Source organism: Varanus komodoensis, unplaced genomic scaffold, assembly GCF_004798865.1.
Source record: "Varanus komodoensis strain SLA01 unplaced genomic scaffold, ASM479886v1 scaffold14_3, whole genome shotgun sequence".
Lineage (NCBI taxonomy): Eukaryota > Metazoa > Chordata > Lepidosauria > Squamata > Varanidae > Varanus > Varanus komodoensis.
Window position 1 is genome coordinate 300,411 of NW_025335439.1, and position 72,089 is coordinate 372,499.

Consider the following 72,089-nt stretch of genomic DNA (forward strand, 5'->3'; position numbering starts at 1 on the left):
ATCATAATCATCATCCATGGGGTAGGAGGGGAGGAGGCAGACTCTGCCAGCAGATGCAGTATCCTGGGGACCTCAGGCTCCTCTGTTCTGCTTGAAAACAGGGGCAAAACACATGGATGGGCAAAATACCTGCACAGGTGGTTTTCATGATGGAAGACATGCAGAGGCAATTGAACAGGATGCCTGCATCCTTTGAGTTTGGAGGGCTGATTGTCTATCAACAATGCTACTAAAAGACACATAAAATGCCTTCTGAAAAGGCAATTTCATGGATCTGAAGATTTTAAAATGAAATTTTGATCACTCTAGCCTTCCTATATCACATGGAAATCACATTTGCGTTATTTTTAGTTGATTCTGATGGAGTGAAAAGCCATCATCACTCGCGTCCAATTTTCCACATAACTGCATCTGACTGCTGTCCCTTTTAAAATCTTTTCAGGTTATCCATCCAGAATTAAATTTCTTTTAAGAAAAGGCCTTTTGTGGTTTATACGTTTTTAATACAGGATGCCAGCGGCCAGGACTGCTTTGGATCCCAACCAAAGATTCGAAGCAGCACGAAATGAGGTACTGCTCTTGCTGCACCTGGAGACAGAACTTCTTTCATCCCTCTCCTCCACTTGCGCCTCCGCACATGAGGAATTTTCCTTCAGACGGGCTTCTTGGAAGCAGCCTTGTGCACTATTAGTGGATAATTTATCACATCATATTTCTCTGCCTTGAGAAATTCAGCTCTCTTTGTTATTGTTGTTGTTGCAAAGGAGGGACTTGAAAAGGAGAGAGCTCAAGAGAAAGTAGCCAAAACTACTGAGCTTATGCAGGAATCTTGAGATGGGGCTCTGGGGCTACGTATAATGGACAAGTTAGGACTAAGAGGTTGCGAGGGGGTAATAGACATCCTCAGTTATAATGCTAGATAAAATTGTTCGTTAAGGCCCTGAACATCCCCTGCTTGCCTGTTACTCACAAAGTGTCCCATTGATGAGTGTTCAGCTGAACTCGTCGCAGAAGAAACCTCTGGTCTGCCAGGACCGATGCACAGCACGCATGCCGTGGCTTTGATGCATGATGGTGTGGGCCCTGGTCATGCACAGGGTCACAGCAGTCATGACGGTATGTGAGGGGATTAGCTCTTTCCTCCCCTGCTGTGGTCCTGAAAAAAAACCTGGGTGCCAAGAGTGTGTATGTGTGGTTTTCCTCCTAACCCAATACTGGCTTCAAAGGAAGAATCTTCTAGGGTTGGGTTGAAGTCCCATGAAGGGACTTTGCTGTATGGTCATGGGAGCTGGCTAAAAGTTTCCAAAGATAGGAATGGGGCAGGGAGAATGACCTGGTGGCAGTGGGAATAAATGTTCAGTGGGGTTTTTTCATTTCTAACTTGTTAGGTGGTTTATGATAAAGGTTTTTTTATTTAAAAAAAACCAGTTTCTTTACCTTTTGAAAAGCCACTCAGTCTTGCTTGCAGCAGTTCGTGGTACAGGTTACCCTGCCCTTTACCTCTCCCCACTGAGGAATGATGCTTCCTGAGGGTATAGGAGAAGTTTGTGCTTCCAGGGAAAAGCCCACCTCATGTGTGCCGCTTGCACACCGCGCAGTTCCTCTAATGACCCTTGTGGCATTCCGTGTCATCCAGACATGACCACCGTCATCCAGACATGGCAACCATCTCCCTTTTTTCCCCATTTTTCCCCCCATTTCCCCACCTACACAAAATGATGCTGAATAGTCATGGTACCTTGTTCCGAAATGCTCAGGGATATTTTGAAGGGGTGCAACAATCCGTACTCTGGCTGCAGCTAGGCCTTTGAAAAGGTGAAGAAAAATGGGGGGAAGTTTTGCATGAAATGTAATATAACTTCCCTCCCAAAAATCATTAGAATTGTACCCACTTCCCTGGAGGTCCTTTGCCAGAAGAAAAAGAGCTGGCAAAAAGACTGCAGGAGGGGCAGAAAGAATTCAGTTTTCACTGCATGCCTTGTCTACACCTGTTAAATATCGCCCCTCTTGCATCTCCGAGCTGATGGAATTTGCTAGTTTGGCCCTGAGTAACTAGAGGCACCCTTTCCTGAATTGGTGTCCTTCAGAGGGGTTGTGCTAGAACTCCTATCACCCACTGCTAGAATGGGTGATTTTTCTAGGGATGATAGGAATTGCAGTGCAGCATATCTGGAGGCAACAGCTTAGAGCAGAATGTTAGCTCTGCAGAAAGAGTGAACTGGATTGCAAGCAGCGCTTCAGCTGAGCTCAAACATTTTGGATGGACCCTGTGCCACTTGCGGGCATTGGAGAAACATGGAGTCGCCGGGAACAATAGTCACTCCCTCATGGTGTCAGAGAGTTTCCTGTTAACAGTAGAGGGAGATCACAGTGGTTGAAATGGGGAGGGAGGGAGGGAGGGAGGCAAGGCGAAGATGACAAGACAGAAATGTGACATGGAAAGTTGTGTGGAGGAAAGCCAGCATCATTCATATCAGTGGGGTTCCCATTCACTGCAACTTTTATTTTGAGATTAAACAGAACTATCTGTAGCAGTGAACCCATCTGGGGGATGGATTTGAGCCCCACGGATAGCTGCTATAAATCTCGAAGCAAAAGGGAGAAAGGATTAGAAGCCCCACCAATACCAGCTTCCCGTGGTAAGCCATTTGTGAGTTGAGCTTTTCCAGTAGAAGGAGACATGTTACAGGAAATAATTTCTTGTAAAGAAGCACTGAGAAATTGAAAAAACAAGTGCCTTTCTTTTAAAGGGTAGGTTAGCACTCAGCATCGTGTCTCACTTTTGAAGAAATTTCAGCCAGTAAAGGTAGGGAAGAAGAGACAATATGAATCAGCCACTATAGGTAACAATTTCCCCTTTTGTGCCATTGCAGAGAAAACTGTAGCAAAAGACTACACCAGACACACTGAGGTAACTGAACATTTGGTGTCCTGCCATGATTTATCACCAAGGGGCTTTGCAGAGCGCCTTGTGGCCAGTTAGCCCACGGCGAGGGCGGTCAGGCTTCATAATTGATTAACAGGTGGTAGAATCATTGTGCACAGAGGCAGTGTGGATGCTATAAATTCCCCATCTCTGCCTCATTGAATGTAGGGCCAGAACGGTTTCTCTGTGTGTGCCTCAAACCTTTGTCATTTCCTTTGGGTAGATGGAAGTGGGGGTCGGGCATGAATGGAGTTCCAGACAACCTTTCAGGATGGCCCTGCAGACTCCCCATTCATATATCACTTAAGACACAGCGTATCACTTGCTTCCAGAGATTGTGCAATCATTCTAACTCTCGCAATGAGGGATTCTAGGATGTGCTTTCAGTCGAAAGATTCAGGTTAATTTCTTTATCTGTGCAGACCTGAGGAAAGGTTTGAGCACAGTTTGTTTCTGAGAGAGACACTGGATTTCTAGTTGTGTAAGTGGCTGTCCTGATGGTCCATCTCCAAAACAGAGACTTGCATCATCAAAAAGGAGGCAATTTGCATAAAATTGGCATATGCTAATAGGTATTGTTATGGTTCTATTTACTTTGCATTTGTATTTATTTAATTTCTATACTGTCCCACAGCCAGAGCTCTGTGGGCAGCTTCCCACCGGTTTTCTCTTCTCACAAGGATCCCAAAACAGCTTACAATGATCTCCTTTTCTCCATTTTATCCCCACAACAACCACCCTGTGAGAGGTAAGAGGCAGTGACTGGCCCAAGGTCACCCCATGGCTGAGTGTGGACTAGAACCCCAATCTCCTGCATCCCAATCCAGCATGCTTATCCATTATGCCACACTGGCTGCAGATACAGCTGCTAATTTGCAGAGAATATCTAAATTGTAGTCAAAAAGCACATGCCTTGTGAGAGTCCAGAAGACCCATCACCAGGTGAGCTGCGTGCCCTCCTGCTCTTCAGGGGCTAAGTGCTGCTGAGCAACTATAAGGGCCTTGATTTAGTTTTGGCCACCTTCCTGGGTGGCTTCACAAGCGGGCCAGCTACCTTCATGGAGAATTTGGCTCTGCATTGGCACTGATCATGACAGCTGAAGGTGGCAGCCAGCACTGGAGGCAGTGCAGCTCCAACCCTGAATGTGGACACAGCCTGACAACTCCAAAATCTTCCCCATTGAATGAGCAGTGTCAAGCGCATTCCCCCAGCTACACAGTGGGGCATTAAAAGAGTGAATATGGGAACTGTATCCATGACTGTAGAGTACACATGCAAGAGTGCAGTGCTACAGCATTCTTGTGTGTTTTCCTCATGCCTGCACCTGCTCAGAGCCACATTCCATGTCATTCAGAAGTTAACATGGAAAAGGCCAGTTTTTCATGGAAGAAACTGGATGCACAGGAGGAGTTTCCACTGCAGCATGTTTTAGAGAACCGGAGTCTTTTTCAAATTCATTTTGTTGTTACATTTATGTGCCACAGTTTTCCTCCAGAAAACCTGAGGTAGCTTACTCGCTAATCCCTCTCACCAGTTTATCCTCACAACAAGACCTACCATTCACATGTTATGCATGCAGAAAGTCCCAGTTCAGTCCCTGGATTGGCATGGAGGACTGGGAGAGTCCATCCCACCTGAAACCCTGGAGAGTTGCTGCCAGTCAGTGCTGACAAAGCTGGGTTAGATGGACCAAGGGCATGACTTGATATGTGGCAATCTTCCCTAGGCTCCTATGGCCAGTGCATCCATGTTTAAAAATGGGAGAAGGCAAGAAAAAGAATTCATCCTCTGAAATAAAGGAAACTGAGAATATTAAGATTTGGAAAAGTATCTGGGAATGCAGTGACAGCCATTTATAAATTAGAGTGTATTGCAATATGTGGCATGCAGCCAGAAGAAGGCCAGTGTTAACGTCTACAGTTGAAATATTTCTATTTGAGCTCTTGTTTGGTACATTTAATGCCAGCTGCCATAAATTCTAGGAAGCTTGGTTGGATCCTTCTGCATCTAAAGGATCAGAAATAAGTATGTGATATATAATTAAGGTTCATCGGGAAATGAAATCCTCCTGTGGTCTCCTTTATGGAGAACAGTCCTCTACTTGCAAGGTTGCCAGAGAACTGTCCACTGTTATGAAGGCATTCGCTTTCCAAAGGGTTATCCTGTCCAAGTCCAGCTTAAAAATGAAGAAGAGCTGGGCTTGGAAGCTGCTCATCAACAGCTCCTGGAGTCCCGGTTGAGCAAACTACATGGGTGACATGGTAACCGACATCCGCTCTGTGGCAAGATGCACTGCATTTCCATTTTTTCTTTCTGTTTATTATATTTATATTCCACCTTTTTTCCTGCAAGGACCCAGAGGCACTTTGCACAATCCTCTTTCTCTTCTCCATTTTATCCTCACCACAGTCCTGCAAAGGAAGTCAGACTAAGACCCAAAGTCACCCAGTGGGGGTGTGGGAAGAGGACTCGAACCTGGATCTTCCAAGTCCCAGTTCAACACCCTAAGCACAGTGGTTCTTGCAAGCAATTGAAATTAGGATGATGATTTCTAAATCTGCATCTATAATATAAAGCAGGACGTGCACACTTTATAGAAATGCCTCTTCCTCCTCTTCTTTTGATAATGCAAGTCCTCTTTGGGGGGCAGCTGGGGGAGCAGGAGGGCACCCTCCATGCACAGCAAGGATATGGGGAGCAGCCGGATGGGGCCAGGGTGGAGGTGGGCAGGTGAGGCCACAGAGCGTTGCGTGAGAGCATCCAGAAGCCTGCATCTGGTGCTGGGGCCTCTCCCTTCTGCCCTCTCACACCTCTCCCATCCCTGCTCTACAAAGACACACAAACTCATTTTGTAGCTAGCTTAACCCAGAAGCTTAGTGCAGCTTCAAAATGGAGCACCTCCATTTTCTCAGGCCCTTTGTGTTCCCATCCAAAGCTGCTCCTTAAAGGGACCTCTTAACCCTGCTGCAGAGTCCGCCATGCCAGCCACCTTATCTTGTAGCCGTTGATGTACGACCAGACTTTGGCCTCTGGCCTCCAGAAGCCCGGCAGAGGGAAAGCTGTGTGACCCCCTTCCTCTGAGATCCTTTGTGAGCCCATGAGGTGGGGATCCCTCAACTCTAGCCCAAATGCCTCTGAGATGGATGCTCCTGTGGAACTGTGTTGTTTTACAGATGGTGCAAACACCTCTCCTGGTGCTTTGGGACGAACGAGGCTTTTTGCAGATGGCCAAGTGTCGAGAGGATTTAGCTATTCTTTTAGCAGAACTTGCCTGGAAATCCCCAAGCATTTTGGAACATAACTCTTCCTTGAGAGAGCATCACTGCTTCTGGGTTTTGTGGTTTTTTCAGAGATGCTTTATTTATTATTCCTTCTGTGAAATAGGGATCTCTAAACTCTGGGTTTTTAATTCCCCCATTCAGTTTCCCTTGTCTTTAAATCAAAGCCACTGAAATTGGCATTGTGGGGGCAATGCTAACCATATTTCTGTGTTAATTTTTACTCTTGTCTGTTCTGTACAGAACAAATCTTGCTGTACAGGACAGAAATTAGTGTCCTATAGTCATGATAAAGCTGTGTCTCAGAAACAGATGGGTTGCTTATCAGACATTTTGTTTGTAGCCGCTGCTGGCCCCAGAGCGTAAGTGGCGCTTTCCAGAGAACTGTCCACACAGAATGATATTCAACAGGGTCATGTGGAGCTCCCTTTGCATCTATTTTTATTTATTTATTTATTTATTTATTTATTTATTTATTTATTAGATTTTATCCCACCCGTTAGCTAAAATGGCTCTCTGTGGAGAGCAGACAGCTTCAAACCTTTGAAGCCCGAGGTGTCAAATTAAACAAAGCAGGATGAGTGATCTTATTTCATATGTCTTGTTTTCTAAAAAAGAAAACAGCAGGTTTGAGGTCCCTGTAATTAAGACTGTGATGGCAGTACATGGCATGTGGGTTGGCCCTGGATTTAGTCATGCCCACAGTAGACCCATTGAAATCAGTGAGACTTGAGTTAGTCATGACTAAGTACAGTTGCAGTGTTTTGAATGGGTCTGCTTTGCATATGACTAAATCTGGATCCAACCTGGGAATCTGGAAGGCTAATCCTGCCTCAGTCCAAGTAAACATCTCCCTGCTAGTGTTGCTTGTCCTGGAAAAGAATTTACCATTCAACTTATTTCTGATCACCAATGCACAGACCGGCTGTTCCTAAGGCAAGAACCCTAATCATGCTTACCTAGGAATCTGCCCAGCTGGAAGATGGGATTCATTTCTGAGTAAACAAGCATGATGGAGCCAGCTGTGTGCTCTCCTCCAGCCCTTGCACAGATCAGTCGTATTTGGAATCCTTGGTGCCTGGCCCTGTCACTGCACACCTACTGATGACATTGCTGTGGCAGATCAGGGCTCTTTTTATAGCCCCAGTCCAAGAGTTGCAACTCCAGGCATCCTGGACAGCAGGCCTTTCCACACAAGGCCATTAATCCACTGCAAAACTGCAATCTTCCTTTCCTGCTTTTCGGGTATGCATCTCGTAAGTGGCATGCTGGCAAAGCAGAACAGCAGAAATGCATAAGAACAAAAACAGGTTTTCTTTTGCTTTAACAATTCAATTCCTGCTTTTAAAAGAATCACCAAGAACACTTGGTTAGACACAGAGAGGAAACTGGAAGGTCACGACATTGTCCAAAGAACCTATTAACAACTGTGAGTACAGAATGGTGAGTGTGCAGTGTCTACCTTGTGTAGACAAGCCCAGAGTTGCTACTGGAATTGGGTACTTTGGCTCTGCCACTGCTGTCTAAGTGCTGTTGAAAGATGCTTCTCCCAGCTATGGGAGCACTACTCAAAGGGACATGCCATTGTGGAAAGGTAAATCTATATTTTAGAAATGGCACCTTTCTTAGCTAATCACCTATTTAGTCTTGGTTGAGTCACACTGAATGTGTGTGTTCCATTCAATATTGTAAGGTAGCCTAAACACATAAAGGCTTCTCCATTCACTTCAATGGCAGAGGAATCTATTTGTATTTGTAGTCAGTGGGAAGCTTGATCACACTAGAGTGCTATATTCAGCCCATGATATACAGAGCTTTGGATTAGAGCCCAGTCAAGTAACCTATGATACCAAGAGTTATCTCATAGCTTACTCAGGCCATGGAGATGTTTTGTGCAGAACATGACTAGTTTATATTCAGCAGATTTAAACTGCTATGCAAGAGCATCTGCTGACAACCACAAAAGAAAAAAAAAGAGTTCAGAAACAGCAACTGTTTTTTCCTGTGACTACTGTCATTATATGCTTCTTATATCAAGAACGTTACGTATTTCATTTTGCTCTGATGGAATTCTCCATGCAATTTTTACTGTGTTACTCGTAGCTACCCTGAGTGGGCAGCAAAGAAAATAAATGGAAAAGAAAATGCTTTTCTGCCATTTGAATGTGGCTGTTGTCAGTAATCATCACTGAACAGAGAGGAAGGAGAAAAAAGGCTGTTGTACAAGCCTTGACAGCAAATTCTCAGCACTTTTTTTGTTTTTGTTTTGCAAAGCAGCTGGCTCTTTAATCCAAACAATTAGCATTAAGCTGTAAAAATCTCAAGTCCCCAGAATTAGCTTCCACTTTAGGAGTTTCTTATTTTGTTTGGATCAGGGATCCAATTGTACACCACATGCATTTCTCTCACAAGCAGCCACACTACTGCCAATGTATCTCTCACATCTCTGGCTTCTCGGGTTTCTTGTAGCCTCAATGGCGTCAAATTCCACTTCAGTGCAAATCGTTCTTCTGCCCTCTCTGGCATCTGACGTCACTGACTGCTGGTGCATTTAGGATACTTGGCAAATATCTGCTTCGGCCGTCACTATATTTTACCTTGCTTTTTTCAAAAGAAGAGGGTGGGCTGTTCTTCTTCCAAACACTTCTGGTTATCACCCTTGAACTTCTGGAACCGTGTTTGAATGGACTGAGCCTGATTAAACAAACCAGGCACCGACTCCTTAGGCAACTGGGTGGGAAAGCTTCTGAAGATGCACGTTTCATCCACCATCTGTGCATTGTAAACAGATGCAATGTTAACTTCTAGCAAAATGGCAGCCTCTCCATCACTGGTGAACTCCTTGGCCAAATTATTTGACCCTAATGCTTTACAGAGCCACGGTCCATCTTGTGAAGAGGAGCCATCACCTGCTCCCTCTTTCTCTGGTGAGAATGACAACTCTTCTGAAAGCATCAGTGTGCTCAATACGAAGGTTGCTTCCCTGGATCAGAAAATAACCACATTGTTGACAGTGCAAGACAATGTTCTTCAGAAGTTGGATTGCGTCTCACAGGAACTCTGCTGTGTAGAAAAATATATTGAGCTCTTGAAAGGAGGAGAGAGGAACTCAAGTGTCGAACTATCCACCGTAGCCTCTGAAAAGTCACATCATTCTGATATGGAGATGTTGTGCACAGATATCAACAGGAAACTCTCTGATATGAACACAAGTTCTGACCAGCAAGCCAAAAGGTTAGATGGGCTTGAACAAATTGTGCTGGGAATGCATCAGCTTGTTGGTTCTTTGGTTGAGAAATTAACGACTTCTACTATCAGTGATCTTATGCATGGAAATGAAGCTCCTTTGAAGCTCCTTAAAGTTGGTAGCTACTTGAGAAAAGATAAAGAGGGAAATCTTTTCAGGATGCAGAAGTTCTCAGATGAAAATGATGCACAGATCAGCAAATGGGGCAAAAAGGTAAGTCCAGGATTGCTGTTCAGAGCCTATTTTTTCCCTTTGTACAATGTGGAGGATGCTTTTTTGCTGATTGTATGTATCAGAGCCTTCCCCAGCTTGGTGCCTTCCAACATGGCAATTGGCCATTTTGGGTGGGGATGATGAGAGCTGCACTTTAACAGGGGATGAGGCTGGGAAAGGTGGCCATAAACAAATCTTTCAGCTTTTTCATTTTTTAAAAATGAAATTTTTTAAACATTTTTTGCACAATCAGAAGCAATGCAAACAATGAAAATCTTATTCTAGTAGCAATACATGCAGACGTTGTCTTAATGCTTGGGTTACACTTTGCTCATTCTAGAAACCATAATTATGGAGAAATTCTTTTCCTATTGACTGCATGGACAAAGTTCATATGAATTTCAGTGCAATCAGGTCCTAACCAAGCTCCAGAATTTCTGAGCTCCCTGTTATTTGGAAAATCAGTTGAGTAGGATTTGTACAATAATACTGAAATAATATAGAGTAGCTAGCACCAGTTGTGTGTGACAGAATATTATTTAAAACAAATAATGAAGTGGTGTGTTTTAATATTTCACTGCAATGCCTTTTACCTTTTCAATCATCTGTCCAGCAAACTTCATTTACATTTTACATTTCCTTCCATTTCTAGCTGGTGTCAATTTCTTAACTGATAATATTCTTTGTGAAGACTAAATGGATTATTGTTTTGAGTAACAATATATTAGAGATAACCACTGTATAACTTCTTTTATCACCCTTTTGGTTATGTCTCTATAACTAGAGCTAAGCACATGCTTAAAATGTTCAGTTGGGCTTCATTCTGCACTGATACTGATCAAAGCTGATAATAGCAATATTTTTGCATAATGTGAGGGTCCATCTTGATATCCTCAAATGGAAGATAAATATATACCTTCTCTGGTTTCATCTTTTTACATCACGTTATTTTTCCATTTGGTTATCACTATTCTAAATTGGTGCTTGCAACGTTGTGCAAATTATATGGGGAAACCACACCCTGAATTAGTGAAAGAAAACACTTCACAAGTTGTTGTCTGGTTGCTGCCCAGACTGGTTGGCCTATATTGAATTACATATGTTTACACCAGCCATGTTGTATCTAGCAAGGAAGGGAGGCTGTTTAAGGTTAAGTAGCTTGCAAAGTGGCTTGGCTCAACAGTGAGATATTTTAAATAAGGACTTGGACAGCTCTCACTAGAGGCTTGCACTCTTTGAAGGGCTATCCAATCCAAATTCTGATCAAAGATTAAAAACCATAAGAAGGAAGATCAAAAGCCTCAAAGTTGCCCATAGGTGGTTTGCATCTGAATAGCAGGCAGACGAGCTAACCTGGCCTTGCTTTCTTCCCCTCTGGAGAAGTGTATCACATTTCTATTTAAACTGCAGTATTTCTAAATATGTTCCTATATGAATAAATTAGCATTTGCAAATTTTATGCCAAGCAATGTTGTCTTTTTCAGTGATGCATTTCCTTGTTTCTGATGATGCAGAGGTAGCCACTTAGCTTGAAATCCTGGGCACAAGGAGAAACTGTACTGCTAACTTCCTACTATTTTCAAGTAGGTTCTCAGACAAATACCCATATTTTGTTCAAAAATCATGCTTAAATCAAATTCTTAAAAGCCCCATGAGTCAAATTAATGAAGACAAAACACCACAAAGATGTGGGCTACAGCAACAGTCACACATTCCAAAGGGAAAGGCATAATGCAGGAGTGTGTTTGTGTTCCCTAGAAAGATGTGTTTTGAGCCAATACAGTTTTTCTATGAGTATAAATATTATACCCTGAGAAAGAATCATAGAGTTTAATCCTATAAGGACTTCTATTTTCAGCATGCCCCCGCAAGTTCCCCTGGCTGGGAATGCCCAGACCTATGGGCCATTTTTTCTGTCCAAATGTGTGTAGGATCGTGCCCTTAGGCAGCAAAAAATCCTACAACTCTGAGCATTTGCGAGTCAGCATAACTTTTTCTCTTTATACATGCATAGCATTGTGCCCTTAAGTGCTCAAACTATCTGAGCTGCAGCTAGTCACGTTGAATGTTTTTGGTTTTGACTTTCAAGGTATTTACAGATATGTGCCAACATTTGCATACTTTATATGCAAATAAAATATGAACTAGGTATCTAATTACGTAACTAATGCTGTGTTCAACTTTCATTAGCTTTGGGGTCAAAGAGGAAAGCCAGATAGTCTTATTTAAATATATATGTGCGTGTTGACTATTGTTAGTTGCTGTAACATGTAGCAGTTCTGCCAAATTCCTTCCAAATTCTTCTTCAATCTTTTGTGGTTCTGTCAGTCACCTAGAAGCAGGGCCAATTCTAGCATTATTTATTTGTAGTATTAAAACATTTATGAATTTATTAGAACTACATCATTTTGGACACTAATTGCAATTTCATAAAAGCAGTCTAAACAAAACAACCAAAGACACAAGTCATCATTTAAAACCGATTTTTAAAAAAAGCTTCCAAAAGTCTACTGGTTTAGAACATTCTTCGGTAACCAGTGAAAAATAGAAGTGGGGAGAAAAAATAGAAGTTGAGGGAGAAAAAGAAGTGGGGAGAATGTCTTCATGAGGAAAAGCATCCCGTAATTTGGGCTAAAGTTCTGTTCATGGGGCAAGGCATACCATAAACTGGATGTAGCAAGTGAGGAAGCCGTCTCTTTTTTTCTTTCAAATGTCCATCCTAGATAGGATTCAAAGAAGAGCCCTTCTGTCTCAGCTGAGAAAGTAAGTAAAAGGATATGTCAGGCCTCCTAAACTACTGAGGGCTTTAAAAGCAATCACCGGCCTTTGATCCGTGCCCAGTCCAACTTCATTACTAACCAAAGCAGCTGATTCAGGATTGGTGTAACATAAGCAAGTACCCAACAACATTCTGGAGCAGCTGAAGTTTCCAAAGGCCCTTCTGAGATATCCGTGTTACCATGATCCAACCTGGATGTCCCAAGCAGCGTGAGTGCACTATGGCTAGATCAGGTCTCTTTGGGAACAAGCACAGATGATCTACCAGCCTAGGGTGGCCATGTGTCCTGCTCACAGAGGGCTGTCCTCTTTCTGAAGGGTTGCCAGAGGCTCTCCTGTATTTGAAGATGGCCCCATCCAAATCCAGTGTAAACAAAGGATCATAAAAAGTTAACAAAGTGAGGGCCTTGAAGTTGCCAGCAACATTTTGCACCTGAACAACAGAGACAGGTGAGTGACCTTCCAGGAGTAAAGCTAATCCAAGATCAAACCCCACAACTGCTGGCCTGATTTTTCAGGGGAAGTATTACCCCAAACCTTTGCCAGAGTCCAATTCCTTCTTCACTTAGCACCTCTGTTTGTCAGGATTATGCTCCCATTGGTTAGCCAGGGGTATATGAAAAAGTCATTTCATTTTTTTAAAAAGCAAGATTTTACCAAGTTCACTTTTTCTGGACTGAATATGGACTTAGATATGATCTCTGATCAAAGTCCATACATACCTGAACTTGCAAAGTGATTTGTGCCCCACCGCCATCAGTACATGCATACCTTTGAAAAATGCGTACTTCTGAAAAGTATACATGAAAAATCAAATTTTTAAAAATATGCATAAATACTTCTTAGTCAATGAGAGAAGGATAAGTGCATTTCAAAAATATGCATATTTTTGGAAGACTACGTATAGATTTTCATGCGAAAAGGAACAGAGCACACAGTCTGATACAGACTCAGGTAAGAACAAGCTTTGCAAAGGAATCTGGAGAACTTCAGCAAGTTCAAGTCACCTTTCCTCAACATATCTGAGGCAACACTTTTGGGCTACCTTGCCTGAGCAAGCAAGCACAGAAGCAGCCTGCCCAGACCACATACTCCATGGTCATGTTTCGGACATCCTTGGACGGACTGGATTCTTGCAGAACTGCATCTATACCTGTGGCCAAGGATGCCCCAAGAAGCTAATGAGTAGATTCCACATGCAAGACTACAAGTCCAGGCTCCTCCACCCTAAGGTAGCTGAGGACCTCTGGGGCAGGTCTGGGTGCACAGATCCATAAGTGACATTGAGAGACTTGGTGGTACTTAAACCCTTGATTGTACTTGCATTTTTTGTGGTGTGGTGGCTCAAGCAACCCATCTCCTGGTCTAGGTTTCCAGAAATTTTGCTGCACATTATATCTTGAGGCTGCAGAGCATTCTGGGTTTTCCCTGGTTTCTTCAGCTTTGCCTATGCCAGGACTTCCAGTTCCTGTGAGTCAATGCCCTTTTGTGCTACTGTATATCCTTCTACTAGTTCTTTCTCCATTCTCCGCTTTCTGCCTTCCCCACTGACATCAAAGGCACCTTTTAGAAAGTGTGTTCATTGTGCAAGTAAATTCTCTCCCCACAAACACTCATTCCCTCTACCTTTCTGTTTGGGCAAGGGGCACATCACTGAATCGTGCCCACATTGCTAGGCCTTCTCAAAACAGGCCCTGGCTCTTGACCCCCTGAAAAGACATCAGCAGTGGTGGGTTTGCATCCAGTCTATAACCACATCAAGGCACTAGATCAGTATAGCCATTGCCTCTCTTGGATTTGATGAAAACAAAGGATAGAATTGGATATCATCAGCAGAGTGTGATCAGCCACCCAAATAACCTCACTGCGTGGTTTCATGTAGAAGTTAAATTGCATAGGGGATAGATCATTATAGCGTTTGCATTATCAGATCATTCCTCATATTGTTTAGTTGTTAGTTTTTGATATGATTGTATTGTTTTGATATGTTATTATCAGCCACTTTCGGTGATCTTCTGGAAGTTGGAATAAAAGCATGAAATGAAGTGAAACCCTATGTATAATTTTAATTTATTTGTTTTTATATTAAGTTTCAATTAAGTTTCTGTTTTTAACCTGCAATGTATTATTCTTAGTCACCTTGTGTGTGATTTTGGATGGAAATTTGGGAAAGATGGGGAGGCAAAAATAAGTATTTTTAATAGAATCCAGGGTCCACCTAACTGTCCTTAAAAATCAACATTGGCTCTGTCCAGTCAACCTCAGCTGGATTTGCTAAATACGCATCTGCATTGTGTTAAGTAAAACCAAGTTGTAATTCAGAGTTTCTTCAACAAGAAGTGAAAAGACCTCTGTGTAATGCCTTCCAGCTGGGTTTGTCTGTTTCTTCTCCTGAGATTGCCTGTCATGTTAGGACTGGTATTTACTGTTGTTCTGAGTACAGTTGGCAATTAGAATCTCATCATTTACTCCACAGGGAGGAAAAACCAGTGGTCTTTCTATCAAACTACTGAAAACTCTGAGACAGTTTCCAAACTGGATTGTGGTTAGAAATGTTTATCCCATCAACACTGCTTATTCCTGAGTTCATTGGGTATTCAATGAAATCACCAGAGGATTTTTTTTAAAATAAACCTTCTAAGAAAAAATGCCAAGAATGGGTGCACTGCATAAAGCTTGGTGACCAAAGCTCATGCTTTGATGTAAGGGCCAGTTTTTGCTGGGGGGCGGGGGGTGGCATTCTTCTTTTACTATTTCTCTGCTCAGTCATTTGTCCTGAAGCAGTTGGGGAATAGAGAAAAAGGTACCCAAGCCGTGGGAATTGTCTTTATTGGTTTATTTGAACTGCCCTTTTACTTACAGTGGGCATAAAAGTTATTCATAATGTATTCATATGACCCAACTCAGAGGCAGCAATAAAATTGTAACAATGAAGCAGATGGGCGATGCACTCCACTCCTGGGGCCGTGAGAACACAGGACCCTCGATGGCCCTGGGATTGCTTGGATCCTAGCTCTGAGCTGGGAAACGGCTGGGACCTTGCAGCCGGGGCTGGGGCTCTGGTTTGCTGCACCCCTGCAGCCATGGCGGAAGGAACCACTCTGGCTGTGTCTCCCAGGCTGTAAAGAGCAACCTCAGAGAAAAGGCTTTGGGGAGCATTCTGCAGGGTAGGAAGGGGGACACAGGCTCCACCAAGACACGATGCTCCCTAGTGGTGCTTCAGCCTCCTTCTCCCACCCACTTAGCCAAAACTGCACATCCAAGTGTTTTCCAGGGTGTGAGGAGATCACAGTCAAGTTGAGCTTTGCCATGCTGCTTCCACCTTGCATGAGAGACCCATTGCTGGAGAGGTGATTGGCATCCTGACTGAATAGTGCCCTAAACAGCACAACCATTTAAAATGCCTGTGCATGTTTTTTAAGATTTAGTCTGGCAGGAAAAGGATGGTAAAAGGAGCATTTTTGTGCATGCCACCACAAAAATGGAGATTTGAAGAAGAATATTGTTATTTATTTTATATTGTTATTTTTGTATTCTATTGTATTTTATTGTGTTGTAAGCCGCCCTGAGGCTTCGGCAAGGGGCGGCATAGAAATGTTTTAATAAATAAAATAATAAAATAAAGTATCTGCTGAAGATCTTATAGCATGGCCAGGCTGTCCTAGGAAGATGAAGGCGTCCATGTGGCTCTGCAGCCATTTTGTCTGGAGGAAAAAAATTGAATCCCCCTGAATTTGGGGGGAGGGTGACAGGACGACCCCACATGGGGACTGGAGGAGCCACATACAGCCTGGCCATGCTATAAGATCTTCAGCAGATATTCTTCTTCAAATCTTCATTTGCCATATGTTGCCCACCCTTGCCAAGAAAGGTATGTGTATCCTCTAACATGCATGACTTGCTTATCTAGTATTCCCTGATCTTGGATCCCATTAAGAAGTAAAACTAAATGGAATAACATTGATAACTGCCAAATGTTCCAAAATCGGTGAGGGAAGAATTTGACAGGGGAATGTGGGATTCTGCCAGCCCTTAGGGCATTTGCTCAGGTAATAGCTTGATTTTTTCTGATGTACAAATGAAGAAAGCAAAAAAGTAACTATATTGAGGGTTGCTCAATATGGACTAATGGCAGGGAAGAGGTGTCTGCTTCATACTGGTGCTTATATATCAACATACATGATGTTAGTTTGGCTGGGAGTGACATGATGAAGTGTTTGATATCATCACTCAGATCAAGTAACTCAACCACAACTATTAATGGGACTAACACTGAAGTGAGATATCTGATCCCAATAAATCTCTGAGGACATTTTAGGCAGCCCCCTATGAAAACACTCATGTGCAGGCAATGTAGTGTTTGCAAATGCAAATTTCCATCTCTGTATGACCTGTTAAGTGCAATTGAACTGAAGCCACAGAGCAGTTCAATTTGGCACCCGAGTCAATCTGATGAGATGATAACAGGGAAACGTTCACAGCAGCTTCGTGAGCACATTCATTATAGAGCTTCTGGCAGTGGGAAGAAAATCAAAGCATTTTATTAGGTGAGTTTTTAAAAAGGAAAGCTGAAATATTAGAAACATTGCCAGGTTCATTCTGGTAGTACATAAAGGAGGAATTCAGTGCTTCTTTTAAAGAAAAGTAGGGGGAGTCAGGTGTTCATAAAATCTGCAAGTTAATTTTGACTGAATCTCAAGTTGCTCCTAGAAGTAAGATAGTGATGCCTTGATGTCTACTCCTTGCCTTTTTTCAGCACATATTTCTTCAAATTCATTCTGACCAAGCTTCAGAACAGGCTCTGGCAACTGGAAAAGGAAACAACATGAGCAGCTCTTCTGCCTGGGCTGCACAGAGAACACATTGCCCTAGCAAGAGTTTAGGCAAATATTATGGCCTGGAAGGAACAGGCAGAGGTCTTAAAGAAAGAAGCCCCTGTTCAGCACGCTGCAACACCCGCTCCTCTTTTGAATGCAACCTGCTTCGTGGCTGCCAGCTTGAGTATGATCTGGATGCTTGCTAGAAAGTGGTAATTAAAAGCAAATATTTTGCTGGGTTAGATGCAGCCTTTCCTAACCTTGGCTCCCCAGATGTTGCTGGACTACCACTCGTTGCATCCTGACTACTGACTGTGCTGTCTGAGGATGATGAAGGTCATACTCAACAACATATCGAGACCCAGGGTTGGAAAAAAATGAGTTCATATAAGGGATAATTTTCACAGTCAGGAGACGAACTGGTAAATCTTTGTCTGGACTATAGCATTTGATAGAATGCCCAAATGTAAGAAATAATAACAACAATAATAATTCCTGCATGTAGGAAGCAAAATGTCAGGAAAAAGAGATCTAGTCTAGTCTTTTCCTTAACATGTGAGTTTTCTATGGATAGGAATGTTTCTGATGGGGAATATTCTATCACATTCAGTCCTCAAGGATCAGCAGAGTTCAGCACCTGCTGAGGACCCACACCTTAGCAAGGCCACTTGCTCACTGGCTCCCTGCCTGGCAACCAAGCAGATAGTGATAGTGAGGAAGAGAAATGGCAGCTGGCAGCAACCATGCTGATGAACAAGTAGGCTCAGTGAAGAAGAAGGAATCCATCAGCTCATCCATCCTGCAAAAGGACCTTCCAAAACCTGGACCCAGCACTAAAGTAGCACATCTAAAAACATTTGCTGCCGCCACTGCTCATGGGAGAAAAGCCTCCATTGTATCCCCCTCATCCAAATCTCCAGTTTGAAACAAAGGGCAGGTTTGCATGTCATGAGAAGCAATGGTGAACTCTTATCCATGTTGGTCAGTCATGACATTGGGACCCTGTTAGCTGAGCAATAGCTGAGCAATGTGACAGCCACTCTGTTTTCTCTCTGAAACAGGGAAAAAGTGGATGAATACAGGATGGCAAGAATCATGGCAAAAGCATTTAGTTTAATTTAGCTTTTAAAAACTCTTTGGGAGCCAAAGTGGCTAGGAAGCATTACAGGGAGGTGCACTCAGGAGGGGGTAGAGGGAGAACCTGCCTCAAAACCTCAGTGAGCCTATCTGGATGAGGCAGTCGAAGTCAATAGGAACCAACCCAGTACAGAGGGGGATTTTGTTCTCAGGGGCTGATGCTGGGAGGTAGCAGCAAAGTGCAGGCAGACACTGCTATGTGCCACGCAGCCTGCCCTGTGCCCCAGAGCTCACCTGCTACTTTGTGTGGTGGAGAATGCAGCCCCATTGTCTGTGCTGAAGAGTCACCGACAAATCCAGTTGTCTGTCTGTCTGTCCTGCGTGGTCTGGGAAGAGGTGTTGTCTTTTGCTTCCCCCCAGGCAACCAAGTGGCTTGCCATGTCCCTGAAGCCTTGGATAATTATTTTTTACAATTACAGTTGCAGTCCAGACATTTTTAACGATTATGATTACTTGCAGTATACAGAAAGGACAGAAAGGAAACAGAAAGGACTGTTTCAGAAGCATCTGCCTGTCCATTTATAAAAGCAGAACGCTGATCTAAGTAGATGCGGCTTTTCTGCTTTTTTGATGTCTGGTTTTCTGCGAGTGATGCATTGGTAAAAGTCTCCTCTAGATGTCACTGCAACATTGGAGACTCCAGAAACAGCATGGAGTATCATTTACTCAGAAATCTGGTAAAAGTGTCATCGTTCTTATGTGACAGTAAATCATATCGATTTGTTTTAAGTGCTGTTGTTTTCCAATGCTTCTTAATGACTGTTGTATAGCTGAAATCTGGCAGATAGGTTTTTATCACGTGTCATGCAGCCTCATTCATGCAATGTCATGGAACTCATCATTTTACAACATCCTTTTCTCATAGCCTGTGTTTTCTCACTGCTACTTCTGTCTTTACTTTGTCAAGAAGCTCTTAACAGAACTCTGATTAAGGAGAAGACAATGGGATATCTGTGCAATGAATTCTTTTAGTAGCTCTAGGAGCCCTCAGCTTGGAAACTTGTGGAGTTAAATACTGGGCAGACTGAAAAAGCTGGGGGTCCTCTCCAAATCTCCTTTCCCCCAGTCCTTAGCTGAATGTCCTGAATATTTGTGGGTACTGAAATAATTTGAAGGGTTATGGTGAACTGTAGAGTTTTGACAGTGACACAGCTGTTGCAAAGGCTGGGAAAGCAAGTTCATCTGAGCAAAAACCCTCTTACAATTTGGGGGAAGGATTTGATCATGCGCTGTCAGTGGGAGCAGAACCAAATATTGAAAGCTCTTAATATACCAGAAGAAAGATGAGGTTTACACCTTAAATATTCAGTGTAAAATTATGAAGAGGAACTGCATCTGATGAGAAAGATTTTTAAAAATATGATTGCGTATGCTTTGAACTGTGCCAAGGAAGGAGGCTATGGGGGCAAGTGGGGAGACTACAAGAGATCCAATCAGTTAGTGATGGGAAGGAGGTACGGCACTGGGAGGGGGACTGGCCAGGTAAAGGGAACGCAGGCCACTCTGTGCTGGTCCGCCACACACTTGCAGGTTTGATGGTTGCCATGTCAGCCTGCCCTCAGGCCTCCAGGTGCTCATTTATATGCCAGGCCAGTGCAGAATGAGACCTCCCTCATCCACAATGAAATAGTTGAAATATTGGTCAGCCTGGCATGTATGACTGAGACCTGGGTCAGCGAGCAGGAGGAGTTAGTCTCTCCTAGTTGGGCCTACTGGGCTACTTAGTTCTGTATCAAGGGAGTCTTGAGGCTTGGGAAGCAGAGGTCACCACAGTCTAAGAATTCAGCCTCTTTCTCTCCTAGCACACTGTCCACCCAGGTCAGAGAGGAGTGTTTGCACCCTGGGCTTGGTCAGTGGGACAGATGGGGGATTCTGCTGGTGTACCACCCTCCCTGCAAGCCATCAGTGTCTCTACCTGAACTGGCAGTGGTGGAAGCAGATGTCATGCTGGTTCTGGGAGATTTTAACATTCATGCTGCAGGCATCCCATCTGGGGCAACTCAGAATTTCATGGCCTGGATGACAACCATCACTGCCTGATCTGTGCAGATTTAGACTGATGGTGGCTTTTCCTCTCCACAAGGGTGGGGAAGCCATTAAGCTGGTCCATCCATGGAGGCTAATGGAGCCACATGATTTTCAGGGGACTTGGGAAGGGGTGCCCACTGTTCTGTTGAGGCTGTGGTTGAGCTGTGGGGCACAGACAGGTGACATGATCACTCCTAAGTGTCCTCTCTGTTGTAGAGCTTGTGGAATGCCCTGGAGCTGAGAGTGATGAAAAACATAGGGAACAGCTTGAGTGTAGATGGAGGAAAGCTCCTACTGGATGCAACTGAGCCCGAGTATGTGCCTTCAATCAGCTATATTTAGAGGAAATGAGGACAGCCAAGAAACAACATCTCACTGCTTCTTTTGCCACCCAGAGGAGCTTTTTAGGGTTGTCAGGGACTTATAGAACCATCTGAGACCCACTGCAATTTATTTGCTAGACACTTCCAGGAAAAGAAGCAAAGAAACATAGAAACAGAGCGAGTCAGAAGGGGCCTCCCGGGCCATCTAATACCACCCTCCCTGCAAGCTATCCCTGGCTCCAACCGGCTCTGCTCACGACATGCCCACCATGTGCATGTCCAGCCTATCTTTGAACACCCTCACCGATGGGGCCTCAACAACCTCCCATGGAAACTCTTGTATCTGCCAGGACTTAGATTTCAGAATTAAAACAGTGGCATCTGTTGAGATACCCGGAGCAAAGGTTGGTCCAGTATTATTGGATGAGTTTCAATTGGTACAGATCAAGCATGTTGGCAAAGTGATTGGCCAGGTTCATGTAATCCCCTCTGCATTGGATCTTAGCCCCCTACTGACATATAAAAGCTATCCAGGAAGGGACAATTGGCTGGGCCAGGCAAGTGTTTAATGTCTCCTTGCAAGCAGGAGTAAGCCCATGCCTCCTGAAAGAGGCAGCAGTGAGACCACTTTTGAAGAATTCCTCCCTTGACTTGGAAGACATTAATAACTTGAGGCTGGTAGCAAAAGATCCTTTCCTGGCCAGGGTTCTGGAGAAGGGTTGCTAACCAGCTCCAGACACTCTTGGATGAGTCTGATTCTCTGGATCCATTTCAGGGGGGTTCAGGCCTGGTTTTGTTTGCAGAAATAGTTCTGGTTACCTATGTCAGGAGAGAGAAGGGGGTGTGTGGCCCTGTTGATTTTTGTGAAGCTCTTAGTGGCTTTTGGTATCACCAGGCATGGGATCCTTTTCTGGTGACTCTTGAGTTAGGAGTGGGGATACCGCGTTGCAGTAGTGCCACTCCCACGTGCGGGGCCATCTTCAGAGGGTGGAGCTTGAAGAACATTGTTCAACCCTATGAGTTCCTCAGTGGGATGTTCAGTCCCTATTCTATTTAATAGCTACATGAAACTGGAATCTTGGAGTGTGCTTCTGCTTCTGCTTTTCATCAGCAGCTGGCAAGACTGTGGATGTGCTAAACAAGTGACTGGTTGCAATAATGGACTGGATGAGGGCTAGCGCTCTGAAGCCCGAACCATACAAGACTGAGAAGTTGGTGGCTGGTTCTTCTGATCTGATGGCAGTTGTTCAGCCTGCTCTAGATGAGATCGTACTTCCCCTGAAGGAGAAGGTTCATAGCTTGGAAGGTCTCCTTGATTCATCTTTGTCACCTGAGGCTCAGGTGGTCTCAGTGGCTCATACTGCCTTCAAGCAGCTTTGGCTATCGGCGCAGCTTTGCCACTATCTGGAGAGTGATAGCTTGCTTTCAGTAATCTTTAAGCTAGAGTACTGCACTCTGTGTGGGGCTGCCCTTGCAGACTGTTCAGAAGCCATAGAGAAGCAAGGACATGGAGCCTAGAGATAAGAAACTGAACCAGAAAGTTGAGTTTGGCTAGAATGTCCCACATTGATTTGAAAGAACCTTCCAGGTCTTTGGTTTCGATCCACTAGTAGTGATTACTTGATGGGTAGAAACTTTTAACCAGCTGCAGTTGAAGCACCTACCTCCATCATGCCCAGTGCAACAACTGATTACCTGAAGTTTAAGATCACCCAAATCTTTATTTGGCTGCAATGTCTGTCTACCTTAAAAAAGAAGTAAGTAAGGGGGAGACATGATAGAGGTGCACAGCATTATCCATGGGGTGGAAAAAGTGAATAGGGAGACATTTTCTTCATTCACCGATAATGCTAGAGTGCAGGATCAATGAAGTGGCTTGGCTGTAGCCCCAGGATACATAAAAAGAAGTACTTCAAATGGTGCATAATTAAAGCATGAAATTCACTATGATGAGACATGATGTCCACCAACTCGGTGCCTCAGCAGGATGTTGTTGTAATTCTGTTGACTTTGCTGAAGCACATAGCTTGATTTTTTAGAACTGTTGGTCATCAGAAAAAGATAGAACAATGAAGCATATAATAGGCAGCTACCAAGGCACTGGGGACTTGAAATTTTGGACAGTCAGCTAGTAAAAAATACAGCACAAAATAACTATGTACAAAAGCACCATCAACATTTTTTGGCTGGGGGTTGCATCAAATTGATTTCTGCACGTGTGTGTGTGTGTGTGTGTGTGTGTGTGTGTGTGTGAGAGAGAGAGAGAGAGAGAGAGAGAGAGAGAGAGAGAGAGAGAGAGAGCTGTCCAAATCAGAAAGACAGCAATAGATTTTTACTGACTTCCCCACAGTAGACATTCCATTGGGAATTTCAGCCAAAAAAACTTTGTCTCAATGAGGCATATGATGGGAAATATAATAAATAGTGAGTAAGTTCTTTTACCACAGCTAAACCACAGATATATAGACAACAGTTCATCATTACATACCTTCCCATCAAATAAACAGATGGCATTGTTTGGAAGCAAAGGCCCAGGAAAGCTTTCTTTAAAGGATGATTGGTCAGTTCAACATGGGCATGCTGAAGCTCCAGGGAAATGGGAAATAATTGCAGATACTGTCAGAGGTTGGATTTTGATTGGGAGTCATGGAAAATCTGTGCTTACAGAAGGAAATGCAAAGTTTTGCCAAGGAAATATGTTACAAAACCTTGATTAGGGGGCTAACATGTTTGCTTATTTTTCCCATAGGAAAAGTCATATCTGACTGCAAAGGGAACAAAATCTATAAAAAAGAAGAAGCCACCTGATACCTCAGGTTAGTTTTTTCCCCCTCAAAATGAACGTCAAATGCCATTGTTTGTTCAGCCTTGTGCCCTAAGCCTATCAACCCAGGGTATTCTGGGAGGAAATGTCTCAGCTGTGGCTTCTTGCCCATGGAATCTATGCCAAGTCTGTATTTCTAGACCAGCTAGTTGAATACCATTTCATAGTCAGCCAACTCTTATGCTAGACTGCCTAAATGTATTCCTGCAACTAGTGTACTGTGTTACTTACCAAACAGACAATTAATTAAACGTTTGTGCCAGGAGATTACATATTACATCAAAATGATTATCTCTATCACTATAACTTGCGTTCTCTGAATCTGTGGAGGTTTGTTTAATTCACAGCAAAGAAAACTTGGGTAGGCATTGGCATCAGTGCAGTAATAAAATATAGAAGCAGCAGAGCAAAAAGAGCAGAAACTTTGGGTTTTGGGGGGGGCATTTAGTGCTTCATAGTTACTATGGAGAGCTAAAACGGTCATCATTAACTTGCAAACCAGTGAATTTAAACCATTTTGGTGTTCCATAAATACCATTTAAAAAAATCAGTATTGCACAATAGGGCAGAGGTGTGGCCCTTGGCTCAAAAATGTCCCAGAGTTGACGACTCCTTTTCTAGACCCTTCATGAACTAACTTTCCACGTAGCTACCATTCAACAGGAAGGCTGAAGAACCATCCCCCTTGGTCCCAGCTTCCTTTGCCAGTCTTACAGCAGTTGTAGATTGTTCTTGTTTCAGGTGGTACACAGCTGCTGTTGATCCAGACCTCCTTTCATGTCTGCTGAGCTGCATTTTCAGCTGTAGTCCCATACCCACTTGGGAATGGCACCCATCAAATGCAACAGGATTTTAGTTCTTTGGGCTGTGAATTAACCAAGATGTGATGTGTCATCACACTTAGCTTTTTACCACTTTGTGAGTGGCAGCCAGTGAAGTGAAGCAGAGGGAGCACAAGGCATTTGCAAGACTTGTCTTGTTTAAGCAAACAGTACTGGAAAATCACAGGACAAGGAGTGGAGGGACAGCAAGAAAGCATTCACTCTAACATGCGTAGATGGGCCCTTAACAGATGGAACACTTGTCTGGCCATGCAGTTTACCTTAGATGTTAGAAGTTTGTTTTATGGGCAAGTCCCTGGCTCTCAAGAAGCAGAAACAGGTCCAAGCAACTGTAATGCTGGCTGTGCAAGTTGTTCTTGCATTGAAATCACTGGTATTTTATGTTTGGCTCCAGAGGAATCTGATGAAAAGAGTGAATCATATTCTCACTCCGAAAAGGTCCATATACTCAACAAGGAGAATACTGAGAAGGCAAACACGTTTTTTGTTCAGAAAAGTTCTCCTAAAACTCATTCTCAAGAATCAAAAGAGAATGCAGAAGAAAGCCACAGCAAGGCTTGGAAAAACTCTCTTCAGAAGACAACAGCAAAAAGCCAGACTGAAGTGACAGCCAAGGAAACAAATAAAAAACAAAGTCCCCAAGATACAAAGGGTAATGCACTGGGACTTGTAAAGAAGCATGAGGGGTCTGAAGAAAGCCCAAAGGAAGTAGGAAAAGATGCAGAAGGAACAGACACGATCGGGGATAAAACGACATCCCAGAGTGAAGATTCCGCAGAAGATGTTGTTGGTCCATCAAAAAGCCAGGATCAAGATATCAAGTAGGTTTTTGAATATCATGTAATATTAGTACATGCGTATTCCTTCAATGTCATGCTGAGCTTATTGGACTGCAGTGGTTGTTATATATAATCAACAATAGACCCGGATGTGAGTTGTGTCCCATGCCCAAACATGAACCATATAAAGCTTTAAATGTGCATAAAAATGTTGTGCTAGTTAAAACCAAAGTAAGTGGTCATGTTGGTTTGCATGGAACAGACTAACATTTATATGAAAAATCCAGCTTGACTGAGTCTGTTATTTAAGAATCTGTGTTGCTGGGTGATTATTCTAGTATTTAAACAGTACCTTCATTGAGATGACTAATATTTGAATATTCTTTTTTGCCTATCCTGTGGCGTTAGCTTCTCCCTCTTAGAATGATATAGAATTTTGTTTTGGTCCAATATAGTCTCATGTTTGCTGAGCCTACTAAGCACAGTATATTTGAAGATACCAATAAAGTACTACATTTGTCTTCTAACCTCTCAGAAAAACCTAGTAGTGTAAAAACAAGCTGATTTGTCAACCTACAGTATACATTAGGATAGTATTTATATAGAACTAGTTAAAGCAAGAACCATGTCACAGCAAGTTTTCACTGCAGGGCAGAACCATACAGATATATCTTTTTAAAATGATGTTCAACCAATTAGATTTCCAAATTCCACAGATATTCTAAGAAAATTTTTGAATTATCTCTTAAGAGTCAGTTGCTACTGATAAATTATTGTACTGGCCTTGCCTTGATCTGCACAAGTAGACGCATGAAGTGGTAATGTATTCTGCCACTTCAGGCTGCAGGGATGGACAGCCTGGAGCCCATCAACAGCAAGTGATCCTTAAGGTATTATGTTATAGCTCTAGACTCACATTCAATTCCCTGTATTTCATTTTTCATAGATGCTGCCAAAATCATTTGAAATCATAATGACAAGGTGCTGATGTGCTGGAAACCAGGCAGCAAGTACAAAGCGGAAGCAAATGCATCAGTTGCTTCACCTCTCAAAAACACTCCTCAGTGAACAATGCACTGAGCTCCACCAGCTCCTCAGAGTATGTTGTGAAAGCTGGAATGGATTCCACAGTGTACTCTGGACAGGTAGAAAGAACATGTCACAGGAATGTGCAAGGCAGTGGTGAAGACACCAACTGCTTTCTGCTTTCAGAATGGATCTGGTCCTACAAGTGCTAAGTGCATTCTACTACACTGACCATTAAAAGGCATAAAGTCCATGTTCTGTTCACTAGTTAAACATGCTTTTCCTGATCATTGTCATAAAACATGAACCCTAAAAAGTAATGAGCATCTGATTTGTTTTGTTGCTTCTCACTCTCCCATTTGCTCCAAAGGTGGCATGAGAATAATCTACATTTTCTCCTGTAGGCATAAAGACAATGACAAAACCTCGTTCCCTCTGAAAGATGAGCAAACAAGCAGCAGCAAGCGTCGTGTGCATGATGAAGGTTTTGCCAAAGATGACAACAAAAAGAGCAGAGTGGATGCAGCAAATAAATACAAATCCAAAGAAGTTACTAAGCCAACTAAGGCAGAGCCTGCCTTATCAGAGAAAACGAAAGGATCTGGTTCCACAGCCAACAAGAGAAAAAATAGTCAAGAAGCATCAGCAGCAGACAGTGCTAAAACTGGTACAAAGTAACTGTAAAATACATATACAGGGCAATGGCTAAGCAAAAAGAATATACCTTTAATTAATTTCCTACAAGGGAATAGAGTGACACGCGCTTCAGAAATGTTATGCTGTTAATCCTCATCTGCAGAAAATCCTTTTGTTTCAGTTGAAATGAGACTGAAGTGTCTTTGCTGCTTGGCGTTTTTGTTTTTCCCTTTCCCCGCTTTTTAGTACCATAGGTTTGCAGTCTTTGCTTAACCTATACATGTTAAAAAGTGCATTTTTAAAAATGTAGTTTTGTTTGTTTGTTTTTAAGTAATGGTGCAATCCTGAGAAAAATGAATGTGCTTAAGATTGGATTTACAAACTCATGCTTTAATAGAAAGATCTCACCATAGAGTGAAAACTCATTGTAGCCTTTAGGTACCTGTTCTTACAAGGGGCAAAACAGTAGACTTTTTGCAGAAAGATTTCACATAATTGTCTTTCTGTGCCTAGAATGGTGTTTTGAATTATTCATCAGAAATATTTACACACCACCTTCATTATCAAATCATAGTGCAGTGCACTAATCACAGGGCACTGTCCACTTAAAACCACAAGATAAAACATGGGGATGAAAACAAATGAAGAAGAAAAAAATAAGCTGGGTAGGAAAACATATAGATGCAAAAACAACAACCAGAATAGGGCTTGTTGCTCTGCAATGTGGAGAGAATGGTGGGGCACTGCTACACAAAAGAGGCTCCCTGGTTGCTGCCAGATAGACCTGTGCGAGAGATGGGACAGCTCAGTCATAGATGGATCTGTAAGATGGATCCAAGATGCTTGGCAAACTCTGTTGTTAGGATTCATTTGGATCAATCTGAATAGACAATGTATTCTCATAACATGTTTTCATAAGTGAGCATCCACACAAATCCCTCCCAGTAATGATCTGATATAAAACCTTGCCTTCATCTGGCAACTCCATCTCTGAATTCTCAGGGAGGGTCCAGTTGCTAGGTTACCGTGATACAACTCTTTCACCAAAAAGTTGGCTCTGGGTAGCCATGACAACCACACAAGAAGACTTCATATCTCATCACTTCCTCCATGTATCTCCAGCTGCAGGTGTGTGACTATAATGGCAGCATGGCTGAAGCTCCAGGGGTCCTGCACTGCTCATGGCAAACACTGTTGTTCACTCAGAGATGTGGTGGCAGGATCCAGGGCAGTTCCTCCCAAGCATGGATAGAACAGAATCCAGTTCCAGAACAGTTCTGGTTGCTTCTGGGATGGGAGGGGACAACTGAATCAGAACTACCCAGGCATCAACCTGGAGCATGCATGAATTAGGAGTATGATTTCAGGTTTTGACATGAGGAGGAAGACAAGGACTATTCAGTCGTTTTGCCAGGAGCCACAGCAGGGCTCCAAAGCCTGCTCTTAGATGTATTCAAAATCAGATTTAACAGGATCAGTCACTGTGCTTATTTGTTTTAACTTCTAATGGAGTGCTTCAGAGGACAATAGAACATAAAATTTGAAATAAGCAGGCACCGCAATTGCCCTCCTGTGCTTTGTAAATGGCAACCCTGAGTGTGTGCAGCAGGGCTGGCCATGTTGAAGAAGCTCCCAGAGCTATACTGTATTGTATAGCTCTCAGAGCTATACAATACTCTGGAACCTTCTGGATTCTAAGATATTCCATTGCAGGATGGAGAATTCTGACCAGGTGGCCTTGTGTCCAACTTTAGGGAGCACAGTCTGTAAAGGTGTCACACATGTGCCAGGTGCTACAAAACCTCCTTGTGTCTAAGTGTGCATAGAATCAGTCCCTTAAAAGAGTGTATGCACTGCTTGTTTCTTGGAAATGATGCATAATGAGCATAATATGCAAATGACTTAGAGCTTCTCTGTGGCAGGTAACACACACTTCATCTTATCCTTTGCAGATGATGGTCCACCACCCCCGGCCCCCTTTGATCATCGGATTGTCTCAGCAAAAAGAACAGGGATCAGTAGCTCCTATCATGTCCACAAGAGTGAAGTTTTGGGAGGGTAAGTCCATCTGGAAATTGTTAGCACAATGAGGAATCTCATCAAATTATTGAAGGTTGTTTTTTTTTAAGTAAAGCAAAATAATACTGTTGTGCTTCTTAGGCAGTAGAATAACTAGGACTGGATGGTAAGAAAGGCCACTCCAAGTGTAACTTGGACAAGGTCACAAAGTTGGCATCAAAGGCCATGCAACATGTTGACTGAAATAGGATGCTCAAAATCGTGCTCCTTTTCATGTTTTTGCCTTTTCATGTCATATTTTCAAGGCAGCAGTAAAAAGCTATAGAGTGGCAACCTCAAGAGCTTAGTGAGGGCAGCAATCCCTTTTAAGGTCCACAACCATGCTTACTTCAACCCTCAGTGCTTTCAGATGGACACCTCCTAATGCTACCACTCAGAAAGACATTAATTGTGCAGCTCTTCCATCTTTCCATCCTTCAAGGATTTCTGTGGTGAGAAAAAGAGAGAGAAGCAGCAGTGGAAAAACATGGAGGGTTAGAAATGGAAGATGATGACATCTAGCCCCCCTGAAACATTCAGTGAATGAGGGGGTGTGATTCCACAATAAATACTGCATGTGGAAGCACCCCCAGGGTCTTCAAATCACTCAGTGCAATTTAGGAGCCAATCCAGGGGAACTTCCATAGTTTGCCTCCTCTAAACTTACACAGTATGCCTCCCTTTGGTATTTTTCAGCTTATTTTGGGCAAAGTTGTTATTTTGGGTAGGATGTTAAAGGTTTCTAGAGGCCCAGTAGCCAAACTAAGAGAGGAATTAAAAGCCTGATGTTCTTCCCTTGTGATTGAGATTACATGCATTAATTGGCAGGCCGAGCAGCAAGTTGAAGTATGGAGACTTCCCCTTTGAAATGGAAAATGAGAACTGATGTCCTTCCCAGTTCTAGAAGCCCCTTAGTGCAGCTAAGTCAGGTCAAAAGATGATATAAAAGACAATGGGTTTTGCTACCCTAAAAAGGGATCTCCGACAGAGAATGGTGCTGTTGTGAAGAGAACAGTCTAAGGACATCAGAAGAATCTTGGATCAGCCCAAAGGCCTTGTCTGCTAGTCCAGCATCTTGCTTCTTACAATGGCCCACTGGATGCCTCTGGGAAGCTCACAAGTAGGACATGATAATGACAGCATCATTACATTCTAGATAGCACAGCTGGTCCTGGAGACAGGATATAGCCCTCATAACTAGTAGCCCTGATAGCCTTATCTGCTTTGAATGGATCTAATCCTCTTTTCATAGGAATTCCAGAGCATGCTTGCCTGATCAGACCAAAATATTCTCCTAATGTCCAAAGGAATGATGTTTTCAAGCTGAATGGATCCTACATTCAGCAAGCGCTCTCTCTCTCCCTCTTTTTCCTTCAGTGGACGATTTGGCCAGGTGCATAAATGTGAAGAAAAATCAACAGGTCTCAAATTAGCAGCCAAAATTATTAAAGCCAGATCTGTCAAGGAAAAGGTAAGAGGAGCTGGGCTGTTTGCTGCAGAACTTGGCATATGAACAATAAAATCTGTCATATCTGGTTGTGTCTGGCTCTTCACAGGGGTGGCTGCTGGTTGTACCAGCTCCTCTCGGCCTTGGTTTATTACGCTTGAGCTTGCAGGTCTGCGAGGAGAGTTGTTTCCTTCCCACATTACCTGTCTGAATCCCAGTTCCACAGGGTCAGTACACTATAACTGGACTTCTTGCAAATCCACAGTCAACTGTACTAATTCTACTTTCTTTGCATTCATTTGTGGTAGGAAGATCCTTTTTCCTTATGTAATTAATTTTCTCAACTTATATTCTTCACCTAGAAACATTTTTGTGAGATTCCCTGTTGCTCTTAGGAAGCTGCCATACATGTAAGTCAGGCTATTTGGCCATCTCAACCAGCATACAGAGCAAACCAGTACATGTTTATGCAGAAGTGAATCTGACTGAGTTCAATGGGGCTTCATCCTATAGAATTGCCGACATCATCTAGTCTGATTGGCAGCTGTACTGCAGAGCCTTGGACAGAGGTCAACCTGATCTTCTGAATAGAAGATGCCCAGGATTGAACTTGGGACCTTCTGAATGCCAAGCAAATTATCTGTTACTGAGCACAGTCTGGAGTACTCTCCTTATCTCACAAAGCTTGGGAGGAATTTATCTGGCTACATACCTGAACACAGGATTTTCCCACCTTTCATACTGGTATAATAAACTTACCATGTCCATATACCAAAAACCTTCCACTGGTTTCTTTATCAGTTCAAAGCAATGAAGCTATTGGTGGGAGGGGTAGAAAAGATCAAAGTTAGTACTTCTGCACACAGCATATAGTTATAGCTCCAATTGCTGAGGAGCTGGGGCAGATAGAGGTCTTGTACCCATCCCACTTGGGGGATCCTGTGGGCAGCTGGCTTGCCACCATGGGCGTGCAGCTGGACTAGATGGACCTTGGGCTTTTCTTAGGTTCTCCTGCCACCACAGAATTGTGCATGATCTCACTTCCTTGTTGCAGGGAGATACATGCCCAACCTCATCATCTCACAAAGGTGCTTCAGTTGCCGCATGGTATGAATTGGATTTAAGCATTCTACAGTGAAAAAAACCTGTGTATAGAATATACAGGTGTGCATTTAGAAACTGCTGTACGATTTCTGGATACCAGAGCATGGTTCTAGATATGTAATATTTTGGTTATGTCTTCTTTTTTTCATCAGTAGCTTCCATTTCTTCATCAATGCACAATATCTCATTTTGTGTACCTTAGGCTAACAGACAATATTGTAGCAATTTTAATTCTCCATAAAATTAGCTCAGTGGGTGTTTTTGTTGAAGGCTTCCTAACGTTTGAACTTTCAGAGTTGTGACTCAAAGAATATGTGATTGAACTTGTCAAATTAAAGGGTGGGGACTCCCTTGAGTGCCATTTTGGGAAGAAAGTGGGATACAAAACAAATGAAACAAACTGAAAAGGGCAGCCCCGAGGTCAAGGGGTGCTCCTTCCTAGCACAACTCCTGCTGCAATTTTACACCTGCTGTCCTTGCATTCTTCACAGGATGAAGTAAAGAATGAGATAAACGTGATGAATCAGCTGAACCATGTGAACCTCATTCAGCTGTATGATGCCTTTGAATCAAAAAATGACATTGTCCTCGTCATGGAATAGTATGCACCCATTTCATATTTCCTCTGCTTCCTTTTCTTGGCTGTGTCTTCACCAGTAGATAAATAAATTCAATCACCACCTGGCTGCTGCACACCTCTCCCAAGATACAAGTTTTGGGAACATGGGTTTGCAGGCTGGAGGTGCACTTCTTTGGATTCCCTTGGTCTGCTGTTCTTTCCTGCTGGTAGGGTTTAGGATGGGTGTGGGGCTCCCTGAGCAGAGCATCGATCAACATAGGATTGCATCCTGAATCAGTTGCAGTGTTGTGAACAGGTCTTTCCCTTGCTCTTGCTCTCTCTAGCAGACTCAGATGAGACTGTAGAAGTACACTCTTTTTATTACATTATTTTATTACAGGTGGCAAGGCAATAAAAATCAAAGCAGCCTTTGCTTTATGTTTAGGGGGAAACATCTGCCCATGTAAAGAGTTGGATGCCAACTTGTTTCCCCTCCTTCCCTCCCTTTCAGAAAAGCTTCTGAGGCTGCTTTCAGGGTAGCTCCTGCTACCCGAGGGCTAGATGGAAGGACTGCTGGGCACTTTGCAGTTGGAATTCCTTCTTGGCCAGCTCTGCCCCCCTTCTGAAATGTCCCCCCCCCCTTTTTCTAGGCAGGCTGATTCTCACATTCTGTTGGAGAATCTTGCAGCTGACTCTGACTCTGCCCCTCCACCTCCTCCTCCAAACAGGAAGGATCTGCCTGAGCAGACTGTAAAGGGAGGGAGCTGGGCCCCTCTCTACATACTTTCAGCATCCTATCTATGGGTGAGCATTAGGACTATTTCTTTTTGCACCTTCAACATTAAAAGGCACTTTCAGAATCCGGAGTGTATGCTTCATTAGGAGACTCTGACACCGAAGGAGGAGGAGAAAGGGAGGAGAAGGAGGAGGAGCAGCTGCCACCAACTTCATTGCATGGTGCAGAGAAAGTGCAGAGGGGAACATTTTTCTCCCTCTCCTATAATACTCAAAGCCAGAGCCATCTCATGAAGCTGACTGGTGAGAGGTATAGGACAGATAAAAGCAAGTACTTCTTCACGCAGAATGGAATACGCTGCCACGGGAAGTGGTGATGGCCACCAGTCTGCATGGCTCTAAAATGGAACTGATGGCTTCTCCATGGCTGCTAGCCCTGCTGACGGCGTGTTGCCTTCTTTCCCAGAGTTATCATGCCTGCAAACACCAGTTGTGGAGGAGCTTGGACAGGCAGAGGTCTTGTACCCATCCTGTTTGAGGGAACCTGTGGCAGCTGATCTGCCCCCATGTAAACCAAGTGCTGGACTGAATGAACCCTTGGTCTGAGCCAACATGGCTTTTCTTATGTCCTTATCCTTGTATAACAGACCAAGATGCCAACTTGGTGCTCAGTCCATCTCCAGAGACTATTATTTTCCATTCACCCTGAACCATTGCTCCACTAAACCAGATCTTCATGCTTTTCCTACCCTACATAGCTTTATTTTTTAAACACACTAATATACCCTAAGCTGTGAAAACCTCGAATCTGTACATTATGCATGGATTTTTAAAAAATGCTGATATAATTCATATGGATTTGATTTTTTTCCCTCTGGTGGTATACATGTGTTTACATGGAATGCTCACCCTGGACTATGCACTCCTTTCGCAAAATGAATGTTGAATTAAGTCTCCTTCTTTCTTCAGTGTGGAGGGAGGAGAGCTGTTTGATCGAATAATTGATGAAAACAGCAACTTGACAGAAATGGATGCCATCTTGTTCACAAAGCAGATCTGTGAAGGGATACAATACATGCATCAGATGTACATTCTCCATTTAGACTTGAAGGTACTGTACATTGGTTATACCGGCCATGTGATTAATCCAGCAGTTAGGGAAAATGCAAAGGATCATAGAATAGTAGAGTGGGAAGGGGCCAGAGGGCCATGAGGTCCAGCCTCCTGCTCAGTGCAGGATGCCAAGTTAAAGATCCCTCTTAGCCGGCTGTCCAGTTGCATTGTAAATGCCTCTAGTGTGGGAGAGCCCACAAGCTTCCCATGTAATTGGTTCCATTCTCATACTCATCTAAGAGTCAGGAAATGTTTTCTGCTCTCTAGCTGGAATCTGGCTGCCTTTTATTCTATGTCCTGCACTCTGGGAGGATTGAGAAGAGATCCTGCTCTTCCTTTTTGTGACAGCCTTTCAAGTGTTTATAGTCCTATCATATCTCCTCTCACTCTTGTCTTCTCAAGGCTAAGCATGCCCAGTTCTTTTAATCTCTCCTCTTAGGGCCTTGTCTCCAGTCCCTGGATCATCCTTATTGCCTTCCCTTGAACCCTTTCCTGCTTGTGTGCATCTTTTGGAAACTGTGGTGCCTAGAACTGGACACAGTACTCCAGATGAAGTCTAACCAGTGCTGAATAAAGGGGAACTAGTACTTCATGGGATTTGGACGTGATGTTTCTATCAATGAGGCCTAAAAGAGCATTTGCCCTTTTAGCAGCTACATCACATTGTTGACAGATATTCAGCTTGCAATCTATAACAATTCCAAAATCTTCTCACTTGCGGTATTATTAAGCCATCTTGTAATGATGCATTTGGTTTCTTTTTCCTAGTTGCAGAACTTGGCATTGATCCCTACTGAATTTCATTCTGTTGTTTTCAGCCTGGTGCTCCAACCTATCAAGATCATCTTGAGCCTTCTTTCTGTCTTTCAGGGTATTAATTGCCCCACCCAGTTTTGTGCCATCTGCAAATTTGATAATCACCCCTGCACTTCCTCATGCAAATCATTAATACAGATGTTGAAGAGCACTGGGCCCAGGGCTGAGTCCTGCAGTGCCCCATTTGTTACTTCTCCCCAGCTTGAAAAGGTGCCATTCATAGGCACCCTTCCAGTCCTATTCTGTAGCCAAGTGTGGATCCACCTGATAGTTGTTCCATCTCGTCCACTTTCAGCTAGTTTGCTAATCAGGATATCATGGGTCACTTTGTCAAAAGTTTTGCTGAAGTCAAAATAGATTATTATGTAGTTCCCAGATTCTTCTTTTTTCCCTTTCTTGAAGACAGGGACAATATTAACTCATTTCCAGTCATTTTCTGTGGCCAAACACATCATTCCCAGTCCTTCTATGATGCAACTCATCCCTTGCCAGCAATCCATCTTCCAGGAAGTGTACCCATGGCCTTAGAATCCAAATCTCTCACTTTGGCACTTCCTTCATAGCCAGGCATTGACTTGGAGTATTTTTCTTTCCTTGTCTATTCCCTTCCAAGAACTGGAAGGATTGAAGAGAAAACTATCTGGGCCCCAAAGTTCCTGACTTTCCCCAAGCTTCAAAGTCTGACATGATTTCTTCAAAGCTCCTCTTGGCAGTGCCATTTGTTCCCACAATGTATAAGGAGGAAGGCATATGTGTCAGTGGGCTGTACGAGCCTTGGCAATCTTTCAATTATATCACTAATCAGTCCTCCAGGGAGACAACATACCTGATGCATCCACAAAACAGGGAGTCTTCCACAGCTAACACTCTTCTTTTTCATTCTTGCAAGCCCTTGTATCATTGCCAGTACTTGGTCAACCTTTAACTTCTTGTTCAGTGTTGCATGGGATGACTTACAGTTCTTCCATTGCAGGCTGCCCTCCAACCTTGAGTAACTGAAAGCAGTTTGATGTTTCACTGGGGCAGAGTGTCTCCTAGTTCTTCTGTACCAGTCACCCTTTTCCAGGGAGTTTCCTCCTTATTTTCCCTTACCTCAGGAGTCTCCTCTTCTGCCTCAGCTTGCTGTTGCACTTGGCAGTTGCAGTTCCACTGTTCTGTCTAAAAACTCTTCATCTTCTTCTTTTATTGCCTTGAGGACTCAGGATGTTGACCTCAGGCAAGAACACAAGGATAACACAGATGTTGCAGGTCACCACCACTGAGGAGTCTTCTCAGTCCATTCTTTCTGCTACCTTTTTTATTCTACCTTGTTGTGCCTGTTGTAACAACCAGTGCTTTATCCCATCTTCCCTGAAGGTTAACCACATAGTTCTGTCAGTAAATGGCAGTGTGTTACAAGGAAGAAAACGGGTGAGAGGTAGGGGTGTGTGTGTGTGTGTGTGTGTGTGTGTGTGTGTGTGTGTTGGGGTGGGGGGGACTAAGGGGGAAAAGAAAAAAAGAAAACAATGTTAGGGGCCTCTTCCCTGCCAAACTCTTGTTTGCTTTTTCAGATCTCTCACTCTCTAGGAGCTTGGCTGCTTGTATCTTAGAGTTGCTAGATCAGCTGAGGCAGCTTCCTCTGGTCTACTCAGCTAGGAGTCAGGGACCAGAATATATAAAATTCATATAAAATAGGCATATCCCCATACAAATATGGGGAACAGAATGTGTATCTTTGGAGAAACGGCATATGGAAATAAATGTGAATTTTCATTCCTTTGTAAACAGCATTTGCTTACTGATCTGGAAACTGGATAGAATGGATGCATGACTGAATGCATGTGAAACTCACATGGACTGGAAATAGATTCACTGATCTATTGCAGAGCTAAATTCTTCATGCTTTAACAGCAATAGTAAATGGATGTCCAAGCTATGACCAAGAAGACTGTTATGACTGACACTCAACTCTAGGGGCTAAATCAACCTTCCCTGACTTGAACCTTCCAGGCATTTTGCTCTTTCACCCCCATCAGCTCCAGCCAGCATGGGCAATGGTGCGGAAAGCTGGGAGCTGTAGTCCGACACATTTGAAAGGCTCCTTATCTAGAATCTTGAGGACCCAGTCAGGATGCAGAATCTTGTACAGGGTTAGGAGATGTTTAAGCTTTTGTGTCATGGTGCAGCCCTGCTCCAGGTCAGAACTTGTGCCTCCAGTTGATGGTGCCAAAAAATGATATTCGTTTCAATTGATTGATTTGGGGTAATGAAAATAGAAAATGCCAAGTTGTGGGGAGCAGCAGCCACCCCCATTGGGGCCACACTGAGTTGAAGACAAAGGTTAATGCCCTCCTCCCACTGTCCCAGACCCTGATCCAGGTTAATTCTCCTTGCCCTTCCTCTAGAGTAAAAAAGAAGTTGCACAGTCTGGTCCTCTTGCAGGCTGGTTTCTGGCAGCCGGGAAATGTCATTCACTGTCATTCAGGCCAGGCACATCTCTCTAGCTGTAAATGCAGGTCTTGTGGAGGAGAAGTGAGCAGGTGAAGGAGGAAGAGATATGGAGAATGAAGAGCAGCAACCAGCCATCCCAAGCAGCAAGTTGGGAGGCATCCACTTGTTCCCAAGCACCTTGCTGGGATTTGTATCCCACCAGATGTCCAGCCAAGTCAACCATTAACACCAGCGCTGCCCCAATTCTGCTCTAAGCCAAAAATGGAAGCTAGGGCTTCTGGCACATGTGTGTGTGTGTGTGCGTGCGCAGTGTGGCATTCCAGCCTAAGCCAAGCAGTGCATGTTGCCAGGTCTTCTCTCCCTCCTGTTGAGAAGTACACTGAGCAAACCCCAAGAATTTGAGCGCTTGAGGCAAGAATGAATGCATCTTACATGTTCTCAGTTCTGTAATTTCGGAGCTAGTGGGGACCACCTCACTTGCTTCCAGCTACGAGGAAAATCTGATTAATATTCTTGCCAAGCTTTTGTCTGCACAGATCACCAAGTCTGACGCTGAAATGGGCTTGAGATAGCTTATGTCACCTTTAACATTTATTTTTGTTTGATGAAATGCTCACTCTCGTTTAGCGGCATAACTTTGAATTGCTAATGAGGCCAACAGAAGACATAAGTCTCATTTATGACATGTGCTTGGAGTTAACACTGTTCAGTATGACAAATGTAGTTGGGCTAAAATCTTTAAAAACCATTAACCCAAGTTCAGTATCTTACCTGATCTGTGAATTGCAGCCAGGGTTAAGTCTTGAGTCTTCCCGTATTGTCAACATCAATGAGTTGTCCTTGTTTTTACAGGCTTTTTGAGAGGATGCCAGGGGAAGATGCATGAAGGCTCAAAACAGATCTCAGAGAGTTAGCCTTTATTTATTTATTTATTTATTTATTTATTTATCAAAACATTTTTATGCCGCCCCATTCGCCGAAGCCTCGGGGCGGCTCACATCAATAAATTAAAATAATTATAATATAAATTAAAACAAACAAATTCATTATCATCTCGCTAAGAGGCTATGCTATTTAAAATCTGAGCCTTTTATTAGTCCATACAGCAGAGTCCATAAAAACAGGTTTTGGGTAATTTGCCTTTTGACAAGCCAGATGCATTTAACCTATAAGCCTTCCCTCTTAGTTGATACCTGAGAGTATCTGCAGCTGACTTGGCATCAGTGCAGCCAATAATGCGGGTTATGTCCCCTGTTATGCTTGTGGAACAATTACAACTATCAGTATAACCACAATTAGCACTAGCAACATCTCATCTTATGAAATTGCAATGTGTTGTAATCACCTCGAGAATGGGTGAGAAATTAATTTGGACCCCATTCCTAATTTCTGACTTTTGAACCAAGACCCAAACCTTCAAAATTCATCATTTTCTCAATTTCAAAATGAAGTTCTCCAATTAAAAATGTACAAAATATGTGCAAAATGAAAGTAACAGTAACATGTATTACATTAGAAAGATTTCTTGCCAAAAAATAAGACTATACACATAATTGCATACACCATTGCATGTATTAGGAGAAATGTAAGACAAAAATGCATGTAAACTGTTTTTTAAATAATAATTTTCAGTGCTCAAGACAAACTGAACTTTGGGATGGAAAACTGAGCAACTGAAAGAAACAAATTTGTCCATTCCTGGGTTGTTGCAAAGAGCAGTTAGCTATGAAGTCTAAAGCTGGAAGATAAATTTCAAAGAATGGTATAAACGTTTTCTTAAATGCCCCAAGTCAGCTCATAATGGGCCGCAAATCACAACACTGACTTCCTGAGGGCCGGTCAGAGTGCCTGCATTCCACTTCTGAAAGCACAGCTAATGAGTTCTTTATCTTGACTTGCTGCATTATGTCAAACAAGAAATGCCACAGCGAGGGAAAAGCTGTCCTGGCAAAGCATTCCCAGCCTCAAATACCACATGATTACAGTGGGAGGTATCCACAGAGCCTAACCTGCTTCAAGATGCTGGCACTGAGTTGCATATTTTTATGCTCTGCTGTGTTTTGAATGCTGATTCCAGAGCAATTCATTGACCATTTCTCATAAATGAGTGTACTCTTTTTTCCCCCTCTTTCTGGCAGCCTGAGAATATCCTGTGTGTGAACCGAGAGGCAAATCAAATAAAAATTATCGACTTTGGGCTGGCAAGGAGGTATGTTGTTTTTATCCCGCTACTAGCACCTCTCTTTCCCGACACCCAATGTCCATTTGCAGTATTTGAGAAGAAGGCTTAGGTGGCGTTATCCTTTAACCTCAGAGTATTGGGAGGTGGTCAGCCTTGGAGCTAGGTACCCCTCCAGTTGACATATGGGATCAGTAAAGATACGTGTCTCTGCTGCCATGCCTTTTTTATATGTGTTCCATTGCTGTTTGTTAGATATAAACCAAGGGAGAAGCTTAAGGTCAACTTTGGCACTCCAGAATTCCTTGCTCCAGAAGTTGTGAACTATGACTTTGTCTCCTTTCCTACTGACATGTGGAGTGTCGGTGTCATTGCCTACATGTTGTAAGTAGGGCTAAGGCCCAACTATTCAATGCCTTTCTCTGATGTAAGTTTGATGAAGTTCCAAACTCAGTAAAAGGGCAAGACCATTAGCAGGCCAGCCCAAAGGTCATCAAATAACATGCAGGAATTAGAGTTTTCCAGAACTCTTATTCAAGATCAATGGTGAGCAAAACAAATTGAAGAGGGAGAAGAAAAAATCTGGCTGTTGTTGATGGTATGGGGGGTTGGATCCAGATTTGTGCTGTATCAACTGCACTGATGGCAGTGAACCTTTCCACCCACCACTCCTTTCACTTCCTCCAGCCCTTGAAAATACTACACAGGACACTGTTGAATGGGCTCAGCTGGGAACACCAAAAATCAGGTGGAGTGTTCTCCATGGAAGGTCCTCATAGAAGGTCCTCTCATGGAAAGTTCCTTTCTTTTGTGAAAGGCAGGTAGTCCATTCCAAAGTCTGTATTTAATCACAGTTAGGGATGAATGATGAACTCCACAAGGAGATGAGAACCTGATGGACTTCCAGTTTCTGGTTCACCAGCTCCTGAGCAGTGACAAGTTGCTCTTGTGCTAATCAAAGCAGTTTCTGGATTTCAGTCTCCAAGACAGGAAATTTTGACTAAGAACATTTTCATAAAATCAGCCAATTTGCCCAACCTGGTACCCCTAAAGCACATGGTACTCATGTGATATGAACAAAGGATATGCCAATTATGTTTTTGGGGGGTGCTAATTTGTTCAAATTGATTTTACAAAAATTGTGCAAGACTCACGTGCCTCTTTATGCAAAACATGCAAATAGCTTGATTTGTGTAAATGTCTATACTGTTCTAAAAAATGTGCCAACTTCATCTTGAAGATGGAAGTCCATGGGATGGGAGGAAGAACAACCTGGCCCTCTTCCAATCATGAGATCAGAAGCAGGCAGGAAATCTCTTGAGATCAAATAAGATAGATTTGCTAGCACCAGCATATTCATACTCTCAGGCTTAAGATGGAATGTGGAGGAGTATGCAGACATTCAAATTAGTATCTATTAAGTATTATGATGGTTTATAGTTTTGCAGTAAGAGCTGTCCCAAGGGAAGTTGAGATGAAAAAGGTGGGGGGGGGGGAGGATGTTTACCCATATAGATAAATCTAGATGTTAGCTAAACCTGCCTCCACCTTTAGGTTACTGCTCAAATTAACACTAAGATTTTGCTTAAAATTCAGAAGAGAATTACACCTTACCCTTTGTTCTCTTCCTTCCGTAGGCTTAGTGGATTATCTCCTTTTTTGGGTGATGACGATAATGAGACTCTGAACAACATCCTGGCTTGTAGGTGGAACTTTGAAGATGAAGAATTTGATAGAGTGTCTGAGGAAGCCAAAGACTTCATCACTAAGGTTCTCATCAAGGAAAAGGGGTAATCTTCAGTAACCTTTTGTCTTTAGTATATTGCCCAGACAGATGTTGCTGTACCTCAACACTGAATGTGTGTGTGTACATACATAGGTGCCAGATGATGGGGTGTTACTTTTATTGGTGGCATTTGATAAGCTCCACAGAACTATACAGCATTCTTTAAAATTTACCTCAAGTAAAACAAATCATGGAATAATATACACAGCCATAAGAATAAGGTTCCTTTAATCCAATAGGAGAGATCAGGCATGTGCTCATAGTTAGATACTGTTGTTTGTTTGTTTGCTTGCTTGCTTGCTTCATACAATCTACACTGCTGCAAGACTACCCCAGTCTTGGGGTAGATAACAATATTTTAATTATAAATCCCAATTACAGTGGCAGACTCAAATCCCACCTGATCCTTCCTTTTCCTGGGCTAACAAAGACCAACTTGCAGGAAAACATTATGTGGTACTTTCAGAAAATGCACAGAGTTTGGCAGATCTCTAAAGAAAGTGAATTCTGCACAGCAGTTATCACCATCGGGGCACATACGAAGACAATATTTGGTGGCAAATTGGTGTGGACACCTGTTCTGGATTAACAGCACATTCTAGATTAGTGCTTCTGCATAGTTTACAATCATAGAATAGTAGAGCTGGAAGGGGCTGAGAAGACCATCAGGTCCAAAACCAGCTCAGTGCAGGACTCCAAGTTAAACCATCCCAGCTTCTCTTCCATCAAATCAAAGTGCTTAATTTAAGCATGCTTTTGATAAAGCATGTTTAAGGTAATATAATTTTGACTTTGGTGGCAATCTTAATGGCCTTTCAATTGATCCTAATCATCATGATTGAACAAGGGGCTGTTGACTGGGTTAAATACCCAAGTTATTTCCCTCCATTGCCACTGATCTATTAAGCATGTTTCAACACCGATTACCCTCAGTGCTTAAAGCATTGCCTATATCTCACCTATTAATATTGTTCTATTTCTTCTCCTTTAGCTGGAGGATAAGTGCAACTGGAGCTTTGAAGCATCCTTGGCTATCTGACCAAAACCTACATCACAAACTCCAAGCTAAGGTCTGCAGATGTGGCTATTGCAATCATTGATTCTCTTGCTCTTAAGTCGGAACTACTGCTGAGTCGTGCCTCGAATCTGAAGGGAGCTATCTTCATCACCCATAGCAGACACACCCATTTCTCCATCATGTCAATATAGTCACTGCCTTAAGTGTGTGCACCAACCCTATGCAGTGCCTTGTAGTATAGAATATATGAAGTGGCAACAACACCCATTTGATCCATTTCAGTTTCACTGTGCAGAGCAGCAAAATGTGGAAGAGTCATGGGGGCAGGGGGATACTTCTGCAAGGCACTGTAACTCCACTGCACAAGCTGAATCTTTTATTAGGTTTTTGCCCACCAAAGCAGAAACACCCATGTTATTTTCTGTTTTAAACTCTGCACTGCTATGAGTTCAGGCAAGCCTGTTTTTATATCATGTTTCTTTCTCTTGCCTTACAGAGGAAGGCTAAAGGTTCCTCTAGATCTCAGGCACCTGCAGCTCCATAAACTCTTTGAGAAATGGAAGGTCAGTAACAAGTTCTATGTACCATGTCTGTAGAGGGTATCAACTGTCAGGCACATGGCAGCTACTGTGTGGAGAGGTGTCTCTTGCAACTTAGAGGGTTAACTACATGGATTGGTTGAGCTTCTTTTTCTGGTTACTAGTCGCAAGAAAAAGAAATCACCAGATTTTTGTGATGAGCAAATAAAAACATGTGCAGTTACTCAGGGAGACTTCCCCAGGGTAGCCAGCCATAACATGCGCATTGGTCTTCTGGAATTCCAGAAAGTCACAGCTTCCAGTTAGTACTGGCACATTCCATTGTCATGTGTGTTAGTGTGCGTTTAATGTCATTGGGCTTAAGATCCTACACATGCTTCCCTGGCAACGAGTGAGGACATTTGGGCTTCCTTGCAAGTAAAGATATACATAAAGGATCATGCCACATGGCATCAAAAAGACAGGCTTATTAATTTCTTTGATTTAAGGCTGTGCTTGAAAAAAAAGCACAAAAAGAATATTCTGCACTGAATTTTGCCACAAGAACAGCTGAATTTTACTACTACTAGAAACTCCAGGCATGTATTATTGCCCCGTATAGTTTATTTTGTAATTCTAACAGTTTGTTCAGGGCACTGAAATGCTGCCACCATTCATTCCCAGTTCCTGGAAATCTTACTTAACTTTTGCACCACAGTAAAAATATTTTTCTGCTTCTGATTTCTGAAGTTTCAGCAAGTATTGCCCACTAGAACGTGCCTTTTTGTCTTTTAGGAAAGCCGAGCTTTGTAGGCATCTGCTTTCTTGGGCTGTGACCACATTCCGCAGCCATTCTTGTGCTTCCATGAATTGAGACATATACAGAGTCCTAATTCTGAACTGCAGGGATAGGGACAAAATACCCAAAGGCCAGAAAGAGCCACACTGCAAGCAACAAGCTTACTTTACTCACAGTGGATGCCTCAGTGCCTATGACATTTTTCTTTTGCTGTAAGAGAGCAAAATTGCCGATATTTGGGGTGAAACCTTAAACTGAATTAAAGAAAGGCCTCATACCCAGTTACATGCAATGGAGCATCCCCCATTAATAGAATTGCGCGTTCACATTCTCCAGGCAAGAACTCCAGGCAAGAAATTTTAGACCATGAACTGAGGGTGCAGACAGAAAAAAAATCCTACAACTCCCAGCTTGATGGCTGGGGAATGCTGGGAGCTGGAAGGCTTTTTTTCTGTCTGTACTTGCATCAGGTTGCACCCTTAATGGTGGGTGGAGGGGAATTTTTGCATATTCCTTTATTTGCAAAGCACACTGGGAGCATTTCCTTCTCACCACTTGTCCCCGTTTTCCCAACGCTGCTGGCATGTTAAAGCCATGCAAAAATAAAACAAAACAAAAGCCCGCTTTGCCAACTCTAATGCTAGGATGGGGAGGGGTGGAACAGACCCTTGGAGCGGATGCAGTTCCACACTTCGAACTCTCCTTAATTGTATAATCATAACTACAGCAATAAAGGCGACTTTGCTTCTCCTGCTCTGACACTGAAGAGATTTACTAGGGAATAAGCCCCATTTTGTTCCTAGAAAAGTTTAATATTTAAAAGTTAACAAAGCAAACAAATAAAACTAGTATCAGTAACGATGGCTGACTGCCCCAGTATACCTTGTCTGTACTGTTCAGAAGCCAGCGTGCTACAGCGCCCAGTGCCAGCCCCGGTGGGCCTGCTCGTCTTGTCTTGCCTACATCACCTGCTCCTCTCTGGGTGGTCGCTTGGGCCGGAGGAGGCGAGGCTGGACGGTCCTGAGGTCTGACCAGGCTTCGCCACTGGCTCCTTGCACTCAGTGCTAAAAACAAAACCCTTGGCTTTAAACCAGGAGCTTTGGCCTCTTTCACTCCTGGCAGATCTTTGGTCTTTTCATTAGCAAAGGCTCCATTAGCGGTTCTCCGTCTAGCCCCTCAAATCCCAGGGGAGTCATAGCAATGCCGCTCTCTCCTACTTTTTGCACAGAATTATGTTTGATCAACGCACCAGAATCCCCTCTCCCGGCAGAAGCATATCATAAGCTACTGCGTCCATTCTTTTGCAGCCTGTTTTGAAATGACCACAGAAACTGAAGGGCTGTTTTGTTTAGTAGTTAAATAAAGCACCGTGGGAACCAGTTCACAAGACATGAGAGAATATCTGTGGAAGGCTACTTCTGGATGTTGCAAAGGCTGAGAATTCCTGCATTATCAAAACCGCTTGTTGTTATTTTTAAATACCTTGAATATTAACTCTGAGACCAAAAAGATGAAATCTGCCACTTCTCATTTGGAGTGCTAATTTTGAATGGACGTTCAGCCTATGCGGTAATGTGCAGTCTGAGTGGGGGGGGGGGCGGTTACGATATAATTGGGCAGTCTGTCACCCAGGCACTGCTTTGTAGGGCTTGCTCTGCACAGCTCAGGGTTCCCGGGCTGTAATAGGTTCCTGTAAGCTGCGTTACACATCTCTGTGTCTTAGCCACCAAAACCACATCGCTCCCAACCACTTCAGTCATATCGTGAGTCAGATCTGTGGGAAGGGACAAACTTGTCTCATCCAGACAGGGGAAAGGAAATAATATGTACATTATTGCCAGGTCTTCAGTTTTATTGTCCCTTTTACTGCAACTAGCAGAGCAAGCCCAGGGCTCGACTGCCACTGTTTTTCTTTTTCCCTCTCATTGTGATGGATGGGAGGAAATTGACCCTTTCATTCCTAGGCTGGCGTCATGGAGGGCTCCATTGGTGGTAGGTGTGGGCATGGACTGCTGGGGAGCTTTCTGCAAGCATGTGGAGCTGCTCATGGTATCTTACCAGCAGGCCTCTTTCCCCACTGCAGAAGCATCTTATAACCCATCCATGTCTGCCTGTTGGTGTAGAAAAAGGAAATAAATACATGTTGGAAAGATCAGAGTCAAATATGATTGGCTGCCCCTCTACATGACACATGTATCTTTAACTGATCTTTCGTACCTTCCTTCCTTCCTGCTGTAAGTTTTAAAGAAAGGAAGCCATTTTTGTGGCATGCACAACAACCATGTGCCCCTGCCATCAATCCAGGAAAGTGCCTTAGTTTATGCAGTGCAGTGGTAGCTCGCACAATTACCAACACTGGAGTGAGCAAACACATCCCATCATTTACACGCATGCGCGCGCGCGCGCACACACACACACACACACACACACACACAGGTATGTGGTATTGCAGGGAAGGAGGGCACCAAGAAGTGGTTTGGTGCCCCAAGCACCCCAGACAGGTGGCTTCAGAGCTGGTCTAAATTTTAGTTGACCAGGGTCATTTACCATTTCATTTTTATGTTTAAAAAAAACATTGTTAGGAAATAAGGAATGGAAGTTTGCAGCCTCAATTGTCCTTGTTATTTATACAAATAACACAACAACCTAAGTTAACAACTTCAGCTAGAAGATGGCATGGTCCACAGCCTAGTTAAGCTGGGAAAGAACTCCCCCGCCCCGATTTATATCCTGCCTTTTTCCTACAAAGGGCTCAAGGCAGCTTACATCATTCTCCTCCTCCATCTTATCCCCACAACAACCCTGTGAGGTAGGTTGGTCTGAGAGTCTGTGACTGGCCCAAAGTCACCCAGTTGGCTCCATGGCTGAGTGGGGACTAGAACCCAGATCGCCTGAGTCCCAGTCCCGTGCTCTTAACCACTACACCACACTGGCTCTCTACTTTAAGTAAATCATTCTTGGCAACCACATTTAATTGAGGGCACTTGAGCATTTCCACCAAGCACTCGGCTTGATCTGCATTGTGGAGCCGTCCTACACTGGATGCGGAGATGAAAGCAAATTAAAATAGCTGCATACTGCTATCCCACACTTTTGAATACAGGAAGTCAGAAAATTGTGATTTGCCTTACTTCGTTGTGTCATCCCAACCCAGTCAAGCTGTGGTTAAACTTAAATAGGTGTAGTGAAAGAAAGCCATTGAAGCTGGTGTGTTTACACTAACCCTAGTTAAGAGGAACCTCAGCTTAGGGTTTACGCTAACTGTGGTTGATTAATAATAGCTGCTGCTGCTGCTGTTATGGATGTAGTACTTTATTCAAGTGTGCATACAAAATACAATAAAGGAACAATTTCAAGTACTACATAATTACAATAAGTATAACAAACAGGATACAACATAACTACATAACTAAATCTAATAAAAGGTATATCTGATATACAGATTAAGAAGAAATCTTAAGTAAAACCCATTTGTTGTTGTTAGTCGCGAAGTTGTGTCCGACCCATCGTGACCCCATGGACAACATTCCTCCAGACCTTCCTGTCCTCCACCATCCCCCAGAGTCCACCTAAGCTCACACTTTATTGATGGGTAGGGCTGTAAATTATTCTGCTAACTTAACCAAATTTTTCTTCGTTTTCTTCTGCAGAAAAGGCTGCTAGAGCCCCTGCTGTTGTGATGCTTGGAGATAACACCCAGCATGTCCTTCTCGCCATGATGACTTGAGGCTTTCACTAAGTGGACCAACCCGCTTTAGCTGCAGGATTGAGTCCCAGCAGCACTGAGCTGCTTCCCTCCCTGCTTTCTATCACTTTTCAGTGGCTGCCAGTTTCCAGAAAGGTGTTTCTGTTCAAAGGCTTTGTTAATTGGTGTTTGGGTTTCTTATTGTTGCTTGCATTCAGTGCAGTATCTCTGGATTTCCAGACTGAGCTGTTGAAAGAACGCTGGGAGTTTCTTCTAGATTAACAAATCTTCTCAACTCAGCAAGTAGCTTGAACTTGACTTGAAGATGGTTCCTTGCAAAACAACTGCTGGTAACAAATGGGAAAAAAATGTGTGATGCTTAATTTGTAAGCCAAGGTGATTTCTTCTTACCCTTTAATAAACAGAGGTGTTCACTATAGCATATGTGAATGGCAGGAAAGGTTGTTTACTCTTGCGGTGGGAGTTAAGATGCTTTTTTCTATGCCTGCTAACATAGTACTATGATATTTTAATTCAACCAGGTTAGCTTAGGCAAGTTGCAATGTGCAAGGAAGGATTTTGAATGCGGGTAAGGGGTTTCCCTCACCCCCCAAATTTATTGCTCTTCTGCATTTGAATCATGTTACTATTCTTCAAGCACCATTATTTAAGTCATCCTGGTAAATTTACGTGTGACATTCACATGTTCTATGTATGCAACACATACATAAAAGAAAATGTGACATATACGAACAACTTCTGTTAAGGAAATGGAGAATCGCTGTACTCTCCTGATCTCAAGCAGCTGGGGCAGTGTAAGAATGTAAGCAGAGCAGGGTGAGGTTCCTGGCTCAAACCTCAGCCATGAGTTCACTAAGTGGCCTAGGCCAGACAGTGACTCTTGGACTCTCAGCCCTCATCTCAACTTAAGGATGCTATCAATGGCCTACCTTATAGGATTATTGTAAGGAGCAATACACAGGAAATACTTTGAATATTTGATAAGCCCTATAGAAATGCTAAGTATTATTTTACATTTCATATAAGAGAAGCAAATCTTGCTCCAGAAGTTTAAGCCATCGTGTTTATATTACCCTTATTATAGAAAATGTCAGTATGTATAATTAAATAAATACTGCAGGATCAATAGAGACGAGACATCCTGTAAGTTAGTATATTCTCCCTGGTCATGTACTGACAAAGTTCTGACTAAAGTCATAATGAAATTCCCCGTGGGAGGTTTCCTGTGTAGCATCTTGGGTCTGCATCTTCCCCTTATCCATTCTTTATCACCCTGATCTCTTTGGCATTGGAAGAGGGAGTCCTAGGTTACAATAATTAAGGGCCTTACCAAGAAACCTGGGCATGACATGTAATAACACAGTTATTGGTAAAGCAAGAGTATTTTCCAGATATCTGTATGATGGGTGAGACTGCTGTACAAATGATAATTGACATTTGTGACAATGCAACACTTAGTTTCTGTAATATTGAGCTCTTGTCTGACTAAACCTGAAGGTTAAATGTGCAAGGAGATTTCAATATAAACTTAGTGCCAGTATTAACATTTCCCCCACTGTTCTTCATAAAATGCATACGTAGCATGCAATTTTCAGTCTCAGCAAATGTGTATATCTGTCTGCGTGACTGTAATATTCAGATCATGACTTCTATCCATAGTGAAGATAAGGATGGCCCAGATCTTTCTAGAAATCATAATGATATGGTTTCAGTCTTCGGCTTGCAGTCCTGTGTTCACAAGATGTTCAGCCCATTCTGGCACAGTCTCTTGTCTCCTTAGGAAGGCTCGTGTGTCTGTATACACACAAGAAAAAATATACATGCAAATGTGTTACCCACACACATCATGTTAGATAATCCTGTGAGCCATGACTGAATTCCTGAAGAGGCCGAGTTTGTCCGATGGCTTCATTGCCCAGAGAACACCCTGTAGAATATTTTCATGGCTCCGCACTCACAGGAATTAGACCAAGAGCCATCCCATTGATTCAAAATGTTATGCTAGAATTTGGTTACGTGTATATTCGATGAAAGAATCAAAGCTTTCTATAGTCAGAGTTCTCAAGCCTTCTGTATTTGCTGTTGATTCAAAACAAAAAATAACCACACTGCTACATAAGTGAAGCAGCTGCAGTTATGTTCATTTTCAGACTTCCTGTCCTTGGCAATTTCAAAGGCTGTGGCAATAGCATGGATAGGCAGGGGTCCATCAAAACTTTAACTGCAGTTACCCCAGCTGTCAAATCCACCTCAAGACAAAAGAATGGTGAATCTCCCATTGGCTTCACAGCTATTTAGTCCACTCATTTAGACTTCTTTACTAAACGAGGAAGTAATAGTTCTGTGGCTTTTATTTGCCTATGAAATGTGCTGTAAGGACTTGCATGAAAATGGGAATTTCCATCCAGTAGAAGATAATGCAGTTCAGGGATGGATGAATGTACCAACTCTGTTTCTCTGTTTTTTTAAACTTACATTCAGTTCATCCCAAATGTTAAGAATGTACTTATTACCATAATTATTTTATTATTATTATTTTAGTCACAAAAATTCCTAAGTGCAAATTTCTCCTAATACATTCATTTTTGCCTAATATACAATTTTTGGAAACAATTTTCTTAATATAATGCATTTTACACAATAATTTCACTACACCTTATTTTACTTCTTATATTTTTTCAATTTAATTAAATTCACAATAAAATTAATGATAAAATTATTTTTTGCAAATATATGCATTTTGTGTGCATTTTCCCCAACATGCATGTTTTTAATTGGAGAACTCCATTGCAAAATTTGGAGAAGTGTGCATTTTGAAGAATAAGTGATTGTTGGTTTGCAGACTGGTTTGAATCCTCAACATAAAGAAATTCCCCTTCCTATGTTTGTGCTCTTCCTGGGGTGAAATGGTGGCAGTCAGATGCATCAGTCCACTTAATGGTAGAACTGGCCTTGATGGCAGAACATTGAGGATCTAATCTAGAAGCCTGATGGTAGCTATCAGCATCATACATTAGCTTGGACATGAAAGTGTTTCACAAGTTGGAGATCTGAATTTTGGATAGATTCAGCACTGATTGATCAGAGAAGTTGGAGGTAACACAGAGGTTGCAGTAAGTTGGGGTCAGGAGGTCACTGAGTTCAGTCATAGAGTAAGGTATAGGGAGGGCTGAAATGTGGTGAAGAAGCACACACACAGGCACACGCAGCTCCTTGGAACCAAGCGATTTGCCTGCAGAACCCTGGGAGGAGGGCCATACACAGCAAATTAAGTCAGGGCAGACGCACTGACTGAGTCTCTCCATGACCCTCAATGGTAGCATATGGAAGAGGCTCATCTTCACTAATAGGTGGCCACCAAATCCCGAGTCATTTAGTCTTATCCATGTATGTTTTCTAACCTGAACCATCAAATATGCTGATGGAATTCCTGCATCTGAGAATGCAACAGAACACCGGAAAAACGTAAGAGGCTTAAACATGATGTGATTTGTCTTTTTCAACTAGGGAACAGCACAGAGTTGCAGTTTCTGCTAATAAATATGAAGAGAAACATGTCAGGATTTGGAATCCAGCAGGCTGTAATCCCCAAACAGTTAACATTCTTGCAGTGTCACAAATACTTTCTACTTAAATCACTGATAGGAAACTGGGTGTGGTTTCCATGATGGTTGGGCCCTAATCACTTTACAGTGGCTTTCTACTTCCTTAGCAAAACTGTGCTTTCTCATCTGTGTTATCCCACTGATCTTTTAACCTCATTCACTCTTCCCACATAAGTTCATTAGGACTTAGCTCACACTTAGAACATGTGAAGTCACAGAAAAGATATTTTCTCTTTTGTATATAAACATTTTTCTGGAATAGTATCTCTTTCTCATCATGACAGAGCCAAAGTTTCTATAGGTACATTGGAAGTGGCCTTACACTGAGTCAGGTCAGTAGTCCATCTAAGTCATCTTTGCTGGCACTGAGTGGCAGTACTCTCCAAAATTTCAGGCAATGGTAGCTCTACCTGGATACCCAGGTAGACAGTCCAAGACCCTCTGCATGCAAAGCAGGTGTGTTACCACAAAGCTATGGATCCTTTAGGTTCCTAAGGAGGCATGAGCACAATTAGCCTCCACACTTGTCAGCAAGGCATTGTGCACATAAAATTGAGGAAAGTTATACTGGTAAAAGGAGGTACTGTGTTGTGTAGGGTTTTCCATGTTTCCCATGGAAGTTCAGTAGATTGCCAGAATTAGCATGGAAGTGCAATTGTTTGTGTGAGGCTTCAAGCCAAAGCCTGCAGGGATTTTATGAGAACTCACATACTTCAGAAGGTAGTTCATGAGGACTCATGGACATATAGGGTTAATTAATTACTGGTTCAATAGGCAGGGAGGAAATGGGCAATAGGCAATGATCCAATCATATACTGGATGTCACCTCTTTTTCCTCTGTCCTTGATCAATTCTATATCACAAAAGACAAAATGGTTCAGTAAAATCAATACTGCAAATGGGATGAGTTAGAAGATGTGTGTCAGTGTCCATGTGACAGCAACAGCCCTTGACATGCTTACCTGTATACCTCTGACCCTCATCTGCTTTTAAGTATATATGTCAGGGGTAAAAATGGTGGCAAGTGCCTTTGAAATGTATGTTGCCCTCAGAAAGAAAGGATGCTGTATCTTAACACATCATTTTCATTAACAGGAACATGTGGTGGTGGTTATGAATAGCAGAAGTGAGGCCTAACATTGCATGAATCTACAGTAGGAACATTTAGTGCAAGGGTTCTCAAAGTGCCGGACAGGGTGCACTTTCCTCCCAAAGTTTAAGCCTCCACAAGTTCAATGAAGAGGCAGCCAAGGGAGAAAGAGCACATACTTTCTCAGTCCCCAAGAGGGCAACACACCAACCAACAGTTGTAACTGATGTTACAGCTAGAAGCACTGTTAAGTAGAGACTATGTGGACTTGAGAGAGAGACGGGGTCTGCGCAGGAATGCTTGGTCTGGTCCCCGCTTCAGTGGGTGGGTGTGAGCAAAGTGCTGCCACACTTGCAGAGAAAATATGGACAGGGTGGACTCTGGGGGAGCCCTTGCAAAATAGCGCATCCCTTCAAGAAGGACCACCTCCCACTTTGAGAACCCTGCCATTAGGCTGGGAATTTCACCTTCCGTGAAGGCTCATAGTTCATCAACTAACTACCTATTTATAATACTAGATGCCGCATGTGTCAAGGGAATAGTCTGTAAATATGCTGTTCAGGTCTGTGCTTAAGGCAACGAAAGTCAGGAACATCACAACTACACACCCTGGTGCTGAATATGTTTTCTGTGTTTTAGGCTATAATTTTCTAGGATGTAGAGAATGGCTTGAGTAGAGATCACACAATAAAATGTGCAGATGTTTGTGTAATGCATTTTTGATATGGTGTTTATAGATTAAAGTACATTATTAAAATGAATAATGCTTTATTAAAATTAAAGACATAGCAATAATGTACACAGTGACTGCACAATAAATAATAACTTTGTTTACTCAGAGCTTTTGAGTTGACTGTGTCTTTTGTGTTCCAGTTCAGACTTCAAACGTGGCATTCAAATTTTGAAGGTGGATTTTTAACGCACACATGTGGGACACGTACGTGTGCACATGTGTATGTGTAGAGAGAGGCAGATTCCCTTTCTTAAAATCCAGATTTAAAGGCAGGTAGCACAAAACATCTTCCATCTGTTTATCTGAAATATGGCACTTTTTCTCCCCTGGTAACTCTTATGTCTGAAAATTATGTACAATTCTGATAGAAAAGCAAAAAGTTTCAGCTTTTGTGGTTTTCCAATGATAGTCAATGGGAAACATAAAGATTTGGATTTCCAGATGAGGATCTGGATTCAGATATGAAGCAAAGCGTGCAGTCTGTAAATCTGAGCTTTTCAACAGTTAGTTCAGGATCCAGAAGGAGACTTCCCTACAGAGCATGTTTGCATTGAGATTATGCCGCCTCTCCTCTTTTTTCCTGGTCAGTTTCACTACCCAGTAAGGAAATTCAGTTCTTGCTTATTCTTTTCAATATCCGTTTGGACAAGTAGGATTTTTCATTACATCCTCCCCTCACCCCATTATTTCTCCCCAAGTCTGAAGTGTCTTCTTTGATCCACTGTTTCAAAAGGCTATTTCTTGCAAAGGGAGTAGGAAAGGCAGCCGTTGAAATTAATAGCTGTGTGTCAGTTTTGTTCCCCATCTCCTTTTTAAAAACAGCAATAATTTAAACTTTGTGCTATTTCAGCCTTCTCTTCTGGGGCAGTGCTAAGTACAGAAGAGATCCAGGGTTCAGGCCATAGGCCAAAAAGAAAATACATGTATTTGTATATGCTACTTTGCATATGAGAGAGAGAGAGAGTTTAAAGGACCTATCTCCTAAGCCATCTCTAACTGTGAAAAAGTGGGGGAAAGGATATGCGGATAAGGGAAAAGAGGGAATTTGAAAGGGAAAACCCTCAGGCATAAAATTCAGGTGTGGGGACAGAAAGAAGTAAGGCACATCCAGGGGTGTCTGATGCAACAGGAGCCCCATAACTTCATTTCAGCAAGCGCTCATGGATCGCAGTGTGGAGGGGCAAAATGGTTCCTAGAAATTGGGGGCTCCAAATAAAAGGGTTGGGGCTCCAGCCCTAGTAACTGCTCTGTAATGCTCCATCCCAGCACGGCCTTTTCCTTAAAAGACAGACAACATAACAGAGTCCCAGTGAGATTCTTGCAGCCCAACAGTTTTCTTCAGTGACAGATGCCCCAGTGTTCAGTAGGATCGCTCCCTGCTTTGCAAGCTCCCAAGAGTGCTGGGAGAAGGGGAGTGACTTTCTTTCAGGGTGTGTATTAGCACTGAAAGTGGAAACTAGTGAGGAAGATCATTCACCTACCCTGGGGGTAGCTCCACTTACCCTGCTGCATTGACACTTCTTTCTACCAATCCCTGCTCAAAACCTGCACTTTCCCTGCTTACTAGATTTTTAATTTGATCTATTTTTATTTAGTTAGATATTGCTGGTTAGACAAAAATGGCAGCAGCAGTGGGAAAATAGAGACTCATTTTAAATGGATCACAATGTCATCTGGATCCACCATGACATTCCATGAGTGTGGTTGCACAATAAAAGTCTCAACAGGAGGGGCTTTAGTGTAAAAGCTGTTAGCTCCATTCTGTTCTCAAACTGAAAAGAAACCCCCGTATTGCTTCTAATTCTAGGGGTCTAAGTCTGTTGCACTTGTTGGATTTTGGGTTTCTGATTTAAAAAAAAAATAGTTCCCACAAGCCTCATGTCTGCACAATCCTGTTCTAAAACACCCAAGTTGCAAACACCCTCAGAAGTCAGTGGGGTGCTGAGAAAAAGTCTCAGCGAAGGAGCTTCAGAGCCATCCATGGCTTCTTTCCCACATCCGTGGCTGGCAGGAGCAGAATAAGCAAAGATATGCCAAACCCTCTTTGACAGATTGTCCCACTACCACCACAACCACAAACACAACCCAAACAAAACAGCTCTTCTTGGCTGAGAACTGGATAAATGGGACTCCTATAATGAAAATTGTTGTTTTTTGTGTTTTTAAAAAAGGCTTGTTTCCTTTTAGCACAGAGCACTGCCATTCTGCAGGTTCTTGTGCCGGGAGTCCCCACCAACCCGTGTCCCATCCAGCTGTCCTGACCACTGTAGAGTGCCGTCTAGCAAAAAGCAGGGGCCTCAGGGCTCAGGATCTGAGGCTGGGCTCAGCCTATTCCACAGCCATGGGTGGGTATATCAAGGCTCAGAGCACCCTTTCGTCCTGGAAGAAAGCAAGGGTGTGCTACGTTGTCCCCTGTGACTGGCTGATAGTATGAAGTCCCCGGACTGGCCAGCCCTGGAGGAAATGCCAGGAGCCTGGCTTTTTGTCTCTGCCCATTTCCCAGAGTGGTATTCGCTTCATGTGATGTGCCAGCTCAAACACAGGCAGGGAACACAAGCGGGATTATACACCCTCCGGGCTTAGACCAGGATATGGCCACCCACAACCCTGGCTTGGCTTTGAGTTTATGCTATTGCTGCATTGTACGGTGGGGAGGGAGAGCTTTCGGGAGATGGCCACTTCTGGCATTGTCTCAGTGGCAACAATGACCTGCGCTCAACTCCAGAGTCTGCCATTCACCCATCTTGCCAAGAGAGCACTGGAAGACCTTCTTCAAATACACCGAAGTCTAATGAAAGGCATACCTGGGCATCTGATCAAGCCAGTGACAGTTTTGGCTCTGACTTCAGTGAAGACTCCAGCTTGCCAAAAGTGATGGAACTAATTAGGGAAGAAAGAGGCGCTTTGCAGCTTATTCAGTGACTCACTGTTTTTTGACAGTTTCTCTGGACGTGACAATCCCACTTTTCTGAATGGTGCTTCTGTTGTACTGATTTGGCAACGCCTTTCCTTGAGAGCAGCAGTGAAATTGGCAGAAGAGATTCAGGTCCAATAATGTTGCATGCGCTCGCATGCACCCCCACCTTAACATGCGTCATGATAATTTGCTTAATGATAATACCCACTCAACCCACATTCTATTTAAAACCAAAGTCATGTTGATTCAGTCACAGTTCATCCAAGTATTTCTCTCCAGCTGCCTCAGGATAACCATCTCCGAGCTGTATTTGGGTTGTGTGGGTGTTTCTGTTTACATGTCTATGAAAAATGCCCAGATGCATTTGTTAGATGTCCTGAATTACAAGTAGGGTTGCAACAAAGTGTTGCAGTCTGGAGTATTTCGGTCTTCACCCCCAGTATTCTGTTGTGCCTTTTGCCCAATTGTTAGTCATTCCGTAGTCACCAAGTGTAGTTAATTTTCACTGGGATGTTCTTCTGATTTTTCCCTTTAGGATCCCCCTATATTATATAGGAACTTGGAGTTCCTTTGAGGCTGTTGATACTTGGCTTTTGTGTTTGAGTGGGGCCAGTTTGGCTCTGTATGCAACATCACTCACAGCCTGGATATCAGCAATGAAATATGAAAACTCTTCCAGCTTGATGATGTAACTATTGTTTGTTCAAGTAAAACACATTCCGTGCCAGGATATGTGGGCGACAGTCATGGCAAGTTGCATGCGCTGACCATAATATGCAGCAGTTGCTTTCAGAACGAACTGAGAAAGCACCATTTTTGGTCACTGTAGTAAGATAAAGCTTCTTACATGTGGTAGAAGGTGAACATTGCTGGCTTGCTCCATCTGAAGGCCACCATGAGAATTCTTCTCCCAGGCTGACTGTCCCTCTCTCTCTCTGATACACACTGATGACTATATGAATGTCCCCTAGCTGTTAACAAGACTAGTTTGTTTTTAACTTCACAGGATGATTTTCTCCATGAATGAGAATGCATACTATTTTCTATTCAAAAGCCGAATATTGAAATGTTTTCATGAGACCTGGCAAAGCTAAACTTTCAAAATATCAGAGGTACATTTGTGACCACATATCTAAATCATTTTTTCTTACTAAAAAAGCAGTAATTTTTGTGGCTGAGAATGGATCCTGACTGCAATGTGGTTCTTGCCCCCATAATGACACGTTTCCTTGTGTTCCTGGCACTTCAGGCAAAACCCCAAAGTGCCACTGAAATCAGTGAGATTGAGGCTGCAATGTTATGCACATTTGCTTGGAAGTAAGTCCAGCTGGAGTCTGTACATGGGAACAGAGTCAGCTGTCATGCATTTAACTGTGCATTTTCATTTCTGTGTATGTTTAGACAGAAAGTGTCCTCCATCTCCAATATTCCTGCTTGGGCAATGGTGGAAGTTGTAGGATGTCCTTCTGTCCAAATATACATAGCAGCACAACACTACAACACTGCAGGACCTTCATGTGACCTTTACATGACCTTTATGTTCTAAAGAGCATATCACCCAGGTTGATTATTTATGTTATAACTGCAGTACAATCAGGCACACACTGGTAATACTCAGGTAACATCTCGTTTGGTTTACTGCAATGCATTGTACACAGTTCTCCCTTAACTTCAGGAAACTTTAACTGGCCCAAAACAGGGCAGAAGGTTTCTTAACATAGGCTGATCAATTTGATCCGATCACACTAGGACTACTGTTTTGCAGTCCATTTCTTGGATGGATCCCAACTGAAAATGTTGGTCTTCACTTTCACAGGCCTAAACCCCTTCAGCGTCAGTTCTTGAAGGTTCATCAACTCTCATGTATACCTACCAGCCCCCTAAAACCCAATGTTACCAAGGGAGCTTGACAGAGGAAAGGAAATGTGAAGCTAGGGCTCCCAGCAGCCTCGTCCAACAGCCTAGCTAGTGCATCACGCCACAGTCCAAATGACCATGATGGAGTTATGAGGTGCCGAACTTCAGGCCTAGGGAACAAATCTGGTCCTCTTTGTGGGTCTCCAGAAGATTATGTCATCTTCTCCTGGCCCCAGCCTTTTCTCCCCACATTTTCCCCTCTTCTCCTGGTCCTGCATTCAGACTGGTTTACATAACTCTTCTAAGGCTTGTTGCTGGGAACAAGAGCTTTAAATGAAAATATGCTGGTGTTTTTGATCTGGGAGGCCTGCCCCTTTTGCTGTTGGTGCAGCCCAGCACTGGAATCCAGTCCTTAAGAACGTCTACAAAATAGAATTTCACTTTTGCTTGAAAGCAAATTTGTAGCCCAATATAGGTGGAGGCAGGACTGCAGCGCAGCCACAACACCCATAAATTGCATGTGAGAAGTCTGCAATTCCATCTGTGACAGTTCACACAGGGCAAGAAAGCAGCTGCCAGTCAGTGCGAGAAATACTGCACTAGATGGGCTGATACTCTGACTTAAGTATCAGAATTAAGATCACAATGGTGTTAAATGACAGACAATTTCCAAGCTTTAGCCCTTCCCCCAGAAAAGCCTTTGCATTCCAGGATGACCTGTTTGCTAGTGCATTAGTGAACTGCAGAGCAATAGAAGCAATTGACTTTTTATTCCGATGCCATTCTTCCTTTTCTCAGGCTATTTTTTTTAACAAGCTGACTTTTAGTCCTCAACATTGTGGATTTTGTGGGTAGTATTCAAATGTGACAAATGACCACACTGCTGAAATACAATTATATAAATGGGTAACATCATTTTTCCAAAATGCATGGGTTGGAAACAAATTGCTCAGGTTGTTTACCCATGCTTTTATTACAATTCAGCAATAACTGTGTGTGCGTGCTTGTGCTAGGGTAGAGAGGGGAGAGGATGAACTTTAAACATGTGAGAACTCATGTAGGACATGGCATAACCAAGAGCCACATCCTCTCACATACGATGGGGATAATCCTCGTTGCATTTCTTAGCCAACACTATGAACATCCCAATATTTTCTCTACTTTATTGGCTGACACAAGGCATTGAGCAGACTTCATTTGATTCACAGACAGCCTGAACTCCCTTACTGTGTAATCACAGCTCATTAAGAATCCATACCTGTATCTAAGAGCTATTCCCTTCCAACACATGACAGTGCATTTCTCAACAATGAGTGTAACTGATCTTTCTGGTGCCAATTCTTCCAAATATTTCAGATGTGTGACAGTTATGTCAAAGCTAAGGTTGTTTTGCCTAAATCCATTGAAGACCAGGACAATGAGTCAGTCAGATATCCCAGTTTGAACAGGAGACATCTTGTTTTAAGACCTATCCCATCACTTCCATACTGAAATCCAAGATCCCATCTGGGTATTTCTGCAACGGTGTTTTCCTCACCAATAATTAGAGCCAAACTGCATGTTATGCTCTTGTATAACATGTAGCTGAAGGCTAGCTTTCCTTTATTCTGGTGAAACATATGCACAACCCCTATTCATAGTGAAATCACAGTGAAGGATTAACCCTGTTTTCTGAAACTGTGCCCCTCAAGCATAGCGGGAGGAATTTCAGCAGCAGCAGCAGCAGCAGCAGCAGCAGCAGCAGCAGCAGCAGCAGCAAAACCCTCCATCAATGTGTTCCTTTTTGCTCTCTCTGCAGACCACTAACATGACTCAAAATCAGGGCTTGCATACTTACACTAGAGTAGAGTGGAAGCTAATCCTCAACTTCATGTTCCGCAATTAGTGTGACGTACAGCTTGGCTTTAATGTTATGGATGATCAAAAAGGACTGTGGACAATCATCCAGCCAGGCATTGCTCATGCAATTCTGAACACATCTTACAAGCATAAGGATTACAAACAGCAGCAGGCAGGATCTGCAGCCATTCTGTGCATGGAAGGGATCTTCTCACAGCAATTGCCTCTGCCTGATTTTTAGGATGCCCCATATACTCACCATACCTCACCCCATTCAGTAGGATCTCCTGAGCTTTGGGGACAACATATTTGGGACTTTGAAGGAGCTGCCATAGAGAAGGGATGGGATATTCCATTTCTGCTAGAGCATTTGCACCTTCCAACATCAATTAATTTATCAATAATAAATTTAAAATAGAGGTTCTCAGGAAGAAACAGTCTTTTAGTGCACCTAATCTGCTGCTTTTTCCTCTCCAGTTTTTTTCCAGTAGATAACTAGGGAACGGATAGCTCTCAACTGTTCACAATTTAGTGCATATGCAGTCTTGCCTCATCAGTCTGTTAGCACTTGACAACTGAAACTGACAAGGCATTGACCAGGGAAGACTACTTATATTGGAAAGCCCTGAGTGCGCACATGCAAAAGAGTGGTGGGGGCACACACATTTGTGCACATTTTGGAACTGAATATGTGTGTATGTGCATGTGTGCATGCAGGCACAAATTAATGGTGTGTGTGGGTGTTTGAAGCTTTGGGGCAGCAAAAAAAAAAAAAAAAAAGAGAAAAAAAAAAGGTGTCTCAAGAGGAACAGGGATGAGAGACACAAGTTTGGTTCTGCACTGAACCAGCCTTTTCCAAATCACGAATTTCACCTTGCATGTTGTTAGTCATGAAGTCTTGTCCAGCCCATCGTGACCCCATGGACAACATTCCTCCAGGCCTTCCTGTCTTCCACCATTCCCCAGAGTCCACTTAAGCTCACACCAACTGCTTCAGTGACTCCATCTAGCCACCTCATTCTCTGCTGTCCCCTTCTTCTTTTGCCGTCTATTGTTCCCAGCATTAGACTCTTCTCCAGGGAGTCCTTCCTACTCATTAGGTGGCCAAAGTATTTGAGTTTCATCTTCAGTATCTGGCCTTCTAAAAAGCAGTTAGGGTTGATCTCCTCTAGGACTGACCGGTTTGATTGCCTTGTGGTGCAAGGGACTCACAGGTGTCTCCTCCAGCACCGCAATTCAAAGGCCTCAATCTTTTGGCGCTCAACCTTCCTTATGGTCCAGGTTTCATAGCCATACATTGCAACTGGGAAAAACCATAGCCTTGACTATATGCACTTTTGTTGGCAGGGTGATGTCTCTGTTTTTAGTATGCTGTCTAGATTTGCCATAGCTTTCCAACCCAGGAGCAAGCATCTTCTAATTTCTTGGCTGCAGTCCCCATCTGCAGTGATCTTGGAGCCCAGGAAAATAAAATCTGTCACTACCTCCATTTCTTCCCCATCTATTTGCCAGGAAGTGAGAAGACTGGATGCCATGATCTAAGTTTTCATAATGTTGAGTTTCAAGCAAACGTTTGCACTCTCCTCCTTCACCCGCATCAAGAGGCTCTTTAGTTCCTCTTCACTTTCTGCCATGAGAGTGGTATCATCTGCATATCTGAGGTTGTTGATATTTCTCCCAGCAATCTTAATTCCAACTGGTGATTCATCTAGCCCCGCCTTTCTGGAGCCTAGCTTGTAGGATTTTGAGCATCACTTTGCTAGCATGTGAAATGAATGCAACGGTGCGGTAGTTTGAACATTCTTTGGCATTGCCCTTCTTTGGGATGGGAATGTAAACTGACCTTTTCCAATCCTGTGGCCACTGTTGAGTTTTCCAAATTTGCTGGCATATCACCTTGCATACCAGCTTTTAAAAAATTACTATTATTGTTATTGTTATTATTGAAAAGGATTTGTGCAAATTCAGACTTGATCTAATATACATTAACATTAGTGCTGTTAATATGGATTAGCACAAATGGAATTTAATTCTCAAACAGCCTGAAAAAAATCCAATTGCATCAATGAGCAGAGGATGGAATGAAATAAATCTGACAATGCATGCAACACAAACAGGATGAAGTTAATAAAACCTTGCTAAGCATGGAGCTTGTGCTAAATCTAAGCACAGTTTGCCACCCAGCACTTGTCTGTAGGTTAGCTGACTTTAATGAAAGATTGCTTGTCTTTGAGGGGAAAGAAGGAAAAAAAAGTGAGCTGGTGAAGCTATTTCATCCTTCAGTTACTTAAGTGAGCTAAAAGAGGGAAGAAATGAGTCTCCTTGTCTTTAAAAAGAGGGAAAAAGAAATATCTGAAAGCGTTTCTGGGAATATTACAAATATTCATAGGTGAAGCATCAGAGGCGCCTGCTAAAAGGGGGTTTCAACAGCCAAAAAACTATTTTTCCACCAAGAAACCTATTTGAATGGTAATTTCAAAGCAAGTGCTCCTTGCAAAACCACATTTCAGGAGAGTTACAGATGTAACAAACAGGCTGAGCAAGTTGCTGCTTTGTTTCTTCATGGTGATTTTTTTTTTTAAGGGAGAATACAATGTACAATTCTCAATTTTGGCGAGTGAGCGGAATAGTCTGGTTTCTCCTTGGAGTCACAGAACTCTTCCCCTCCCACTCCCAGCAATAACCCTGCACACTGACTCCGGAGACAATTTGCTACCCAATCCTACGTGGAGTCATCTAGAATAAGAAGACTTCTCCTGCCCCTTTCTGTCCCTTTATTGTATCCTGTCTCCGACCATGTGCCTTCCAAATATGTTGGACTGCATCTTCCACTATCCCAGTCAGTACGATCATTGGCTTGCTGACTGTGGATGATGGACGTCAACATATCTGGAAGGTCAGGGAGGTTTGCTTTGCTTTTGATCTGGTCCACTTGGCTCACCTGGTTTTCTGCTCCTCTTGACAATGAAATTTGAGAATGGAGGAATCCAGTTTGCTGCAGCTTTCCCTGCCTCCCATTCGTTGGCATCTTCCCACCACCTTGATGCACATGATGCACTAATAAAACATTGTAGTAAGCCACAGCAGTACTCATGGAAACATATTTTTATTTACTTTATTCCCAAAACCACACCTCACCCTTCCAATGCATAGTTATTACAGAGAGTGCCCTAGAATAATTAAAACAACCCAATCTCATGATAAATCATATCTAAATAATATAAAATACAGTATAAATTTGCAATGATTTAGCAAATACGAAGTTTACTGTGAAAAACAACTAGCATATAGATAAAATCTTGACAGAATAGAAACACTTTTATTTAATTATGGAAGACAGTAAAGGGGCCAGCAAATTCCGGGCAAGATATTTCACAATCCAGATGTGGACACTGAAAAGGCACTCTCTCTTTTCCAAATGGTCATGCTTTTCCCAATATGGGGACAGAGAGAAGCGCCTTGCTACCAGATCTTGGGCAGGCTGACATGTGTGATTGCATCGAGATCTTTTGTAGTGTCATGATTTATTGATGCTCAGGCATATGCCTGCAAATCAGCAAACACCACACAAATTAATCTTTGATACAACAGGATCCCATGTTTGCTTTTTTGTGAAATTCTTGCTTTTCCTGATGGACCAAGTACACATGTGATTCAGCAGAGCTATGAAGTTATGATAAGCTTTTTATCAGTGCTCACTGCTTACAGAGGAGGAAGGGAGGGTGGATGGAGGCAGGCTGGATGGGCTGGAGCAACATGTGCACGTACAGTATTCTGTACACAGTTCGGAAATGCAAAGCAGAACCATGGAGAAATCCTAGTCCATCAGTTCTGCTTTGGCAATGAGACCAGGTTAGGTACAAAGCTGAGAGGGAAATCTGAATGCTGGGAATATCCCTAGAGATAAGTGCCCTTAAGTCCATGAAGGCCCCAGGGTTAGGCACCCCTTTCTCAAGAATTTTGGGGAGGGGATACAAAAGTAGATGGAAGTTTTTGTGGCGCAAGTACACTTCCTGTAGTACTTCCTGTAGCTCCTTGAGGTCCTACCTCCCCTCTTGGTATCTTGTGAATGTGCTTCAGAATTGGCTCCTTACAGTTCCAATCAGCTTCTGCTTTGGTGCCATGCTTTGCTTAAAGAAAGTAAATATTTTCCTAGTATATGGACCTAACAATGTCACCTTATGAGGGCAAAGAAGATGCATTTTACAATTCCAGTACTGAACTAGTGCTGAAGTTACAGCCAAAAAAGTAGTAAATCAGCTCGATGGAAGAAACCTTTGGGGCTGTTATTTTGAGGCCCTTGAAGATCCTTTCTTATGCAGAAAATGTTTGTCCCTAGACAGCATTTCATTCAGCCCCAAATACTTGCAAGTCAGCTTTCCCCACCATTGTGACCCCCAGTGCCATCATCCTCATCCAGGACGGTAGCTAAGGATGAGGGGAGTCACCTGGTCAGAGAAGACTGGAGTAATCTATCAAACCTTTTCCTGAAATTGGTTGAATGGGCCACTAGGGGTCAGTTTTGCTATTTCTTCCTCCACGGAATGCACTCAAAAGTATCTCAACAATTTTGGAAAAGCAATCTGTTCCACATTCTCTTTATTTGTTTTGAAGTTGCGAGAGACTAAAGGCTTCTGTCAGGGCTCGATTAAATAAATATTTCTTATTGGAGGAATATATAGCTCCAAAGCATCTCATATCTCTTTACAAGCATTGCACAAATACATGTCAAACATTAAGATGTTTGAATTACTATATACCATCCTTTACAGAAAGGAAACACAGAACAATTTACAATAATAAAAGCCAGTGGGATCAAGAAGGAGGAATGCCTGACCTGGGGCAGGGAGCCTCGGGTCAGCCGATAGTCTTCTTGGGTGGCTTGCATGAGTCGCTCAATATAGTGTGGGCTACAGGGCAGACCTCCCTAACCCAGTGCTTTCAGATGTGTCGGACAGCCTGGAGAGCTTTAGCAATTGGGCAGTGCAGGAATGTCCTAAATACACATGAAAAGAGATGAAATAGCAGCAATTCATTTGGTTTCCAGCTATTGGTCACACTACTGAGTGTTATGGGAATTGTACCAGGTTAGTGAATGCTGATCTAGAAGACAGTACCTAGGAAAGCAGCTACATATCACTGCTAGAACTACTGGTAGAAGTACTACATGTCCCTGATAGAACTCAAATGAAGGGCAGGGGAGCAGAGTCGTCATCTGGACCTAATGCCAGAAAGATAGATGAGAATGCCTTCACAATACGTCATTGCTGCCCACTCTTATGCTATCCCAGGGTGCTGCACTGCGAGGAGAATGGAAGCAGCCATGGGCAAATTCAGGGGAACCAATCTCTGTTCAGCACCAAGGGCACTGGACTTGGACCTGAGGTCACATCAATGCAAGTGGAAAGGGGTTGTGTGCAGGCCATGCCCAAGTTCTTTCTCATCTGGAAAAGCAGTCAAGCTGGAAGCCTTAGCGAAGAAGAGGCAACGACTATCCATATGAAAAAGAGGAACACACCAGGAGAGAGGACACCTACAGCAAATTGAAACTGATGATTGCGAGTGAAAAGCACTAGAGTACACATTTAGTGCTGCCCAACATATTTCAGGGGAAAAAATCCTTCATTAGAGTCCATTTGTCTTTTGTTCAGCATATTCAAGAAAACTACCTTCACACAAAAGTGTGAAAGGAATAGGTGAAAGTGACTTTCTTAAATATATATTTCCTAAATATATCAATACAAGCAGGCCCTGATAAAAGGAGAAAAACTTAAATGGGATGAGCAACCCTATCTTGCATAGGCATTGGAAACTCCTTTTTAGTTCCTCTCCTTCATTGGCTTTGGTTTTCCAGAGATGCAAAACATCCCTTTTCTCAAACTACATTTGCTCCATCATAAATTAAAGTATTAAAGTATTAAAACATTGTTTTGCCCCATAGCCTAGGTTCTAGGCTCTCCTTTTGAGAAGGTAGAGGCCAAAGAAGCTAAAACACTGGAATCTTGTATATGTCTACTCAAAACTAAGTCCCATTGGGCAACAGAACTTACTCCTAGGTAAGTTTTCAAAGGCTTTGCAACCTTAATTCATTGACATTTATAGGCTCAAGTAGTTGTTTGCATCTTATGAAGGCACTACTGACACTGTTACACAACAGCTAAGAAATTGATTAAAAATATGTTTAAAAGCTGTTTTCCAAAAAGAGCACTGGGATTTGTGTACATACCACAGATTAAGATGCCCTTATCTGAAGAACCCTCTGTTTTCCCCCATTTTGCATGCACTAACTCGATGATTTCATGAGATGTCCAAAAGAACAATCCAATCCAATTCTTCTTTCAATCATCATGAGCAGGCTTGGACAGCTCCTAGTACTACAACTCAAAAGGCATTGTGTCTTCAACTTTTTGATGTTTTTTATAACAAGAAAATAGTAGAAGAACCTGTGGAAAAAATGCAGGGGAGGGGGTGCTGCAGGTGGAAGATGGCAAAGTCTAGACCCCCACACATAAATATCACCTTGCCAAACAAGGAGGTGGCACAAAAGAAGGTTCACATCTAGAAGCACCCAGAGTGCCAACAGCATGGAAAGAAGAAGCGCTGACCAGAATAAATACACAGGAACACAAATGAAAAATAGCAAAGGGAGGATTTAAATTGCTGCTGATGTAGATACAATATGATCGAAGCAAGCATTTTGTTTCATTGGCTATGAACTCATCCACAAATGGCCTTAATGAATTCTGAGGATTTCATTATGCAATACATGCAAAAATAAATACCATTATATTGTTGCTTAAAGCTCTTTCTGCCAGTAACTAAGCATTAGGAGGGTCATTTTTGCCTCTGATGTTTGGGGAAAAAAACTGCAGAAAAGCTGGGAGAGAAAGCTGGCTTGTAAAGTTGTGTGATTATTCTCTTTTTAAAAAGAAATATTTACAGTTGTGCTTTTTTTTTTTTTCTTGGCATGGAATGGAGGGTGGTCAGGAAAACCACAGGTTCCCTTCTACTTCTGAAAGTCTTAACTCTAAGATTTCTGTGGACTGAGGTACCTGTGTGGGTTGCCCTGAGGCAATGCCTCTTAAGACCTGGTAAAAGATCAATTTTCCCCAGCAACATTCAGGTGATATGTCTCAATGTCCCAGGAAGCCATGTTGATGGCTCAAGAAGTCATAGATGATGGGTGACGACTCACAGGGACCCCCCTGTGCATGCACAGTCAACAAGGAGAGGAGAGTCTGTGCATAACTTAAAGACAGTCTTAGAGTAGGATTCCACAAGACAGGAAGAGATGAGTTGTTCCCTGCAAAAATCTCGTGGTGGTGGTGGCAGGTTCCCTGCAGACCAAATGGCTGTTGGGTTTTTAAAAAAGAAAAGAAATTCTCCAATGGAGACAATTTTCTTTTTAAAAAACACACATCTGACACATGCAGGGAGAGATTTCAGGGGGAAAATAGCTGTTAGGAAAGTTTGGTTTTGAGCAAAATTAGGGTTCTACATGCTTACACTAGAGTAAATAAAAAGTGAACCCTGAATTATATGATTAGCTAATATCTACTTTAGCTCTTACTATATAAGAAGAGCCATGCTGGGTCAGACCAAAGGTCCATCTTGTCCAGAAGTTTTTTCATGGTGATCTCACTGCCTGTGGGAAGCCCACAAGGAAGAGAAGCATACAAACACCCTCTTACTTGTATGTCCCTAGCAGCTGCTTGCCAGGAAAGGTTGGTGTCCACCTATAATTAAGGTTCTGACTGGGTTTGAACTTACTTCTTTCCTAAATCCACCTTGTAGATCATTGATAAAAAATGAAGTTCTTTCTAATCCACATTGTCTCTTGAGAAACAGCTTAGCCAAGGACTCCCAGTGATTGCCTGTGTGCTGTCAGCTGGGTCAATACTGAATATGCTTTGGAATGATCTGTTTTTCTCTCTGCCCTGTTTATTTGTATAATGGGAACCAAATATGCAGTGAAATCTACACTACCCAAAAGTTTGGATTTCCTGGAAGGTTCTATTCTAGATGTGTGTATCTAGGGGAAAGGAAAGGGGAGCTTACTACATGAATGTTAGAGAGTCTTGCTTAATGGTGGAAGTGGAAGTGAGGCAGTTTTGGGGTGCTACTAAGACACTTTTGGAAAAGGAAAATCACAATAGTTGGCCATTGTGTTAGCCCAAACTTGTCATTCTTTTCTGAAATAACTTATTACTAGTATTAGTAGTAGTAGTAGTAGTAGTAGTAAGGTGGTGTTGGTGGTGCTGGTGGTGATGGTGTTGACTGGATTATCCAATACATCTTTCTGAAATACATCCAGGATGACACTTAAAAGGCCAGTGTAGGCCAGTAGGACAGATTAGGGATCATGTTGGTGTACTGCCACACACTGCTCAACAGAATCCTTGTTTAAGCTGAGAAGATGCTCTTGGGTACAAAGCTAAGGGCATCCAGGCTGATGGTCCTGGGGAACATTAACATCCATGCCAAAGATATGCTAGCTGGGGCAGCTCAGGATTTTATGGACTCCATGACAACCATGGAAGTGTCCCAGTACATCCTCAACTCAACACATGTAGCAGGACCAACTCTAGATTTGATTCTTGTTTTCCAGTCAGCCATAGGGAGAGTGAACTGAAGATGGGTGACTGGACATCAGTCCCTTTATCACGGTAACAGTGGCTTTTCCCCTTTGCAAGGGTGGGGGCCTTGTTAAGACGGGCTGTCCTTGAAGGCAAATGGATCCAGATGGCTTCCAAATGGCCTTTAGGGGGTTTCTGTCTGATATGGCTGATGATCCTGTTAAATCCCTAGCTGATGCCTGGTCCATCTTTGGAATACAGAAATAGCCAGGTCAGTGCATCCAATCGCTCTGTAGTAGAGCTTGTACAGCTCCATGGAACACCTTGGAGCTGATTGCGGTGCAACAAAACAGGTGGTGGCTTGAATGCTTCTGGAGAAAAACTCATAGTGGGTGCGGTGGAGCTCTGGAATTTGCCTGTAGTCAGATATGCTTCGGGGTAGTGGGAACAGCAGGGAAACGACATCTTACTGTCTCTTTGCTGATCGATAGAACCCTTAAGTCTTATTATAGCACTTATTACATGCGAGCCCCAAGAAATTTTGGCTGCATCCGAGGCCCACTGTGATAAATTTGCTAGACACTTCCAGGAAAAAAACAGACAAACAAAAAACCCTCTTGTATCCACTAGTCTTTAGACTCCAAAGTTAAGGCAGGTGACTCTAATGAGGCACTCGGAACACAGTTGGGTTAAGTTTTATAGGATGAATTTCAACTGGATCAATTCAAGGATGCTGACAAGGTACTTGGATGAGTTTGTGCAACCAGAACTGTGCTGGATTTTTGCCCCTCTTCATTTATAAAAACCAGCAGCCAGGGAATGGCCAGCTGGGTCAGGGAGGTGAGCTATTCTTCCTTGTGACAGAAAGTGGTCCCATGGAGGGATGTACAAGAAATTTGTTTGGGCTGGAATCTATCAGATTCCTTAGGCTTGACTCCCTGGACTCCAGTTAGGATTAGGATTAGGATTAGGATTAGGGTTGGGGAAGGAAGAAAAGTGCCTCCCTGCCATGGCCTAGGAAACCCCCATGTGTCCTCACTGGCAGTGCCTGGAGCACAACTGGTTCCTGCTTTTTGTGTTAGACACTCCTGGGCCAGCATAAGCCAGTGTTGTAGGTTTCTATGACCAGAAGGAGGGCATTGCTGGTTGTGGAATCCTCTTTGTACTGGGGAAAGCTGTTTTCATTTGTCCAGACTTTCCCGCCCTTAGTGTGAACTGGTTTTATTGATGGCTGGATCCACGCAAGCTGAATTCTTACACAGTTGGCTTGTTCTGCTTTCTTGTTTAAGTTGTCTTTTCTATTGCAGGTGACCTTGATTTTTTTTCCTTCAAGGGCAGCCTAAACATCATTTAACTGATAGGTAGTCTGAAAGATAAATGATATGAGTTGCCTGAGAAAGAACAGAGCCTAGGAAAGCTCCTTCTGAGACATGTTTCTTAAGGAAGTTTTGGTTTTGGAGATGTCTGAAGGACTGTAAAACATCCACCCACATTTCTAATTCCATCCTTACCTAAATACCCAGGTTCCCTGAGGAACAACATGCTAAGGCATACCACAAGGAGGTGGGGGGCAAGGAGGGAACCTTTTGCCTTCTAGATCGGCAATGCCCTTTGGAAGATATTTTTGTCACTTGCAGCTGTAAAATACACAGTGCTGTGCTATTGGAGGTGCAATATCAGCAGAAACAGAAGAACTTGGCTCTTTCCTGAAGCCGCATTTGCCTAATCTGTAGCATATTCATGAATATAAAGGCTGCTCTGTGTCTTCATTCCCCATGAATTTGCTAGCAGACTTGGGCTCTCTATGCATCAGGGTGGAAGACAAAGGTGCTAATTATGAAGGGCAAGCAGGGCCTTTGTTCTGTGTCTCCCCCACCCACAACGGTTGCAAACCACATGTGACCCTTCTTTTCGTTAATAAAGAACAACTGAACTCATATCCTAGGTGAGTATCCAAGGAGAACATCCTAGTGTGATAGAGGCACAATCCACTTTTATTTTTAACATGTTGTTATACACAGGTGGATAAAACTGCTGAGCCAGTGCAGATAACATTTTTGTAGTCCTATGAGAAATTGCAACCATTGCATTTAAAATTGGCTGATTTGAGTGCCCAGTATATCTTAGAACTGCTATTGCCAGTGGAATGGAAAGTGACTTATATCAGGGAAATGGCATGTAGGAGACGAGAGTAACCCCTGATTCTTCTAAGGCTGGGGTCCTGGTGGTTGCTTTAAAGAATTAAAACAATAATAATAAGAGGGGGAGGAGGAGATCCATCATGCATCTCATGCATGGTGAGAATTTTGGCCCTGGCTTCATAGCAAGCCCAGCTTAGACCTTATTCATAAGATTAGGACGCAGGGACAAGAAGTTCGAACATCAAAAAAGGCACAGCTCTCACTTATGAGAGTTGGCACAAGACACTTCGCAAAGGACAAATGGTGCTTTCTTCCTCCCTATTCTGCATACAGAAGACCGCTAAAGTGGAAGGCAAACGTTGTGTTCTGACCGCTTTGGAAATGGGATGTGTTCACCAGGCCTGAGGGAAGTAGGCAAGCACAGAAAGCACAAAGGCAGGCCATGCTGGGCATACACCCATCCTCCAACATCAGACAACAGTGAGTGGGCGAGTTGGCCACCTCACTCTGCCTAATAATAGTGAATCCGGCAGATGCTTCAAAACCACTGGAAGACATACCCTTGGAGAAAAAGCAAATCAGCATCTAGGTAATACAGGGTCTCTGGTGGGAGGCGTGACTTTGGATGGCCATGGCCCATTGAGGAGATTCTTGTAGTTTTATTCCTTCATCCTCAATAAGGAAAAAGTCACTGTCTACTTAGGGATAGATGGAAAGAAACATACCACTTTCATCCATATGTCTATGATCAGCTGATTGAGGGCTTACCTGGAGATCCATTGAGTAAAATCAATTATATTGATGGCCTGAGAAAGTAGGCCTTTTTGGTGGTGGCTCAAGATTTAGTAAACTCCCTCCCAGCTGGTGCACATATGGCCTAAGCAATCCAGGCTTCCCAACAGGCTATTAACATCCATTTATTTTGGCTTGCCTTTTGAAAGTTTTATGGTGCTGCTGACTGAAAATGGGTTTTCAGTTGTGGTGGTTGACATAGAAGTACATATTCCAAAATCATATTTGAAAGAAGTTTCAAATACCTCAGAGTGAAATGTATATGAGAAGTAAATTTTATGCTGGTGAGCCATGGACACCCAATGGGTATGGCCATCCAAAGCCACTCCTTCCCCTTGCATTACCTTTTTCTGTGCAGAATATTGGAAGCACAAAAATGTGTGTCTTTGCAAGAGAGACGGTGAGGTGGGTGGTTAGAGAACTGGTCTCAGGACCTGGGAGATCCTGATTCTAGTCCCCACTTAGCCATGAAACAACCTGGGTGTTCGGAATAGACAAAACAATTATTCGTGGCACGTTTTCCAGGATCAGGGTGGCACTGACTCTTCCGATGAGGACTGCAATGGTTGGGAAGAGGGGGGATCAAAATGACAGAGGAGGATGAGGTTATCGCAAGGCCATCCTCTCCAGGTGCTCAAACAAACCATGTGAAGGGGACAAGGAGAGGAAAGGATGAGCCCATACCCAATGAATTGTCAGGTTAGAAGAGCTACCCAATTAGACTAGCCCTTCTCCAGAGGGGCTCTCACAGAGGGGCAGGCCCCAGGTTTGCTGAAAAGGAGGGCTTTCAGAAGCAGTTTCTAGCTTTAGTTCAACAAATTACTTTGTCCCTGTACAGACTTGTTTTCTGGTGAGCACAGCTCATTAGCTGTGAATTGGAAATGAAGAGCTCTTTTGCAAAGAGACTGGCTGTTGTTTGAAATGGACAGAGGGAAGCCCAGCTCTTGACTGCAGGCAACACATCCATAGGCTTGTTCTGAGGAGAAAATGGAGCAAGGTAAGCCAGCCTGGGTTGCTCACAAGAGGAAAAGGGTAGGTTACAAATGCAATGGGATGATGCTGATGCTGATGGAGGCACATTTTCTCCTATATTCACTTTCCCTGCACAGAGATGGGTTCTGAAGCTAACATTTAAAAAATGCTTCTTTGTAACTGAAGCTTGTGTGGGTCTCTCTCTCCCCCCCTCTTAAAAAAAAGCCCAACCATAATATATCTCAAATCATTGGGATTAGCCCTTTTTTCTCTCCTTTCCTGTGTGCCTTCAATTAGCTGCATAAAAGCAAACCCACGGCTTTAGAGCTGAAAATAGCTGGAGCAAAGTGACGCAGATTTCACCCAAGATGAAAGACTGGATTCCAGAAGCCTAATTAAAAGCAACTGAGACACCAGCATTTGATACAGAGTTTACTCACCTGA

The 72,089-nt window shown here is 43.0% G+C and overlaps 1 protein-coding gene across 1 annotated transcript; it reads left to right on the forward strand.

Annotated features, from left to right (window-relative positions):
• The first annotated feature begins 8,999 nt into the window (after window positions 1-8,999).
• On the forward strand, window positions 9,000-47,098 carry MYLK4 (myosin light chain kinase family member 4). Its single transcript, XM_044424562.1, has 14 exons — window positions 9,000-9,665; window positions 23,498-23,564; window positions 24,809-25,235; window positions 26,624-26,886; window positions 28,808-28,913; window positions 30,291-30,384; window positions 31,956-32,065; window positions 33,728-33,869; window positions 39,256-39,326; window positions 39,552-39,680; window positions 40,934-41,086; window positions 42,074-42,152; window positions 42,597-42,663; window positions 47,068-47,098. The coding sequence occupies exons 1-13, from the start codon at window positions 9,000-9,002 to the stop codon at window positions 42,642-42,644; spliced, it is 2,355 nt and encodes a 784-aa protein (XP_044280497.1). The 3' UTR covers window positions 42,645-42,663; window positions 47,068-47,098.
• The last annotated feature ends 24,991 nt before the right edge of the window (window positions 47,099-72,089 follow it).

Coding starts and splice junctions, on each gene's coding strand:
- MYLK4 (XM_044424562.1), top strand. CDS start 9,000: ATGTTAACTTCTAGCAAAATGGCAGCCTCTCCATCACTGGTGAACTCC. Junction 9,666..23,497: donor TCAGCAAATGGGGCAAAAAG/GTAAGTCCAGGA, acceptor TTTTTCCCATAG/GAAAAGTCATATCTGACTGC. Junction 33,870..39,255: donor TTCTCCATTTAGACTTGAAG/GTACTGTACATT, acceptor TCTTTCTGGCAG/CCTGAGAATATCCTGTGTGT.